The following is a 70,674-nucleotide window of genomic DNA, read 5'->3' on the forward strand; positions in this document are numbered from 1 at the left end:
ACTAACTTCCCATGCAGGACCTCTGTCCTCGAAGAGTTGTATTATTTATAAGAGTTGTATTACAATTATGTCTAAGTGCTCACAAAAGATGGATCATTCTTGAGTGCATCTTTAAAGTTAACTAAGTTTCTCAAAAAAAAAAAAAAAAGATGATGCAATGACTTTGAGCAGCCCTTGTCTCGGCTGTTGAAGAACAGTTTGTTGTTTTCGTGCAAATTTCTGAACTCTTTACTTCGTATAGAGTCGGTCTTCTGTGTATAAAGTTAATCAGAAGTGGATCTTAGTGGAGAATGGGCCTGGGGATGGGAGAGGGAAGAGGAGGAAGGGTGGGAGAGTGGGTGGGAGGGCAGTGGGAAGAATCTCTATATTCCTAAAGGTGTACTTAGGAAATACATGAAGTCTGTATTCCTTAAATAAACAGGTTTTTTGGGTAAAATGAAATTAAAATCAAATAAAATCCATGCCTCTTTTCGTAGGCCCTGTGTCAGCCGGTGTCTGCAGCATGCACAAGTCCCGGAGGACCGAGGACAGCTCCCGCATCGCCACGGCACCGTCAGGACGTCATCACTCACACAATGCTATGATTAGACCTGCTGACTGTTCCAATACAGTCCTTGCCAGGGAGAGAAAATCCTGGATCGTGCCGTGCGCGCACTGCCACACGCTTTGGTTTCTTTTCATCTGGAAAATCTCTGAAACCCCTCTCGGGGCTCAAGCCATGAAGTGTCTCAAGTCCTGAATGTCCTCCTAGCGAGAGGAAACGTCCTTCCAGTGACACAAGGTGAAACTTCAGCTGCAATTTCTGTTTCTTTGGTTGAGCAGCAGACACCCAACAGAGAGAGAGAGAGAGAGAGAGAGAGAGAGAGAGAGAGAGGAAGAGAGGGAGACAGAGGGAGAAGAGAGAGAGAGAGATGGAGAGAGAGAGGGGAGAGAAGGAGAAGATAAGAGAGGAGAGAGAGAGGGATAAGAGAGAGCGAAGAGAGAGACACAGAGAGAGAGAAAGAGAGAGGGAGGAAGAAGAAAGAGAGGAGAGAAACAGAGGAAGAGGAGAGAGAGAAAGAGAGAAGAGAGAGGGAGAAGATAGGAGAAAGAGAGAAGAGAAGAGGCCGGCGCCGCGGCTCACTAGGCTAATCCTCCGCCTAGCGGCGCCGGCACACCGGGTTCTAGTCCTGGTTGGGGTGCCGGATTCTGTCCCGGTTGCCCCTCTTCCAGGCCAGCTCTCTGCTGTGGCCAGGGAGTGCAGTGGAGGATGGCCCAGGTGCTTGGGCCCTGCACCCCATGGGAGACCAGGAAAAGCACCTGGCTCCTGGCTCCTGCCATCGGATCAGCGCGGTGCGCCGGCCGCAGTGCGCCGGCCGCAGCGGCCATTGGAGGGTGAACCAACGGCAAAGGAAGACCTTGAAGACCTTTCTCTCTCTGTCTCTCTCTCTCACTGTCCACTCTGCCTGTCAAAAAAAAAAAGAGAAGAGACAGAGAGGAGAGAGAGGGAGGGAGAGAGGGAGAGGGAGGGAGAGAGGGGTAGGAAGGGGGGAGGAAGAGAGAGAAAGAGAGAAGAGAGATAAAGAGAGGAGAGAGAGGGAGAAGAGAGAAAGAGAAAGAAGAGAGAGAAAAGAGAGAGAGGAGAGAAAAAAGGAGAAGAGGAGAGAGAGAGGGAGAAGAGAGGAGAGAGAGAGAGAAAGAGAAGAGAAAGAGAGGGAGGAGAGAGAGAGAAATATCTTTCATCTGCTGGTTCACTCCCCAAAACCAAGCAACAGCTATTGACTGGGCCAGGCCAAAACCAGAAACTAGGAACTCCATCTATGTCTCCTCTGTGGGTAGCAGGGGCCCAAGTGCATTAGCAGGGAGCTGGAGCAGGAGCAGAGCAGAACCTACCCAATATGGGTAGCCACCATTGCGAGCACTGCACAACGACACCAGCCCTGAGCAATAATCACTTTATTGAGATGTAATTGACAAAGTTGCACATGAGGTGCACAGTGCAATATTTTGTTTTCTTTTGTTTTGTGCTTAAGATGTATTTACTTATTTGAAAGGCAGAGGCAGAGAGAAAGGTCTTCCATCCGCTGGTTCACTCCCCAGGTGGCCACAACAGCCAGAGCTGGGCTGATCTGAAACCAGGAGCCAGGAGCTTCTTCTGGGTCTCCCACGTGGGTGCAGAGGCCCAAGGACTTGGGCCATCTTCCACTGCTTTCCCAGGCCATAGCAGAGAGCTGGATCAGAAGAGAAGCAGCCGGGACTCGAACTGGCACCCATACGGGATGCCAGCACTGCAGGCGGCAGCTTTATCTGCTACACCATAGTGCTGGCCCCACAGTGCGATATTTTGATATATGAGAGTAGTTCAAAAATTCATGAAAAAAATGGGACTGACAAGTTTATTTTGGCACAAAAAAATTTAAAATTTATGCAATTTTTTAAAAGATTTTATTTATTTATTTGAGAGGTAGAATTGCAGACAGTGAGAGGGAGAAGAGACAGAGAGAAAGGTCTTCCTTCCATTGGTTCACTCCCCAGATGGCCACAATGGCCAGAGCTGTGCCCATCCGAAGCCAGGAGCCAGAAGCTTCTTCCGGGTCTCCCATGAGGGTGCAGGGGCCCAAGGACTTGGCCTATCTTCTACTGCTTTCCCAGACCACAGCAGAAAGTTGGATTGGAAGTGGAGCAGCCAGGACTAGAACCAGCGCCCATATGGGATGCCGGAGCCTCAGGCAGAGGATTAACGTACTGTGCCATGGAGCCGGCCCCTATGCAGTTTTTTTTATAATAGACATTTCTATGAACTTTTTAAAAGAGATTTCATATACGTGGATTTCAATTTTCTGCAACAAAAATAACTTACCTTTGAATTCCACTTTCCCACAAACCTTGTGGACCGATGCCCACAGCCCAGCTCACTCTCATCACATCTCTTATGGCAGGAGGTTGCTATTTGCATGTGGCGAAGAACACTGACCATCTGCTCTCTTCGCCGAGCTCAAGGACATAGTACAGTCGTGTGACTAACCACAGCCACCACACTGGACATGAGCTTCCGGAACTTACTCACCTTAGATCTTGTGCCTCGATCCTGCTGCTGTTGCAAGGTGCCGGATGTGGGGTAGCTCATAAGCAGAAGAGGTTGACTTGGCTCACAGTTGTGGGAGATCAGGAGCTTCCCGTCCACACTGCTGAGCTCGGAAGGGTCCCTTGGCTGCTTCTCGAGATGGCAGAAATATCGTACCAGGGGCACATGGGAAAGGCAGGCACCCCCTGGACAGACAGGCAGCCAGGGACCATGGGGAGCTGGCTGGTCTTGCCCTTTGTGGAACACCACATTCATGAAGGAACTCACTCACTCACAAACCCAGCATTCATCCCTTTTGAGTGACCTAATTACCTTCTGCCAGGCACCACCTCTGCCTCCCAACACCGTGGGGACCAAGCTTTGCACTTTGGAAGGTGACCCTCCTCGAAGGTGCCCCCCAGCTGCTGGTAACCATGCTTCTGATCTCTGCTTCTGTGGACTGGACGACGGGAGAGAGCCCACTTCATGCACTGGTGCAGATCCCAGCCTCTGCCGTGTTGGGCTCAAAGCCTCACCCCCTCACCTGGAACGCCTTCGACACCAGCCCTGTCCTCGCCTGGCTCTGGAGGCACTGGCCACCCTGGGGGGCTGTGGCACAGGCTGTGGCTGCTCCAGTTTGCACCCCACTCTCGCATTTTTCCCTCCAGCAGTGCATTTAAATGAAGGTTTCTCACGTTGCATGCTTAGGTGGTCTCACCCCCGTTCCTGCTGCCTTTCCTAAGAATGTTTCCCATTCATCAACTCACCATATTGCCAGAAACCAAAGTCCTGCCCCTCAGACTGTCTCCCTCTCGCACTATGCCAGGAACCCCAGGAGACTCATGGGTCTGTCTCACTCCTCCATGAGTGTCTGGAATCTCTCTCTGGGCCTGCTGTGAGTGGAAACGGAGCATGCTCTTTCATCCCTAGCCCGGTTATTTCAGCAAGGTGGTTCCATTCCATCTAGCCTATGCAAAGTTTGGTGTAAGGCTCTGTGGATACAAAAAAATAGAAAGACTGAGCCAGCACTGTGGTGCAGTGGGTAAAACCACTGTCTGCAGTGCTGGCATCCCCTAAGGGCACCAGTTCAAATCCCAGCTGCTCCATTTCCGATCCAGCTCCCTGCTATGACCTGGGAAAGCAGCAGAAGATGGCCCAAGTCCCTGAACCCCTGCACCCACATGGGAGACTTGATCAACTCAACTCAGCTCTGGCCATTGCGGTCATTTGGGGAGTGAACTAGTGGAATGAAGACCTCTCTGTCTCTCTCTCTCTCTCTCTCTCTCTCGCTCTCGCTCTTGCTCTCACTCTACCTCTCTCTGTAACTCTGTCTTTGAAATAAATAAAATAAATATTTAAAAAAAAAAAGAAAAGAAAAAGTGGGGCCAGCAGTGGGGGAGATTCCTTTTGGTGGGGAGAGATTGGTTTGCCCTTGGTTCCATGGGGACTTGTTCTTTGTAGGCATTTTTGGTTGATAATTTCTTCATGAATGGGTTGAAAGCAACCCCCTTTGGGGACTGCTCTCCTCACAGGTTTGTGAAAAACACTGCAGCCAATGTATCTTGGAAGAAAACCCAGTTCACCTTGCTGACTTATTCTGAAGCCGGTTACCCTGCTTCTTCAATGAACAATGAGCTGAAGCCCTCCAGGCATATGCGGTCATCAGGAGACCCCCGTCTCCAATGGAGGAGGGTCACTGCGCCCAGCAGAGGAACTTGGGGGCCAGCTGCACCTGCCACCCTGGCTCTTAGGAGAAGCATTTCCTCATAGGACCATAGCATTGGAGAAGCTGTAACTAGACGGAGATGAAGTCACAACGCAGTATTTTGTTCTTGAAGCCTGCAAAGTTAAGCAGAGTGAAGAATGAAAATTAGAACACTCGTCACAATGCTTCAGCCATTCATAGTTGTGAAGAGTGCATCCTGGGTTATCTGTGGGGAGGCACAATGTACAGCCAGAATTAGTTCTATCTGGACGCGAGAAGGCTGAAGCCAGGCTCAACACGGCAGCCATGAAGTGAGTTTTTTGGTGGCCAGAACTGCAGGATGCAGTGACCCACACCTTCCACGTTCTGACTCATTTTTTAAAAGATTTTTATTTATTTATTTGAAAGGCAGAGTTACAGAGAGGCAGATGCAGAGAGAGAGCAAAAGGTCTTCCATCCACTGGTTCACTCCCCAGATAGCCACACGGCCTGAACTGTGCCGATCCAAAGCCAGGAGGAGCCAGGAGCTTCTTCCAGGTCTCCCATGTGGGTGCAGGGACCCAGGGACTTGGGCCATCTTCTACTGCATTCCCAGGCCACAGCAGAGAGCTGGGTTGGAAGTGGAGCAGCCGAGACTCAAACCAGTGTCCATATGGGATGCAGGTACTGCAGGTGGCGGCTTTACCTGCCACAACACAGCACTGGCCCCTCAGACTCATTCTTATCCTGCACAGCTTAGATGTATGAGTGAGTCGGAGTCACCATAAACCACACACACACACGTGTGTGTATAAATAATAGCCCCTGGATCATAGTTCCCAATTAAACAGCTTTCTCAAGAGCCCAAAATGCTCCAGAAGTCTCCTCGGATGCCATTTCCAGCTATCTCTTCTCTCAACACTTTTGCTGACATGTGACATCAGTAGTCCTGTGCAGGTACACTTGGTATAACAGTGACACAAACACCTGGGACAGGGAAGAGGCCTGGGGTGCTATCCCCAGAGGTTTGTGAATTTCCAGGCAAAAACCCGAAAGACCAGATGAACCTGAAGTGTAACAGAAAACCCATTCGCTTTTGAATTCAGTGGAAGCAAACGTGGAGGAGAATGCTGCTGTCACCATGCAGTCCACATCCCAAGGTCACAAAACGCCATGGATATTAGCCAACATCTCCTCAGGTTGAAATGTACCAGGGATGCACTTACTTGCTCCAGGTCCCCTTCAAACATCTCATAAAATTAAATTAAATTAAATTTAAAAAGGCAATCACCAAGAGATGGCGCCCTTGATGTGGTTCCACCTCTGCTTGCAAAGGGTCCCGCCCTCCCTCTTCCTTTCCCTGTCTTCCTCCATACACACCAAATGGATTCTTTTGAGATGCATCAACTCCTGTTTTCCTTTATCAAGTAGCCTAGAACCGCGTGGGAACATCAAGGGATCCGCCCCTGCCTTACCTGTACCTGGAGCCCTCCTGTGGCCATCTGTGAACTCAGGCAATACTCCCATCTGGGAAGGAAACACCTTGTGTTTCCAGTGGCAGGGGCATGGCAGTACACTGGATGCTGTGGAAGACATCAGTGAGCCCAGACCCAGGGCACTCGCAGCAGGACCAACTCTGGCACCTTCATGATCAGTGGAGCGGGCAATGTGGCTTTAAATGACACGATTCCAGGGAGCTTTCATTTGGTTGGTTCCCAAACAACTTTATGGGTGCTAAAGACACAAAGGGAACCCTCCAGTTTTTCAGGAATTACGTTGTAGACCATTCCTGAGATAGCACACGTGTAAATTTGAAATGCAATAGGAAACGACATGAGGGTACTTCAAAAAGTGCACGGAAAATGGGGGGAAAAGATGCTAATGTTGGTGCATCAAAGAAATGTAAAATCCATGCCTCATTTTACTTTCCACAATTTTCCATGAGCTGTGTCCTTGCCTTGTAGGTCAAAATCTGTGGCAATTTGGAGGCAAGGAGTGAAGAGCCACAGCCAGTGGGTAGCAGAGCTAATGTGAGCACAAGGGACAGGAGGGGTGGCCCAGGGTGGAGTCTCCACCGGGCCCCATTGTTGCTCTGAACTCAAGTGAAGTCCTCACTCTTCCCCTTCTCTGAATTTATTTATTTCAGAACGTGAAAGAGAGCAGGACTCTCATCCTCTGATTCACTCCCCAAATGCCTGCAGCAGCTGGGGCTGGGCTGGGGACAAATCCAGGCCTCCCAGGTGGGTGGCAGGAGCCCAGTTATTGAGCCAGCTTCCCAGGGTCTGCATTAGCAGGCAGCTGGGGTCAGGAATGGATCTGGGACTAGAACCCAGCACTCCAATGTGAGACACGGTGTGTGTGTGTGTGTGTGTGTGTGTGTGTGTGTATTTGAAGGCAGAGTTACAGAGAGGCAGAGGCAGAGAGAAAGGTCTTCCATCCGCTGGATCACTCCCCAAATGGCTGCAACGGCAGAAGCTGTGCCAATCCAAAGCCAGGAGCCAGGAGCTTCTTCCAGATCTCCCACATGGGTGCAGGGGCCCAGGCACTTGGGCCAAGTTCTACTGCTATCCCAGGCCATAATCAGAGAGCTGGATCTGAATTGGAGAAGCCAGGACTCGAACCGGTGCCCATATGGGATGTCAGCACTGCAGGCGGCAGCTTTACCCGCTACGCCACAGCGCCAGCCCCAGGACACAGTGTCTTATCCAAGACCTTCACGCTAGGCTAAATGCGCATCCTCAAACTAAGCATTTTTTTAAAGCTATTCAAACCACGGGGGTGGGCCTGGGGCACGATGCTGTTCTCTGTCTTTGTCCATGTCCTGTTCCTGTAACATGAGGCTGGGTAGCTCATACAGGAAAGAGGTGGATTTGGCCCTCAACTCCGACAGCTGGAGGTTCCACCCATCACAGCAGAAGGGGAGGCAGCATGGCAGCTCCAGCATGAGGAGAGGGGTTGAGGCTGGGGCAGCTTGCATACCCTATCATGAGTAGGAAGACCCCTAGGAATCTCTCAGACCCACTCTCGTTATGCCCCTCCCTCCCTCCCACACCTGCAGTGGCTCCCTACTGCCTACAGGGCCTCACTGTGAAACTCGCTGCCTTACACACTCTGCTCTTGTCTCTGCACCAACGCTCTCTCCATGGTGCCTGCAGACTCGTGGGCAGACAAAGTCCTCTCCAGTCTTTAATTAAACACTCCTTCCGTCTCCATCAATCAGAAAAGGAGATCACCTCTCCTTGGGACATCAGAGAAGAGGCCCTTGCCCCACCATTGGTAGCTTTGGGATCCGCAAGGAGGGAAGGCCTACACTTCCGGGAATGGAAAGTCCCTACCTGTACTTCCAGGGAAGAAAAGTCCTTGCCAAGGTCCCTGCGGGTGCCTAAAGGTCAACCAATGAGGATCAGACCCACCTCAACCTTTAACCCCCATGCCCTGAATCTATAAAAGGAGCCCTCCCAATCTCTGATGCACAACTTCCCCGGCCCCCGCTCTGTTGCTCTGTTGGGACCGGGGAACCTCGCCCGGGAGCGGAACCCCAATAAAAGCCTGTGAATTAATTGATTCGTCTGCCTGGGAAGACCTGTTACGCACCGGACACCTTGCAACCATCAGCACCCAAAGCTGAAATTCTACTTAAACTACTCTCCATCGTGTCATTTCCTTTCTTGGGTGCAAGGCTGGGTATTATTCCCTGGCTCACATCCTGCAGGTGTCTCAGTGGACTGAGCCCAACCTTCAGGCTGGTGTGGTGGCCGCAAGGTTCCCCACGCCTGCCTGTCACTGCCCAGTCAGTTGCAGGACCAGCTGTGGGACTGCCTGGGAGGCAACACTCATGGCCGGGGTGCATATTCTGGGAGGTGAGGAGCCCCCAGAGAGGCCAGCAGGACCAGCGCAGAGCCCTCAGGAGAGATGTCAGGACCAGAGACCTGGGGGCTGCCACAGTGATGTGAAGTCGGCAGGGATGACAAGGAGGAGCAAAGGAGGGATTGGCTTTGCATGCCCCCTCCCCCTGGATGACTTCTGCCTCCTCCTCGTCTCTGGAAAGAGAGATGGAGAGAGAGAGGGAAAGAGAGATGGAGAGAGAGAGGGAAAGAGAGATGGAGAGAGAGAGGGAAAGAGAGATGGAGAGAGAGAGGGAAAGAGAGAGGGAGAGGGAGAGGGGGAGAGAGAGAGAGAGAGAGAGAGAGAGAGAGAGAGAGAGAATATCTTCCATCTGCTGGTTTATTCCCCATATAGCTGCAACAGCCAGGGCTGGGTCAGGCTGAAGCCAGGAGCCAGAAGCTTCGTCTGGGTCTCCCACGTGGGTGCAGGGACCCAAGCACTTGAGCCATCTTCCACTGCAATGGCAAGCCCTAAGCAGGGAGCTGGATTTGAAGCAGAGCAGCCAGGACTCGGACCTGTGCCCATGTGGGATGCTGGTGTCGCAGGCCGAGACAGAGGCTTTACTCACTGTGCCACAACTCCTGTCCCTATGGGTCACACTTTTGTTGTCAAGTTGTCAAATCCCTGTGCCCATCCCTAGTCCCAAATTCTCCTCTGAGAACCTTTCCTCCTAAAGTTTTGCACCTTTTTGTTGTGTTTTACAGTTTGTATTTGTTTTCAGTTTATTTCAAAGACAGAGAGACACTGAGACTCAGATTTCCATCTGTTGGTTCACTCTGCTCCCAAATGAACACAAAACCAGGGCTGTGCCAGGCTGAAGCCAGGAGCCGGGAACTCTATCCAGGCTTCCCATAGGGGAGCTCCCGTTGGAGTCCCAGTTTCTCTGCTACTGATCCAGCTCCCTGCTAACGCACCTGGGAAGGCAGCAGAGGATGGCCCAAGTGCTTGGGTCCCTGCCACCCACGAGGGTGATCTGGATGGAGTTCCTGGCTCCTGGCTTCAGCCTGGGCCAGTGCTGGCTCTTGCTTGCTTTCTCTCTCTGCCTTTCAAATATGTAAATAAATAAATCTTAAAAAGAAAAAAAGAACAACAACTTTTTGAATGAATACACCCGTTCCCTGTCAGTCTGCCCCATGGTGAGTGGAAGGTGAGGCATGGCGACCCAGGCCAGGGGGTCACGGTCATGTCCCCAGGGTGGAATCTGCTGGCGCATAAGCTGTGTGCAGCCCACGGCACTGCCTGGCCTGACAATGTGCTATGTACCCTGCTGCCACTGGGCGTGCTGGGCGTTCTGCTTGCCCTTGGCCTCCTGTCCCCAGCACTGCACAGGCTGAGCCAGGCATCCTGGGCTCCCTGCTGCCCCATACCCATCACACAGCTGGAGGCTGTGGCTGAGCTGAGAATCGGGGCAGGAGGGGAGGGGTGCTCTGGCCTCCCTGTGGGGCCTGGGGGACAGACACATGGAAACTGTCCTCCTTGAGGTCATGGGAACCCCAGGACCTCAGGACTCCAACCTGCAGCTGTGCAGTCAGGATGTGCGAAGCTTCCCGGCCCTTTCTTGTCTTGGGAGGAGCCCAAAGGATGCCTGCATCACCCTGAGCCTCTCCCCGACGTGTCCAAGTTGGAGCCACACCAGGGCGCTGCATATCTGAGGCCTGACCCCTGCTCTTTAACGGATCCTCTCTCGCTGCTGACGTCTCCGAGAGCATGGGGAGATTGGTTGGTTTCTCAGCTGGTTGTTAACGGCCGTCTCTCGGACATAAACCAAGGACGTTGGGTGGCAGCCAAGGGCAGGGTCGTGGGAAATCCCTGCCCAGCCTCCTGGGCTCCCAGGGGCCCCAGCTTTCCGTAAGAGCTGAGGCCGACCTTGGCTCCAGTTCCTGGGAACCTGAACTTGCCCCAGTACCAAGGTGGGAAGACGAATCCCTCTCCCTGCCGAGAAACGCAGGAGCTCGGGAGGAATCAGTGCTGTTCTGTTCCTGGCGCGCTGTGGTAGTACGGGAGAGAGCCACAGATCTCCTCTATGGGTTCACAGCATTTCTTATGGTCCTGTGACAGAGAGGACTCCAGCCACCACCACCACCCTACACACACACACACACACACACACAGAGCAGGATAGGGCCGGGCTACACCTGCAGACAGAACTGACCCAAATCCTCTACCATCCATATTCACGGTTGTCCTACCACTGGGCAGAGGGTGTATTCCCAGAGGAGAGTCCAAACCTGTGTGCCTGAGCCCCTGCCACTCACCTGGGAGGCCTGGATCGAGTCCCTGGCTCCTGGCGTCAGCCTGGTCCGTCCCCAGCTCTTGCAGCCATTTGGGGTATGAACCAGTGAATAGAAGATCTCTCTCAAAATCTCTCTCGTGCTCTCTCTCTCTCTCTCTTTCTCTCTTTCTCTCTCTCTCTCTCTCTCTCTCTCAATATCTCCCTCTCTCTTTCTCTCCCCCCTACTCGTTGCTCTGCCTTTCAAATACATACATTTTTTAAAGGAGGCTGATCTTAGCTCACAGTTCTGGTTCCAGGTTGAGGGGCCTTGTCCAGTGAAGGTTCCTTTGCTGGCAGGTCCCCTGGGATCTCAGGGCACCGATGGCAGAAGACGGATCGGGTGAGAGACCTGGGCACACTGGCTTTTACAGCAGAGCCAGCCTGGAAAGAGCCCGGTGAAGGCCCCATCTGCTGAGATCTCCCCGCCCCCCAAGCCGTGTAAGCTGCAGGGGGCCAGGCTATGTTCTGATCACTGGGGGCGGGGCCTGATGTGACCCACGTGCCCTCATCAGCACTTCCTAGCCAGCACATGCTGTCTCCCCAGTGGCTTCTCAGGGCCGTCCCTCTGGGTGTCTGCATCCTAAGGAAGACACCAGTCCTGCTGACTGGTCCCACCCATAACACCTGCTTCCCCCTTATGCATTTCTGTAAGGCCCTAAGCATGGGGGTCAAGGCCACAACACACCAACTCCCAAGGGCATGCAGCTGAGCCCAGCCTGAGGTCAAGCAGCCCCTGCGCTCTTGCAGGTGAGCCCAGGAGGAGCAGCTGGGGATGGGGGAAGCCCTGTGTGATGGGAGGGGTGATTTGGATAAAACGGGAAGAAAATATAATTCAGAAAGTCAAGGTCTAGTCCAGGCTGATTCCCCAGGAGCTGCTCTGTATCCTGAGGCTTTGCAGCCTGGCAGCCCCCCTGGGGCCTCTCACGTCCACCCTCCTAACTCACGTGCCCCACACCTCAGTCCCTGTTGCCTCCAGGCGCTCCCCATCCACCGGCAGCTCCATGGGCTCCAAGTTGGGCTCCACAGGCCATGGACCCTCGGCCACCACCATCAACACCCTCCCATCACCTTCTCTCTCTTCTAAGCCTGCTTCATAGTGAGTGGCTGAGACTCATGGGATGAACTCCAGTCCAGGTATGATAGCTTATGACCCACAACCAGTGTCAGCATGGAAATCATCCACTCATCTGTCCATCTGTCTGTCCATTTGTCCACCTACCCATGCATCTGTCAATCTATCCCTAGCCATCTGTCCATCCATCCATCTGTCCATCTGTCTGCCTGTCCATATATCCATTTGTCCACCTATACATCTACCGTCCCCCATCTGTCCAACCGTTACATATAAATTCACCAAGCCCCTCCCTTGCGGTGAGACGGCATGCATGCCCCAAGCAGACAAAGTTGGCTGCTTCTTGGAGCTTACATCAGAGGTTGCTCAACTCTCTCTATAAATGGAGAAACACTAAATATTTTAGGCTCTGCCAGCCGCGTGGTCTCCGTCGCAATTACTCAGTGCTGCCACAGCTGTGCAGAAGCGTCCGTCAACAATCCGCGAATGAATGAGCGAGTGGTTCTTCACCGGAGGACACTGGGTCTGGATTCCGTGTCCTCTCCACACGTCGTGACTGTTGTGCTTCACAAGGACAGCACCAAGGGAGCGCCCTTCCCGCCCTGGGGCCCTGTGACCTGTGCCTCTCCGACGCTTTGACGTCTTCTGTTTGTGGCTGAACGCTGCCTCGCTGCAGCTCACTACCAGTCACAGCTGCCCTGCCTCTTAGCTCATTCGAACGGGACTCCTTCTGTTCCCTAAGTCCCTTCTTTAAAAGAAAGGCACTGGCCCTGTTTCTACACATCCGTGAATCTCTACTTAAAGATGGTGGATGCGATTTTAAAGTGCACACCGTACTCTGCTTGCGAGGACGGCTTGATTTCTGCCTGTTTAATGCTGATGAGTGGATCTGTCGTGGCTGCCGGCAGTCGGAGGTAGAAGCCACGTTATCCATCGCTGTGGCGACACCAGACACAACTCGAACACTGTCTTCCAAAGGCCCTTCTCTGGGCTTCCAAGTGCGTTTGTGACTGTGCAACTGGGAAATCGTACGGTAGAAAGGGGGAAAGACAAGCTCAAAAGTCTGAGAGCAGTAACAGGTGCATCCTGTAGGGTCATTCGCTGGCTCATAGGACTCCATAGGATCTTTCCCGGAAATAAGTTTAAGTATAGTCTTGTTTTCCCGCCCTGATTTGAGGAACTTCACCATGTCCTCCGATATTTTGTTGGTGAAAAAGATAGTTGGATGTCTGCGCACTGGCAAATTCGAGAGCCCCAGCTGTGATTGCTGAGATTATGTGGCCCAACAGTGGACACTGGGGTGATGCTGGTGACCAAGCCCACAGGAACAGAGGCCATGGGATCCCCAGGCCCTCTGCCCCTCTACTGCTCCTAGCCAGACTCCTTGCTTCAGAGACATGCCTGGAAATGATTCAGGCAGAATTTTGAGGACAGTGTCTCCTTAAGCAAGGCAGGCAAAAGAAAATAAACAAAAGTATGCGACAATGTTGTATATTGATACTTAGTAAGTAGTCAAAGAGAAGCCATAGGATTCCTGACTTGCTTGTATCACGTGAGCCTCCTCAACACAGGGCTACATTTTGCCGGCCTCAAGCTAAGAATCACCAGCAGACAGTATGAGGTTCAGAACGACGCCTTCCTTCCTTTGGGGAGTAAGGATGTCCAAGCCACTTTCCGAACAGAGTCTCATCTGCAAACCGGCGCCCAAACCTCTTACCAGAGACAGAAATGCAACACGCTTCACAAACAAAAGTAGTTGGCTGAGCACGTCTGGAGTATTGCAAGGGCTTTTAGAGTTTCTCCCTGCAAGCATTAGAACTTTCACTGTTGGAGCCAGAGAGCTTACGACTACTGCAGGCAAGCGACACGGGGAAGCCACATGGGAACATAGGTAGGGACACACACACAGGGACACAGACACACACACAGGGTCACAGAGATACACGGAAACATACAGGGAGACCCACAGGGACAAAGGGACACACAGGGACACACACAGATGCACACAGAGCACACACAGACACACACAGGGATACATAAGGACATACACAGACACACAAATACACAGAGACACAGACAGACACACACAGACACACACAGACATACACAGAGACACATACAGGGGGACAAAGGGACACACACAGGGACACACACAGACACACAGGGATATAGAGAGCAATACATGGGAACATAAGGGAGACACACAAGGACACACAGGGACACACAGACACATATGGGAACATACAGGGAGACATAGGCAGGAACACACACAGCGACACATAGGCAGACACGTAAGGACACACAGAGCCACACGCAGGGACACACAAGGACACAGAGAGGTGGCAGTGGCAGCCTGTGGCAGCCGGCCCACCGACATCTACATGAGAGCCCTGTGGGCAGCTGCTTTTTTTCTTCCTTGTCCCTCTAAAATTTGTCAGGTGTCATTTGGCATGGTCCATCCTTCCTCCCACACAGCCCTGTGAGTTTCAGCAGACACACACATGTGCGCAATGGGCACCGCAATGGAAATCTGGCACACTTCCGCGCACCCCCAAAGCCCCTCCTGAGCCTCTGGGGTCCACGGCCCCTTCCCCCAGCCCTGGCAAATCCCTGGAATGCCCCAGGAATGGAATCCCCCAGCAGGAAGCCTGCTGAGTCAAGTTTGTCCCACTCAGTGCCTCCAGGGGGCGCCCCCGTGGTGCCTGCACCTCTGCACCTGCTTGCTCTCGCTCTCGCGCTCTCTCTCTCTCTCTCTCTCTCTCTCTCTCTCTCTCTCGGCTGTAGTTTGATTACCCCATGGAGGAGAAAGGACGTGAGACGTGAGAAGGTGCTGGCTGGGTGCACCTGGCCCTGCCATTTCCTAACTGCCACAGATCCCTCCATCCTCAGTGGGGTGCCTGCCCTTCGCCAGGGCACCAGAAGGGTTCTCAACACCAGCGTCTGGCAGTCAGCATCTGCCATGGACCTGAACGAATGAGCCCGGAGAGCAACCCTGTTCTCCTGGTGACAGCACCCCCAGATTCACTGCCCCCCATCATGGACACCTGAGCCTGCCCATGCTCTTGTAATTCTGTCTCGTGGCTGTGCTGTGTGCTTCTCAGAGCTCGGACAGACAAAGGTGAGTGTCACCTCCCCATCCACCCACCCCCCAGGTCCAGCGGATGGTGCACATGCCCAGGATGGCTGTGACCCTGAGTCTTCGCTGAGTGGCACCTGGGCGTGGAATGGCTGGGTTATCTAGAAAGTGTGTTTTTTACTTTGTTTAAGCAGCAGTAGAACCCACTTCCAAAGGGACTGTTCCACTTATCTGCATCCAAAAACATCCAGAGAACGGGTGTCTGTGGCACTAGGGCACCCCATCAGAGGGCCTGGGTTCGAGTCCCTGATTCTCTTCCGATCCAGCTTCCTGCTGGTGCACACCCTGGGGGGGTAGCAAATAATGATGGCTCAGGTACCTGGGCCCCAGCCACCTATATGCGTTCCCAGCTCCTGGATTGACCCGGCCCAACCTCTGCTATTTGGGGAGTGAACCAGCAGATGGAAGACCTCTCTCTCTCTCTCTCTCTCTCTCAAATTAAAAAAAAAAAAAAAATATATATATATATATATATAAATGGTTTTAATGTCCAAAGATGCCATCATGGTGGCCCCCACCTGTTCCCCCTACCCACTGCCCCTGGTTACTTTGGTGGTCAGTGCTTGCAGCCTCTGGCCTGGTACACCCCCCCACTCTCCTGCCTGGCTTCCCTGCCACACCAGGCCCTCTGTGCCACTTCCTGCCAAATCCAGCATTTCCTGCTCCCACACCACCTGGAGTCAGCAGACCCCAGCCCCAGCCTGGTCCCTCCCACCTCCGTCCTGGAAGCTGTCCCTGGCTCTGCCTGCTGCAGCCATGCCGGCTTCCTCTGCTGCCCCCACTCACTCACGGAGTTCCAGCCCAAGGCTGCCCCCTGCAGGGGATGCTGGGTGCCCAGGTGGTGGCCTGAAAAAGAGGCACTAGAATGCACACATGCTGCTCTTGTGTGCTGGGCACTTTCCTCACTTCTTCTTCACTTAATCCGCACACGCTCTCTGGTGATCATCAGCCCATTTTATAGGAAAAGAAAACAGGCTCATAGCCTGGGGCATACAGTCAGGGAGGGGTGGAGCTGAGTCACAGCCAGGGAGCCGTCAGAGGACTCAGATACACTCTCTGGGTGGCGTAAGCCGGCCTGCGTGCCCCCCCTCCCAAGGGCCCCTCCACCGGCTCACTGCTGACTTCACAGCATCGATAGCGTGTCACTCGCTATGGCGTCCTACGAAGGAGCACCTGCTGAGCAGAAGTCACATCACACTCCCTGGGTCCGTCTGAGCAGGTGCATGCTGACTTTCCCAGAGTTCAGTGGGGCTGCCTGGCCAGGTGGACCAAGAAGGACACTCCGCCCCAATGACCCCAGCCCAGCCCAGCAGTCTGGGTGCTCACAGGGCCCAGGGCACACACACTGGGCTAAGAGGTGTGATCATCTCAGTGGCGCCCTGGACTTAGTGCTTTCTCCTTCCTGGATGGAGGCCTGGATGGGCCCCTGCTGACCCTCTTGGGAGACAGGCTGCACCCACACTCCCCAGGGAGGTGCCTGTCCGTGTGGGGTCTTGGCCGCCATCTGCGCACTACAGATCCGTTTGTCCACATCGTGATGGCTGCGTGTCAATCAGACAGTTTCCTTTGAATCTTCTGTTTCGTGCATTTCAAGGGGAGGAGCCCCAACCCCACACGGGAGCTCTGGGGAGCCCTGGGCGGTAGATCCCTGACCCAACGCTGGCAGGAGGGTGTTGCTGGCTTGAGGAGACCATCTCATGAACCCCTTGGGGCCCCCCACGCCTCACCGCTGGTCGTCAGGGCTCAGCACGCCCCGGAGCCTGCAGTGGGTTCCCAGGCCACCTCCACGCCAGGCTCTGACTTAGTCTTCCTGGGTTCTGAGACGACTCTTGGGAGCTCTCCCTGTCCAGCTGGGAAACACTTACTCCCCCCGTCACTTCTGAGGGAGTGTTGCTTCCTCCCTCCACCCCCATCCCTCCCTCCAGCCAGGTCAGCCCCTCCCGGTACTCCACCCCCACTGTAACCCAGAGACCACACTGTGTCACTAGGCTCGACTCCATCATCAAGTTACGATCGGTGTCCCCAGGCCCCCTTTGATGCACCCCCCTAGCCCTCCTCTCTAGAGAATCACCAGTGCCCCAGGGTGGCCTGCCCAGGACTGGCTGGTGGGTTTGCCGAGGCCCACAGTGGATCCAGCCAACCTGGCCTTCAGCCAGACACCGTCACTCCCAGAGTCCCTTCATGCCCTGCCCTCCCGGGAGCCTATTCCCACAGTTGGCTCTGTGCACTAGCCCAGCCTGGGGCGCCTTCTGTGTATTCTAGGCAGAGCCTCAAGGAGGGAGGTGTGTGGGGAGGGGAGAGAAGAGCACAGAGCCTTCCCTGGTCCTGAGTTCCCCTACAGCACAAGGCCCGCCACCCCCTCTGCTGCTGCCCCAGGCCGGGCTCTGTCCAAGTAGGATCAGTGGGGTGGAGATGTGGGCTGGCAAGGGGGACAGAGCTCTCTCTGCAGGCGGGACATGCAGGAGTGTCCACTCCATCTATCCAAACACACATGTAGCACATGCTCTTGGCACAGAAGATACGGAACAAGAAGAGATGCCTGTGGGAGGGGGGCTCACAGCCTGGTGTGGTGACAGTGACAAGCCCAGGGGACAGTGCCTGGCTGCAGTGACCATGAGAGGAAGAACCCTGGCCAGCTCTCCTGGGCACAGGGAGGGCCTGAGGGTGAGGCGATTCTCTGGGATCTGAGGGGACCTGTTGGGCAGAGAGTAGCATGTGCAAAGGTCCTGGGGTGGGCAGGAAGAAAGTGCAGCAGATCCATGAACCTAAGAGGAAGCAGCATGCCTGGAGCGGAGGGGCAGGAAGAGGAGGAGGGAGGGGCTGAGCAGGGTGAGGGGGCTGCGTGGGGTAGGGTGGGTGCAGGAAACCAGGGAGGGTCTCACGTGAGGGGTTACAAAGCTTGATTCTAGTTGCAAGGCCGCCCTGGTGCTGGGTAGAGGGTAGGCCATGTCCCTGGAAGCCCCCATCCCGCGAGGGAGCTGACAGGCAGCGCTGACCGCAGCCCTTCAGAGCCAAGGGACAGCAGCTTGTGAGTCCCTCCTGAGCCCTGGGGGCCTCTGCACAAGAGACTGATTTTTAGGACAAACTGGTGATGGCTCCAGCGCAGGCCCTAGCTGGGCTGTCCCTCTGCTACCCGGGATAGTGTGGGGAGGGGGCCAGGAGGGCAGCGGTGGCTGGCTCAGATCTCAGCTCGGGTAACTGCCCTCAGCCAGTCTCCTCTAAACCAGCCCAGTGTTCCACAGCATCTCCGGAGGGCGTGCCCGGGACCAGCAGGGGCAAGTCCCGGAGCTCACGGGCAAGTCCGCAGGGGCTCAGCAAACCCCAGCACCTGCCCACCTCGGCTGCACTCTGAGCGGGGCCTTGCCATCCTTGGGAGGCAGGGGGTTGGGCTGGGCTGTCCTCCCTCCCCACACCCGGAGGTGGCCAGCACCCATGCAAAGTGCTTTTAGCAGGAAGCAGCACCCCAAGGGGCGGGCTATGGGTGCTCCTTCCATCCGTCAGCCATTACTGCAGCCGGTCTCTTCTTAAACTGGAGGGAAAGGAATGCATTCAAGGTCTCCCAGCGAGCAAACAGCCTGGGCCCCACCCAGAGCCCCCACGGGGGACTGGCACAGCCAGGAGGGGCAGGGCTGGGGAGCATATGGGGGCGCCCCTCTGCTGAGGTCCCCACTGCCCCACAGTGCCATAAGAGCCCTCTGCAGAGGACAGAGCGAGGCCAGAACACTCTGGCCCCCACTGCTTTAGGTTCTGATGCTGGGGGGGTGGGGCGCAGGAGGGAAGCCGACACCCTCCATCCCAACCCAAGGGGTCCCCGCCAAGAAGGTTTGGTGAGCGATGTTACTCCAGTGCTGTGCCATCTCAGAGCCCGCGCCCCACCCACAATGACCAGGGGCTTGCACGCCAGGTGTCCAGACCACCGAAAACACTCGCTGGTGGAAAGGATTTGGACAGAGGAAGGAATCGTCTCACTGTGGGTCTCAGCCACAGAATGGCAAGGGTCTGGGTCCGAGCCCTGGGTGCAGACTTCTCTGGTTCCGTGAACTCCAGGCTGGGTATCCCCTGCCCCCCTCCCATCCTGGCCTGTGGCCCTGGGATTGCTCCAGGCTGGTAAGAACATGGCATCTTCTGTCTCTTAGCGGGAACCATCCCGTCCTAGGAGGGGCTACTGCGCTCAGCACACCTTCACTGAAGGAGGGAAGATGGGGAGGGAGCCTTGGGCCCACAGAGAGCAAGGCAGCTGCCCCCGGGGGGTACAGTGAGTGTGTGTGTGTGCGTGTGTGTGTGTGTGTGTGTGTGTGAACAGAGGCTGAGGACTGTCCCCTCTCCCTGCAACTGCTGCCGCGTCCCACCCACGTCCCTGAAGCACTCGGGGGGGGGGGGGCGAGGGGGTCTGAGGACAAGTGGTGACACCCCAGCACGCAGCAGAGCAGGCCGGGGATGGTCAGAGACACATGGCAACGCAATGGCACTCCAAGAGATCAAAATGCATTTAATGTGGTCTATCTCATGGCTACGTCTTTAGATACCACTATGTATTGAAAATAACATGGAAATTCTCCGGTTTCACCATTTAAAATAGATTTGACATTCTGTGACCTCACGCAGGGCGGACGCCCCGGGCGGGCGGGGGGCTCCTGAAAGCGGCTCCTTCCCGCCGCCACCTCCCCCCACCCCCCAGCCCCCTCGGCTGGGCAGGGACCAGGCAGCACAGCACCAGCAGGGGTTCAGGGAGTGGCCGGTGTCCCGAGGGGCTCACAGAAGCCGCACGTGGCCGCCTCCCCGCTGACATACGTGCACACACACCCCTGGACCCACACACACCCACAACACACACACACACATACACACACACACACGCTCCCACGCGTGTTCACATGGACCAACATCCACCCCCTCCGACACACGCCTGCCTTCAGATGCCTCGTGTGGACACACATGCCCCTGTGGACACGCATGTGGGTTAACACATATGTGCATGTCCCACCCAGAGTCAGTCACAGTCACATGCGACATGGCAAATGCAGGACACACGCATACACACACACACACACATGCACACACTCACTCCCCCAGGGGCCAAGGCACCCTTGCTCCTGCCGGCACACACGGCCTCTCCCATCCGCCCTCCCCGCTTCCAGTGCACTGGAGAGAGAGCCTATTTTGGTCTTTAGCACAAGCAATGAATAAATAAATAAATAAATAAATACCAGGAAGGGGGGAGGGGAGAAGGGCAGGAGAGTTTGAAACCCAGCATGTGCCCTGATCCAGCGGCTGCTCTCCCTCCTGCAGGGGCTGGGCAGGGGAGGAAGGTGGGGCCTGAGGCAGCCCCGGGTCCTGGAGAAGGAGGGGGAGTGGGAGGCTGCCCTCTCAAACCCAAGGGACAGCTGCCCAGGGCCACCCGTCCCTCCCACGTGGACCCCACCTGCACCCCGCAGGGCTAAGGCTGAGAAAGGCAGTCCGGCGTGGGAACTGGGGGCCAGGTCTGGGAGCTAAGACATGCCAATGCTGAGGCTAAACTTCCCAGGGGACAGCAAGGAAGGCGTCTGAGCCAAGGGATCTCAGGGTGGGGGCTGCTGGGTCTCTAGGTCCCCCCACCCCACCCCAGCCCCGTCCTCAGGGAGGAGGCCGAGAGGGGCCGGAGCCCTAGCCCACGCCACACCTTCTCTGTCCCCTGACTGAGTCTCCCCACTGCGGCCACAGAGTCCTTGCTGCCCCTTCTGGCTCTGCACTGTCTTGGGGAGCACACGGCTGGCTCCACCCCAAGTCTCCATCAGCTACCAGCAACACAACAGGGCCAGCAAAGCCAGTGACAAGGGGGACCCTGAAGCCTGAGCCCGAATTCTTTGTTCCACTGTGGATGTGAAAATGAGTGTGACCCCGCCCCCTGCTCCCCTGCCCCTTCTCCCCACTCCATGAAGTCAGCAGGGAGGGGAGTGGGAGGAGCTAAGGGTCACCTCCTAAGATCTTTCCTCTGCCAGTCAACACCAGGGCAGGGCCATGCCCTCTGGGCTCGCCTGTAATGCCCCAGGTGTGGGTAAGGGGATGTGGCCCTGTGCCAGGTAGGCCCAAGCCCCTGTCACCTTCCCAGGGTGCACAGAGGGCCGGCGGGGACTTGGGGGCAGCGGGAGGGACGGACGGATGAGGCAGATAAAAACAGAAGCAACTGGAGCCGGACAACCCGGAGTGTCTAAGGCACGACTCACACTGGGAGCCCAGGGGGGGGACGGGGACTGACCCACTTCCTCCTAGCTGGAACCCGATTCCCGGCCCAGGGAACCCCCACCTCCCTGGGTTTCCTGACCGTTCCGTTCGTCCCTGCACCAAGGGGCGGAGGCCACAGGCAGGACTGGAGAGAGAAGCAGACTCCAGAGTCAGCTGGGGGCAGTGGACCCGCGGCACAGCAGGTGCCCTGTGCGGCCCTGAGACGCACCTCCAAGGTACAAAGTCAAATGCACAAAGATCAAGCCTGTTTCTTCCCAGCCCCCACAGCCCATCCCTCCCCACCCCCTGCCCAGTGACATTCCAAAGCTTCCAAGTCTGGCTCTCTAACACAAACAGACCCCAAGCCACTCTGTGAGCACATGGGACAGCCCCTGCCCCGGCTGCACCTGCCCCATAACGGGAGTGGGGGTGGGGGTGGGGGTGCAGAGGCCCGCGCAGCTTCGGGGAAACTTTGGAGCCTTTATCCAACTCCCTGCATCTGGGAACTCTAATCATCCTCTTGATCCACCCAGGAATTTAAAAAGATTTTTTTTTCAATCGCATTGTCAATGTGTGTGTGTGTGTGTGTGTGTGTTTGTAAACAGTCTGACCCAAGCTCAGGTTGAGAAAGCCGAAAACCCGATGTTTCTCCCCAAGTTAAAAACCAGCCAGGGGCGCGGCAGCCTGTCAGCAGAGGAGACCCAGGGCCCGCCGCCCGTCCAGCCGTGGGCCCCGAAAGTTGCGCCTCCACCTGCAGGCAGCAGCCAGGAGCTCCGGTGTCCCGGCCCCGCCCCGCCAGCCCCGCCCCGGGAGCCACCTCCCTTGGCCCCGCCCCCTGCACCTGCCACGGCCTCCCTCCCGCCGACCTCCTGAGGCTATTGCGAAGAAACGTAAAACTACAGCGCTACTGAGTCTGCGAAGACCCCCGGGCCCGCGCGGCCCCATTCCGCTCCATCCGGGGGCCCCCGCAGGGGCGGCCGCTGCGTGGGGGGACCTCTCCCCCCACCCCTGGATGCGGCGGGAGGCGGACGCTGCACACCTAGGCCCACAGCAGGCGGCGGCGGCGGCTCAGATCTCCGACTCCCGCCTGTAGGGCCGCTGCTCCAGGGCTCCTCCGCCGGGCTGCAGCCTGTCGAAGTCATGCCTGGCCTGGGGGCTGCGGTCGGCGGGGTCCGCGTCCCCCTCGTCCTCCTCGTCGCGGCTCAGGAAGGCCAGCTCGTTCTCGTAGCAGAAGGAGCTGGCGCTGGGCAGCAGGAATTTGTTCTCTACCAGGTCCTTGGCGCTGCAGCGGGGCGTGGAGGGCACCTCGTAGGTCTTGTGGAAGTGCGAGTAGTCGATTTTGTACTGGTTCTTCTCCTCGAAGAGCACGGGCTCGAAGCGGTGGCCCCACAGGATCTCGTTGGCCAGGTAGGAGCTGCGGGCCTGCGTGGTCATGGCCGTGGCCTCCACCATGCCCTCCAGGATGACCACGATCTCGAAGTCGTCCGTCTCCAGGTCCTGCCGGCTGATGCCGAACAGCGGGCTGGCCTCGTCGATCTCGTGCAGGATGGTGATGGGCGAGACGAGGAAGATGCGGTCCAGGCCCTTGTCGAAGCCCACGTCGATGTCGATCTGGTCGAGCGGGATGTACTCGCCCTCCTCCGTGACCCGGGGCTTGATGAGCTGGGCCCGCACGTGCGCCTCCACGATGTGGCTCTTGCGCAGGTTGCCCACGCGCCACATCAGGCAGAGCTTGCCGTCACGCAGCGCCACCACGGCGTTGTGGCTAAACAGCAGCGTCTGCGCCCGCTTCTTGGGCCGTGCCATCTTGGCCATGATGGCTCCGATCATGAAGGAGTCGATGATACAGCCCACGATGGACTGGGCCACCACCATGAAGACGGCCACTGGGCACTCCTCCGTCACGCAGCGCAGCCCGTAGCCGATCGTGGTCTGCGTCTCGATGGAGAACAGGAAAGCCGCCATGAAGCCGTGCACCTGCAGCACGCAGGGCGTGCGGCCGCGGCTCTCGGCTGGCTCCAGGTCGCCGTGCGCCACAGCGATGACCCAGAAGATGACCCCGAACAGCAGCCAGGAGGCGAGGAAGGCCAGCGAGAAGATAAGCAGCATGTAGCGCCAGCGGATGTCCACGCACGTGGTGAACATGTCAGCCAGGTAGCGCTGCGACTTCTCGTCCATGTTGGCGAACTCGATGTTGCACTGTCCGTTCTTCTTGACGAAGCGGTTGCGGCAGCGGCGCCGCGTGTGCACCTTGCCATTGCCGAAACCGTTGGCGCCGGACATGGTGACCAGGTGTAGCCCGTCCTCCTCCGAGGACACGATGCTGTAGGGGTTGGCCCGGCTGGCTGCAGTCATCCCGGGCGTCAGGGAGCCCGGGCTCGCGCCCAGGAGGGCTCCTGCAACAAAGGGGACAGTGGTCTGCCTGGGGAGGGGGAGGGGGCGGCCCCTCCTCTGCACCCCGACCCAGGCCCTCACCCACCCCCCCACACACACATGGAGCACCTTCTACGCTTCCCTCCCCACCTCCTCTGCTTCCCTCCCCCACCTCCTCCACCTGTCCAGACCCCTCCCAGATAAAACCCTAGGTCACCTCAACTCCCCTGACTCCCACCCCCTGGGAGGGGGCTCTGCTTCCAAACAGTGTTTACTAGGATGGATCCCATCACTGCAAATCCATACTTACATAAGGGCTGCCTACAGGGACCTGTGGACGCCCCACCAGACCCTGTCCTGCCTCCTGTTCAGAGCCAGTCTCCCCTGGGACCTGGGGGACCTTCATGGGTCTACCCTGGGACCCGCCTCAGATCTCACTCCCCCTGCTGCACACAGCCCCCGAGCTGCTCCAGAGCCCCTCCCTCAGGGTGAGCCCCAGGACACTGGTGACAGTCCCCACGCTGAGACACACCCACCCCACCCTACCCAGGGCTTGCTGCTGCCTCACCCCAGGACCTGGAACAGCGTCTGCCACCCCCTGACCCAGGTGACTCCAGAACATGACCTGGGCCCCGACCACAGCACCCAGGCAGCCTCCCAGTCACTTGTGGGGGCAACCATACAGGGGCACTTGCCAGCTGGCTTTGGGTTGAGGTCTGGCCCCGTCCCTACCTCCCCTCATCCTTAAACCCAGGTTCCTGGGGACACCTCCCAGGATGACCAGCTCCCATCACTGCCCTCGGCCGGCACCAGGGACCACCTGCTCGGGGCCAGCCACACATGCACTCACTCACTCCATCCCCACAGCCAGTAGAACAAACCCTGCACTCAGTGCCAGCCTGGGGCATCCCTGAGCCCTAGGAGCCCAGGACTCTGGACTTGGGCTCATCTGACCAGGCTGGGGTAGGAGGAGGGGGAGAGGGCTCTGCTGAGGCAGGCAGCCCCCAGAAGCTGCCCACACATGGGAACGGCCCACAGCCCCACCCAACCTGGCTGCGCCATGAGGTCAGAGCTGCCTGCAGCACCTGTCATAGTGGCCCCCGCCAGGAGAAGCCACCTTCCAAGGAGTTCTTGGGGCCGTGTGCAGCAGTCTGCAGACCCATGGCCCTCTGGGAAGGGGCAGGTGGCCCAAGCATCCCGGGTTCAGCCCCTAGCCGTGTGGCTCAGCTTCTGGTCAAATCTGCACTAGCTAAGGCCTCAGAGGGGTCACGGCCTCTGACCTCTGCCTGCTTCCACTATAACGAGGTTCAGAGAGGTTCAGTGACTCTCCATGAGCCACACAGCCTCTCACAGAGGCACTGGCGTTCAAGCCACTTCCGTTTAAGGCAGGATCTGCCTGGCCATCTGCCCCAGGGTAATCCACTGCCCACCTCACCATGGGTCTGGGGAGCTGAGGCCTGAGGAGGTGACACTGGATGCTGCTTCTGCCTGGGCCAGGAGGCAGGGAGCCGGCGGTGGTGGGACCCCCCGGGGATGTGTGGGGAAGATGGCTCAGCCCCAAATCCTGAGGCCTTCCAGGGGGAGGGGGCAGGGGTGCTCAGACGCCTGTGGGAGGCCGCCAGATCCCAGCCGGCAGGTTTGGGTGGCCTGGGGGCCTTGAGGGATGTCCAGCGGGTCATGGCTGCTCCAGCTGGGGAAGCAGCTCCAGGCCTGCAGGACCCAGAATCACAAGAATCAGAGGCGAGGGCGCTGCAGCGGCTCCTGGCAGCCCTGAGGGGGTGGGTACTCCTGCTGCTGTGCACCTCCTCCTAAAACCGCAGAGAGAACATCAGCCAGGTGGAGCTCACACCCCTTCTCCCACTTCTCCGAGCCAGAAACAGACCCCGGAGAAAGTCACTTGTCCAGAGTCACCCAGCACCGGAGAGACAGAGTTGGGACCCAGAGTGCTGGTCCTTGGCATCGCGAGGCATTGTTCTGCTGTGTGTGTGTGCACGAGTGTGTATTGTGTGTGGGGGTGTGCATGTGTGTGTGCACAATCATGTTTGTGCATCTGCGTGGTGTGGGTGTGTGCCTGTGCAGGTATGTGTGTGTGTGCATTGTGTGGTGTGTGCCTATACATGTATGCACTCGTGCACACGCATGTGCATATGCATGTGTGTGCATGAGTATGAGAAGCCCCCACTGGATACCTGGTGAACACAGTGCCACAAATTTGCCCAGTGTCCTAAGGACCTCCCCACACACAGCACGGCCAGGAGCTTACGCAGCTACGCAGTCTTAATAAACCGAGCCTGAGAAACAGCGGGCCACAGCCACAATCAGGGGTGAGCAGGCTTGGCTGGCTCTTGCCCAGTGGGGTGCACAGGGGGAAGTAAGACAAACAATGGAATCGGAGACTTCGTTTCTCTGGAAGAGGTCAGCTCCCCACTTTATAGATGGGGAACTGAGAGCTGAGAGAGGAAAAGAGACTTGTCCCAGGTCACCAAGCAATTCAAGGGTCAGAACAAGATGCACAAGACAGCCCTCACCAGCAGCTCCCAGGGGTCACAGGTGACGCTGGGGCACCCTACCTGAGCCACACAGGTGATCCAAGCCAGAGCCTGGTGAAGCGAGCCCAGTGGCAGAGCAGACAGCGGACCACCAAGGGGTGACAAAGCCCGTCCGGGCCCAGCTGTCCCAGGGGCACCTGGATTCGTCTGCCAGGCTCTGAGATGTGAGCTTTTAGGAAGAACGCCACCCCGAGGGTGGGGCCCGAGACTCACGGGGCGGTGCCTCCGGATGGAGTGGAACACCCCAAGCCCCGCGACCTCAGGTTTCGGTGACATCCGGGAGGAGCCAGGGCCAGGCCTGAGCACATGATCCCGGGTGCCAAGAAAGCACAGGGCAGCAGGGACAGTGCAGGGCATCCCAGAAAGCAGAGAGCCAGCAGGACCCCTCTTGAGGGCCTCCCCGTCCGGGACACCACCAGTCCCGGTGCAGGCAACAGAGGGGCGTGTGGCCAGCGGCACTCACCCTTGCTGTCGCTTGCTGCCAGGTATTGTACTGAGTGCTCCAACAAACACTCATACCCCTACACTAACAGTGTCTCTACCAGTGACCCCCACCTCCCAGGAGGGGCTGGGGACCAAACCAAGGCCCTCCAGACCCCAACTGGCCCAGATTAGCAGCTGGAGGACCCTCACGGCACTGACCCATGGCTGTCCCTCTGCTTTGGAATGCTCAGGGACCAGGCACTCAGTGCTTCATGACAAAGCCGCACCACCAAGCAACTCCTTAGAGACAGCTCAGTGCACGGTCTGCACCTCCGCCAGCCTGTGCCCATGGCAGACATCACTAATCAATCACAGAACTTTCTTCCACCGTGTGCAGGATCTGCCTCAGAATCTTTCCCAACCCAGCCAGCACCCGTGAGCCTTGGCATGAGAGCCTGGAAATGTTAATCCTTCCTTTGCAGGGGCCGAAGAAGGGGCACTCGTGGTGCAGGGTGTTGGACAGCCGAGGCGAGCTGATGAGGGCTCTAAGCATGTGTGTGCAGGGGGTGAGGGGCAGGAGGGACTGATGTGATCTCTCACTCCTGACCACTTTTTCTAGGCCAAATGCCCCCTGCCCAGGTACTCAGGCAACCTCTGCCCACTGTGCCCACCCATGACCTGCAAACATTTGGGGCCAACGCAATGAAGCCCAGCTTCTGCCAGGCCCAGGGAGAGAAACAGCCACAGTACATCAGGATGAGCCTGGCTGGGGGCGGCTGGTGCACCACTCACATCCCGGGGGTCCCACCTGCCTCAAAGCCCCCTCCGGCCACTGGAGCAGCCCAGCACAGGGCAGGCCCAGGAGCTCACGCTGCCAGGGGCAGCCTCTGGTCGGTGACTGGCGGGAGCAGGTGCACAGATGGCATGGCGGGGGGGGGGGGGCGGCTGTGCTGTCTCCCGGCTGCCCCAGCTGCCCCAGCAGTGACTCTGTCTGTAACACACACCCTTTACTGCTTCCTTCCCTTCCTGTCTCAATTCCTTCCTCCCCCTCCTTGAACTTCCTGAGTTCACCTCCCACTGAACTACTTGCCCAGGGAACATTTGTCCTGGGCCCTCCCCGCCGAGTCTCCCAGGCCTCTTCCTGGCAGCCTTCCCTCCTGAATCCCCAGCACCACGAGGCCAATACGGCCCCTCCTCCCCCAAGATCTTTCCTTCCTACTCCCACCTCTTCCACGAAGCCCATCTGGATTTCATAGCCCTGGAATTCCCCTGTTCTCAAGCCTCCAAGTCTGACTTGCAGGGGAGGTGATCTTGCCCAGGCCCCATCTCTGACTGACCTCAGAGGCCCAGAGGGGCTAGTACGGGCACCCAGGAGGAGCTCCCTGACCAGATGAAAGAATGGAGCAGAAAGCAGAACTGAGGGATGTACAAGGGGATGATGGGACAGAGGAGGAGGAGACAGACACATGTGCAGAGGTGGTGGAAAAGACGGGTGGATAAACCTGGCTGATGGATGGATGGGGGTGACCAGACAGATGAATGAGTTAGGTTGGTGAGCAGATGAGTAGGTAGTGGGGATGAGCAATGAATGGATCAGAAGGTGGTGGGTGGATTAGTGAGTAGATGCATAGGTCAATGGATGATGGGAAGGTAGGAAGGTGAATGAATGGATGGATAACTGAGTGGATGGATGAGATGATGGATGGATGGATGGATGGATGGATGGATGGATGGATGGATAACTGAGTGGATGGATGAGATGATGGATGGATGGATGGATGGATGGATGGATAGCTGAGTGGATGGATGAGATGATGGATGGATGGATAGCTGAGTGGATGGATGGATGGATGGATGGATAACTGAGTGGATGGAGGGAAGGAGGGAGGGAGGGATGGATAAATGAATGGATGGAGGGAAGGAGGGAGGGAGGGACAGATGAATAGATGGATGGATGACTAAATGGATGGATGGATGTGTGGATGAGAAAATGGATGGATGTGTGGATGGATGATGGATGGCAGGGTGGGCAGATGAACAGATGTATGAATGCACAGGACAGGTGGATGAATGGATTAATAGGTAAGTGGGTAGATGGGCCAAGAGATGAGTAAGTGGACGGACAGGTAGATGTTGGCAGAGGGCTGTGGTGATGTAGCAGTACTGGGTGGGTAACAGGTGAATGAGAGGGCAGGAGGGGGTGGGGATGGGTGAGAAGGCAGAACAGACAGATCAGCCAGTGGGTGGTGCGTGGATGAGTGTCTCGTGGAATGTGTGACGACCTGGCTAGATGTACGGCCGAAACCTCCATCTTACCTCTTAAATTCTGTCTTCTAAGTGATGGTGCTGAGCGAGCACTTAACTGTCTTCAAGGCTGAATGAGCAGTGACTGCCATCTCCCAGGCATCAGCCGGGGAGGATCCGATCATTAAAAGACCCTAAAGTGGAGAGAACAAAGCCCAGACAGTTACTGCAGATGGCGCTGTGCTCCTCAGAGGGTTCAAGGCCACAAACGTCCACTAGAACCCGCATTTTCTTCTCTCCTCCCCCAGAGCCTGTGGCCTGCCCATCTGAGGCCCCGCACCTTTGCAGCGCCCCAGCTCTGTCCATGACAACCACGGCGAGCAGGGGTGGGAGGTAAGACAGGTCCTCACAGAAAACGACAACAGCAATGGGGTCCACGCTTGAGAGTATAGGCATTGTTTTCCATATGCGTCATCTCATGTGGTCCCCAGGATCGGAACGATTAGAACTATTGCCTTTGGAACTATTATAGTTGGAACTATTGCCTTTCTCCCTCTAAAGAGGCCAGTAGTGTGGTCATTCTTCTAAGGTCACAAAGGAACTCGGGCCCCCATGCTATGCTCCTAGCCACCATCTGCAAAGCCTTCCCACTGTCAGCTCTGGGGCAGCAGTGGACATCCAGGTGGACTGGTGTGTGGCTGGATGGCTATGTGTGAGGGTGGATGCATGAATGGGAACGTATGATGGGTGATGGGTGGGTGGATGGATGGATGGTTGAATGGAATGGATGGGTATGAGGGCAAGTGGGATGGAAGAATGGATAGATGGACTGGCAGGTGTGATGGGTGACAGATTGATAGATGATGGATGGGTGGATGGGTGGATGGATGGATGGACGGACGGATGGGCAAGTGTAATGGATGATGGATGGTGGGTGGATGGATGGATGGACGGGCACATGTGATGGGTGATGGATGGTGGGTGGATGGATGGATGGATGGATGATTGATGGGTAGATGGATGGATGAGGGATGGAATGGATTGAATGGATGGATGGATGGATGGATGGACAGGCACGTGTGATGGACGATGGGTGGATGATGGATGGGCACATGTGATGGATGATGGATGGGTGGATGGATGGGTGGGCACTTGGATGGATGGGTGGATGGATGGATGGATGGGCACTTGGATGGATGGATGGATGGATGGATGGATGGAGTGGGATAGACGAACACAGATGTGTGGGCACAAGGATAACTATATGGATGTGTGCACATAGTGATTTGCCAAGGACTTGCTTTGGACACACACATCCTACATGGCCCCTACGATTTTCCATGGGTCAAAAAGGGCCCCTACCTTCCTCTCCAGTGTGCCATGAGGCCAAGGGGCAGAATGGCAGGAAGGGGCTCTGAGAACTGGCAGAGGGGAACTGCCTTGTGCTGCCTCCCACCTTCCTCCCCCTGCCAGGTGCGTCTGTGGGCCCCCACCCTCTCCGAGGGTGCAGCCACGCTCGGCACAGTCACACTGGCTTTTCCAGCTGGGATTAAGCAGATGGCTGGTGAGTCACCTCCACATCGTAGGCCTCCTGGGTCAGGTAGCAGGGGTAGGTCTAGGGGCACACAGGCTGGCTTCCCAACTTCCCCCCTCACAAGCTGGGTGACCTTGGGTGAGTCACTTCCCCTCTCTGAGTCTACTTGTAAGGGGAGAGCCTGGCTGGTCTCTAGGTGGGTGGGTAGATGGCTGAGCAGATGAGTGGGCATTGAATGGATCAGATGGGTGGGGGGGTGGACTAGTGGGTAGATGGGTAGGTCTGCCCCTCCAGGCTCCTCCCTCGAAGACTCCCAGGCCCCAGGCCCCTGCTTTCCCGGCCCCATCACCCTCCTGCTCCTTCACTCTCGAAACTGATGGGGAAATTCACACCCAAAGAGGCCCCATCCCAGACCAACGTCGCCCAGCTGGGGACCTGCACAGGAAAGACTTGAGCCCAGGTCTCCAACTAACTCCCTCCAGCAGGATCCGGGAGACCCCGCCCTCAGCACACTCAGGCCCCTCCCCTGCCCTCCCCCCGCCCTCCTTGGCCCTCCCCAAAGGGGAGACCCCACACAGAGCAAGAAGCCGTCATGAAGGTAGATCAAGTCCTGTGTCCATGCCTGCCCCCCACCTTCCCCACTCCTTCACCCCACCCCCGCGCCAGGCTTGCTGGGAGTGCTCAGCCCAGACCCCAGCGGCTCCACGGTGGCAGAGGGCCTGGCTGCCTAGCCCCCACCCCCACCCCCACCCCAGCCCGGGACCTGCCAGGCCACAGATGGGGCTCATGAGTGCCCCCACCGACCAACGCAGGAACTGCAAGTGCCCCAGGACCTGTGGCTGAGGCATCAGCCCAGGCGACAGGTGCACTGAGGGGCTGCAGCCCACCCCCTCACCTCCCGGAGACCTAAGAGGAGGCCAGGCGGGAGGTTCTGGCCCCAGCAGGTGGACGACAGTCACACCAGACACCAGAGAATGTTCCCCGAGGTATTTTTATCTTGAGAACATCCTTTGCAGAGGGTGGGGGCAGGGGAGAGACAGGGTGTCCTTGGCCCCAGGCCCCTGGGAGCAGCAGAGGTCAGAGGCCCTCTGCGCCCTCTGCTGGGCAGGCCGTTGCCTGCACCTCACGGAGTCCCAAGAGCACGAGGAGGACCCTGGAGGGTCTTGGGGGCCTCATGGGGGTCCCGGTTGGGCTCCTACATGGCCTGAGGCCAGTCTCTGTCCCTCTCTGAGCCTCTCTTGTGCAGGCCACTCAACGCCAGGTTTAGTGTCTGGTGCCGGGGAGCCCATCTAACAGGGCAGGCCCCGGGACATCGGCGGGATCAGAGCCCCAAGGGAGACCTGGGAGGAGGGCCTTCCTGGAGGTGTGGCTGCAGGCCCAGGAGGGAGTAGCAAGCGCCTGCAGAGTCAGCCTGAGATAGAGCACATGCAAGGGGCGTGATAGTTCCACAGCCTCACAGGTGTGGGGTCAGGTGCAGCCTCACAGGTGTGGGACAGGTGCAGCCTCACAGGTGTGGGGCAGGTGCAGCCTCACAGGTGTGGGGTCAGGTGCAGCCTCACAGGTGTGGGGACAGGCGCAGCCTCACAGGTGTGGGGCAGGTACAGCCTCACAGGTGTGGGGCAGGTATAGCCTCACAGGTGTGGGACGGTGCAGCCTCACAGGTGTGGGGTCAGGTACAGACCATAGGATGGGGTCAGGTGCAGCCTCACAGGTGTGGGACAGGTGCAGCCTCACAGGTGTGGGGCAGGTGCAGCCCTCCAGATGCGGGGACAGGTGCAGCCTCCCGGGTGTGGGACAGGCCCCACTCTGGCTCCTCATACACTGGGCATTGTGTGAGGCTCTGTCCCCACCGCTGCACATCCCCGCTCCTGACTGTGAACCATGGCTGGCCCTGCTGGCCCAGCCCTCCCCAGTGGCCCTTCCACCCCAGGGGATGTGGGGCTCAGGGGGTGGAGCATGGACTCCCGCCTTCCTAATAGGGGGAAAGTGGACATGTACTGAGTGCCTGATGCTGGGGCTAAGGCGGGGCATTGGCAGATGGGGAAACCGAGGCCCCAAGAGGCTGTGGATGCCACATGATCCCACGGGAAAACAGAGAGGGAAGAGGGTGTAAAAGATTATGAGGTCATACCGCGAAGACCCAAATCTGACCTGGTCCTTCCTGTGCGGCCTCAGGCAAATCACATAACCTCTCTGAGTGGCAGTATTGGACAATTGTCCCTATGGCGTGGGGCTGTGAGGGGGCTCAGTGAGTCCATGCGTGGGAGCTGTCCAGCTGGGAGCTTCCTGTGTCTCCCCCACCCCCTGCCCCTCTGGACAGACGCACAGACCCTTTCCTCTAAGCAGGAGAGAATGAGCAGAGGGCTGTGGTGGGCAGAAGCCCAGGTGTGCAAAGGTACTGTGGCATCCACATTTTTTTTTTGACAGGCAGAGTGGACAGTGAGAGAGAGAAAGAGACAGTTTGCCGTTGGTTCACCCTCCAATGGCTGCCACGGCTGGCGCGCTGCGGCCAGCGCATTGCGCTGATCGGAAGGCAGGAGCCAGGTACTTATCCTGGTCTCCCATGGGATGCAGGGCCCAAGCACTTGGGCCATCCTCCACTGCACTCCCTGGCCACAGCAGAGAGCTGGCCTGGAAGAGGGGCAACCGGGACAGAATCCGGCGCCCTGACCAGGACTAGAACCCGAAGGATTAGCCTAGTGAGCCACAGCGCCGGCCTTGCATCCACATTTCTTAGAGCTGCCCTTTTCCAAGCTTGAGTCTGTGGCATTTCCTGCACACCGACCATGCACACAGGAGAACAAGGACTAGAAACAGAGAAGCAGCCTGGGACCAGAAAGACCATCCAGGGAGAGGTTGGGAAACCGATCAACATAAAAATATTTAGGATGCTGTTGCTCAAAGCCCGTTGTGAGTAAAACAAAAGGCAAATGATAACTTGTTATAAGACAAACTGACACACTGAATATGTAAAGAGTCCTTATGAGCCAACAAGACAAGAAGGCAAGGCAGGAAAGGACACAAGGCTGGGACTGGCTCCCCATCAAGGACCACCGACAGGTCTCAGCCTCAGTCTGAGGGGTCCCCTCTCCACAGAATGCCTGTCTCTGCTTCCTGGAGCTTCAAGCCCAAGGTCTGCCTCCTCCACAAAGACCTCCAAGATGGCCTTGGTCCCCTGCTGCTCCCTGTGCCTCCTGAGCTCCTGGAACTGAGGGCCTGGTTTCTGCTAATGCACCAGAGACTGCTCCAGGCGGGAGGCCCAGAGAGAGCAGGGTCAGAGAGGCATGTCCTGCCTCGGGCTGGCCGCTCCTTGCTCCGGCTCCTGCCTCCCCGGGGAAGCCCTCCAGGCCAGCCTTGCGCCAGGCCGCGCCAGGGTCTCACCTCTGCAACCCAACAGCTCCCCGCAGGCAAAACCCAGCAACAGCTGTTTTCTTAGCCAGCGTCCTTCCTCCCTCCCTACTCGGCCCAGCTGGTCTGATTTCTAGGAGAGAGAGGACCCGACAGATCCCAGAGGCCCTGGGCTCACCATGGCCTGGGCAGCAGGCTGAGCTGGAGAGAGAAGAGAGCGTCCAGGGCCCAAAGCTCCACCGAGGGCCTTGAACCAGCTCAGAGCTGAGCACAGGGCAGGGTCGGGGAGGGGCCTGGTTGTGTCTTCAGATCCAGGCTGGCAGAGGGTAACAGGGGGTGTCCTCCCATACAGCAACCCTGCTAGGAGACACCTCCCACCCCGAGCAGGCTCACTGAGCCCTGATGCTGTCTCCGTGGCCAGAAGTCTGCAGATCACACCTCACCGGTGGGGGGCAGGGGAGCGGGGACACCTGTCTTGGACCTCAGACTCCCCCCGGGGGGGTGGGGCTGCCCATGCTGGGACAGGGCAGGCTCCACGGGTCCCTGTCACACCTGAGCAAGGCCAGGAGTTGAGTGGAAAATTCCAGGAGGTCAGGGCCGGCGCTGTGGCGAAGTGGGTAAAGCCGTCACCTGCAGCGCCAGCATCCCAGACAGGCACTGGTTCCAGTCCTGGCTGCTCCACTACTGATCCAGCTCTCCGCTATGGCCTGGGAAAGCAGTAGAAGATAGCCCAAGTCCTTGGGGCCCTGCACCCATGGGGGAGACCTGGAAGAAGCTCCTGGCTCCTGGCTTCGGATTGGCTCAACTCCAGCCATTGCGGCCAACTGGGCAGTGAGCCAGCGAATGGAAGACCTCTCTCTCTCTCTCTCTCTCTCTCTGCCTCTCCTTCTCTCTCTGTGTAACTCTTTCAAATAAATAAATAAATCTTTAAAAAAAAAAAAAAAGAAAGAAAGAAAATTCCAGGAGGTCATGGCTGGGGTTAAGCTTCTGCACAGGCCAAGCAGGCCAGGCTACAAGTCAAACCCGACTGTCTCATGTGGAATTCCCAGGTCAGCAGTTGAAAGCCAACTGGTTGACCTGACCCAGCGAGCAGTCAGAGAAGACAGCTGAGAATTGTGGTGTAGCAGCTAAAGCTACCACCTGCAGTGCCAGCATCCCACATGGACGCCGATTCGAGTCCCGGCTGCTCCACTTCCGATCTAGCTCCCTACTAATGCACTTGGGAAAGCAGTGGAAGATGGCCCAAGTGCTTGGGCCCCTGTACTCTAAAGGTGACTCAGGCTGCAGGAGGCGCTGTGTGGCCACCTGGGGAGGTGAGATCAAAGGCTCCCTAGGAGAGAAAGAGCCAAGGTTTAAAATGGGAAGCCGGGCTCCAGGCAACATACACAACCAGTGCAAAGGCCCTGAGGTGAGGAGGCTGAGCAGAGAGAGCCAAGGGCAGTGGGGCTGGAGATGGGGCGAGCTGGCCCTGCACATGCAGCCCCCGTCCCTCTCCTAGACCCCACACCATGCTTCGGGGTTGGGAGTCCTTCTCAGCTGGAGCTCAAACCAGGGCCACAAGCCTGGGGAAGCTTCTGGAACCCAGGGAAGGTGCTGACAGCTTGGTGCCTGGTCTGGCTCTCAAAGGCCCCATTTCACAATGAGGAGACTGAGGCACGGCCTCTCACCCATCTCTCACCACCAGGCATGCATACACGCATCCCACCCCCCACGAACTGGGCCTGCACACCTGTATGTGAGGTAGAGACCCAGCGCCACGCCCTACACTGCTCCTGTTTATTTATTGTTGTTTTTTTTTTAAGATTTATTTACTTATTTGAAAGGTGGAGAGACAGAGAGAGGTCTTCCATCTGCTGTCTCACTCCCCAGATGGCCACAATGGCCAGAGTTGGGCTGATCTGAAGCCAGGAGCCAGGAGCTTCTCCTGGGTCTCCCATGCGGGTGCAGGGGCCCAAGCACTTGGGCCATCTTCCACTGCTTTCCCAGGCCATAGCAGAGAGCTGGATCAGAAGAGGAGCAGCCAGGACTCGAAACAGCGTCCGTATGGGATGCTGGTGGTACAGGCTGGGACTTTATCCCACTGCACCACAGCGCCGGCCCCCGCTCCCATTCCTCCATACAGAGGCAAGAAACCGGGGCTCAGAGAAGGTGGACGCCATTGCCCAGGGCCAGGCAGCCGGTCAGAGTTAGGGATGTCAGAGACCCAGGACACCAGCCCTACCCCTCTAGGAGCAGCCCTGGCCTCTGCAGGCGTGGCTCTGGACCGCCTCCTACACAAAGGCTTCCCTGTGTGGCCTTGAGCCACTGGTGCTGCCTTGAGTCTGCTCCTGGGGCAGCGTACACGGCCCCTGGGGAACCCCAGGCAAGGCTCCCTCTCTCGTGCAGTGCGAGGAGAGAAGGCACTTTCGTTTTACGCTTCCTGTGTCTCTCACCAACCCCAGGACACACCGTTTGGGCTCTGCAAGAGGCAGCACAAGGCCCAGAGCAGGAATGCAGCAGCCGAGGGCAGCACGAGCATGGACGGCAGTGTCTCGGGCCAGAGGACATGAGCTGGGCTCCACAGGGCTCAGGCCGAATGGGGCTGCTTCCCACCCGCAGCCTCAGGCCAGCAACCCCCAGCGGAGCCAGGAGATGAGCCAAAGGGGGCGGGGTTTCTTCCTGGGAGGGGTCCAGGCCCCTAGCAGCTCCAGCTTCCCTGCTTGCATGAGCTCACGTGAGTCTACAGCAGACCCTACTCACGCTGCCTTGGGGGCCCAGCCCCTGGGGATTTACGGTATCTGTCCATGTGCTGAACGGCGCATACAGTAGGCGCCACGCACACGCCTGCTCTAAGCGGCACCTCTGCTGGCAGCACAGATACTCGGCCTGGGGTGTGGGCTCCTCTAGGCCTTTCCCCAGAGCAGATCTTTGAGTAAGGACTTGGGGGGACAGGACGTTCACATGGGAGGTGAGCCTTGGGAGCCCTGGTAGGGGACCTGAGACAGGCAGAGGGCAGCAGCCAACAGCAGGGTGCGCTAGTGAGCAGCTCCCTAGCATAGACAGAGTCAGCCCTGAGGGGCAAAAAAGACCCATGCAGGGGCCGGAGCGGTGGCTTGGCAGGTAAAGTCACTGCCTGCAGTGCTGGCATCCCATGTGGGCACCGATTTGAGTCTCGGCTGCTCCTCTTTCAATCCAGCTCTCTGCTGTGGCCTGGGAAAGCAGTGGAAGATGGCCCAAGTGCTTGAGCCCCCGCAACCACATGGGAAGACCCAGAGGAAGCTCCTGGCTTCGGATCGGCACAGCTCTGGCCATTGCGGCCAATTGGGAAGTGAACCAGTTGATGGAAGATCTCTCTCTCTCTCTCTGCCTCTCGTTTCTCTGTGTAATTCTGGCTTTCAACTAAATAAAATAAATATTTTTTTAAAAAATACAAAAAAAAGAAAAAGAAAGGCCCATGCAGGGCAGAGATGCTGAGGGGGCTGGGGGCTGCAGGGCAGGGCAGCTACCTGCAGGCAGCACCAGTGGCCAGGGGAGGCGCTGTGGCTGCAGAGCGAGGGAGGGTGGTGACGCCCAGTGCACACCCGGAGGTGCACGTGCGCACCTCCATTCCAGCACAGGTGCATCTGGCGTGCACCCAGACAAGCCTCAGACAGCCCTATGCGTGTCTGTTGTCCACGTGTGCCCAGCTTGGTACCTGTGCACCCCCATTGTCTGTCGCCTAACCCCGCCAGTGGCAACGGGGTGGCAGAGACGATCTGGTCACCTTGGCAACGGGGCAGGAACGGACTAAGTCTGGGACCGCCTTGGATCAAAAGCGGGAAAAGAACAAACCCCACTAGTGAGCACAAAGAGGCTGGATGACCAAAAGGAGCTGGGAGGACAGGGAGGGGACAAGGCTCAGCCCGGCTCTGCTCACAGCTCCCCAACCCCCACCCAGCCTGCCTGCCCCTGCCCCTGCCCCTGCCCCAGCAGAAGCCCAGGTCCCCTCGCAAAGTCACCAAGCCCCAAGACACCAGGCACTCTGCAATCTCCCCCCGGTTGGGGGGGGGGGGATGCTGGGCCACGCCCGCACATAAGGGGCCGTCTCTGGCCAGTCAACACACTCACAAGGGACCATCTCTGGCCAGTCAACACACTCACTGCACAGGCCGCCCTGTGCATTAGCCCAGACCCTGCCATGACTTATTCACAAGCTCCCATCTCCTCCTCGTCCCCACAAGCAGCTCATTGGCCTCGGGTGCCCGTGCCGGGCAGGCGGGGAGCGGGGGCCGACCTGCAGACGCTACTTCGCCGTCCACACCGGGAAAACATCGCGTGCTATTTATACTTCCTCAGACCAGCGTGCACGGGAGGCAGCCGCGCGGATCTGCTCCCCACGGGCACCGGGAGCACTCTGGCTCCTGCATCCCGTTCTCTCCGGCTCCCATCACAGCCATCACAGGACCAGGACTGTCCCTGGTTGCCTTGCTGAGTCCTGAGATAGCCCTGTGGGGCCGGGGGCGGGGGGGGGGGGAGGAGGGTGCCGCCACAATCCCTATTTCACAGCTTCTGAGAGCCAGAGAGTCTTGCCCAGGGTCGCCCAAGCAGGAACAGAAAACAGCAAGCGATATGACCTTCCACGGGCCCTGGGTGACCTCCCCTGAACTTTGACCCTGGTCACAACGGCCCAAGCACCTGCCCAAATCCAGGGAGCAGCCCCTGCAGGGGGCAGTGAGAGTGGCTCAGTGCGGTCAGTCCCCACCGCTGCCTGAAGCCATGGCCAAGTGCTGCGGGGGTGGGGGGGGGGTCCTCACTGTTTTCCCTCTTGGCTTGAGAATGTCCAGTGCAGGGTCTCCCGTGCCCTCCACGGTCGCCTCCCTGGGGTGAGGCGATCTCATCAGCAGGTCAGTAGTGGACAGCCCAGCCCCTCTGAGGGTGGAGCTGGGCATGGGAGGCCTGGACACGGGGCAGGGGCGGGGCTTGAATGCAGAGCTGGAGGGGGACTCTCTGATTCCCTGGCTAGGGGAGCTCAGGTACCCAGCTACCCCTCTCAGTTTCCCTGCCTGTGAGCTGAGGAGCTGTAGCCAGGCTGGGGGAAGGGGATTAGCCGGTGCATTAGCCCAGCAAGACCCCTGCCCCCATTCCCACTCCAAGGCCAGGGTCGCTGACTCCCCCAGCCACTCCCCTGCCTCAGCGGGAGCCAGATGCCCCTTGCCCCCCTCCCCAGGCTCTGTCTGAACTCGGCAAGACCACGGGAGGGGCACTTCCATTCTCCGGCCTCAGTTTCCCCATCACGGCACAGCAGCAGACTGTTGCAGGATTCCAGAGCCGCGCTGGGCATGGGGAAACGTTGATCCCCCAGTCCCTGTGCTTCTCACTTCACAGCAGCCTTGACCACACCCACGGTCAAGGTCCAGGACTGCCAGCACCTCCAGGCACCCAGCGTTGCAGGGAAGAAACCAGGCGGCCATGTCCCATTGTCCTGGCGTCCGTCCTGGGGCTGCTGTCACAGCCCTTGCCAGCCACAGCGGGCAGCCACTGTCCGCCCCCTCTGCACCCTCAGCCTGTGTTCCACAGCAGGGGTTCCATGTCTGTCCTTGAGTTTAGTGAGCACTTACTGTGTGCCAGACCTTGTCCCTGCACACTCTGGGCGGATGCAACCTTATAGGGAGGTGGCGTTCAAACACGGGGCACCTCGGGGTGACCACAGCCAGCCCAGACTCCAACCTCCTCTGCTCCCACCCCACCCTCTTTGGTCTGGGCCTTGGGGCTGGACTGGGTGAGAGGGATGGAGTGGGGGAGGGGGAGGCCCTCCCTAGAGACCAGCAGTGTCCCCAGCCCTGAGCTGGGAGAATTCACACTGTGAGACCAGAAGCTCACACAGGAGACCCTGCCAAAATGTCGCAGGTACTGGGCAGTGGAGGCCAGAGTGTGTCGGGGGCACCAGACCCCTGAGGCTGGATTGTGGGCTTATCTGATGGGTTGTAGGGGCACTGCATGGGACAAGTCCAGAGCCGGGCATAGGATGGGTGCTCCGGACACCTGGGGTCCCCAAAATCCTTCAATCTTGTCTGAGCCTCTGGAAAATGGGGTTACCGAAAGCACCAGCACCCCCCAGAGCCGCTGTGCAAACCCAAGGAGTGAACACCCACAGGGGGAGGTGGGCTGGGGGGATAATGGAGGAGGGGTGGGCTGGGCGGGAGAGGCAGGGGGCATGGCCACAAGGGGAATGGGGGACACAGGGACCCTCTCGTGTCCACACGATGAAGCCACATCGCTATTGCCTGTCCTCCATGGGGTCCCAGCACACACATGGCCAAGGTCATCACTGTCCGCCCTGCCCACTGTCTCCACACTCTTCCAACACCACAGCCATCACCGTCTACACTGCCTGTCATGTAGACAGCTGGACCCCCAGATAATATAGCTGGTCTCAGGCCTCCCCCACCGCGCCTGAGTGCCACCCCCTGAGGATGCTGGGTTGAGGAGGGCAGGGGAGGCAGGTGGCCTGGAGCCCCTCCAAACGCAGCTCTGGTGAGGGCTCCTGCGGGTCCTCAGGGCTGACAGGCTGATTAGGGGGTGGGGGATCAGCTGGGCCTGCACCACCACCACCCCCTGCCTCCAGCAGCTGCAGCCTGGGATGGGGACAGAGAGGGTGGGAGTAGCCATCGCCTGCCACGGCCAGACCTATCCCCCAAGCAGCAAGGACCACTGGATGGGGCACTGCTAGGCACATACACACACACACACACACACACACACGTCCATGACCCAGACCAGTACTTGCCAAGCACCTACTGCATAAGGGGCCTTTGTTTGCTACCACAGGGACCCCCAAGCAGGCAGCTAGCTCATTGCACCCCTGTACACCTGGGCACACATGGGAAGTCACTGAAGCCGGAAGACAGGGCACTGCTCCCTGCCGGCCTTTCTCCCTGCCCCAGGTACGAGTCCCCCTGGCCCCTAGGAGAGGGCTTGCGATGTTGGCACCCGACTAGCACAGACCAGATGCACAGTGGCAAAACAACTTGACCTGCAGCTGGGAAGTGGCCCTGCCGAGCCGACCCCCAGGGCTGGCCCTTCCCACCACCCGCGGCACTGGGCAGCCCACATGGCTGCTGGGATGTCTTGTACAGCTGTGGGCACAGGAGGGACACTGGGCAGAGCCCAGCTCCAGCCGTGCAGTGTCCCTCTTGGAGATATCTCATGGATGAACTCAGAGCTGGGAAAGGCAGTGCAGCGCCTGGGCTGGCTGAGGGGTGCAGGGGGAGGGGCGTAGCTAAGAAAAGCTGAGCGCCCCCGTGCTGGGGTAGAGCAGGGGAGCTGGGCGCCAGGCAGGCAGGCAGGTGCTCCCAAGAGGACACGCAGTCAAGACGGTGCTGTTGCCGAAGGGGTGAGGACAGAGGTGACCATGGAGGGCACGGGAGACCCTGCACTGGACATTCTTAAGCCAAGAGGGAAAGCAGTGAGGACCGCCCACCAGCCCCCCACACCGCCCCCACAGTAAGGAGGTCTTTGTTCACTGTGAGTTGAGGGGTAAGGCGGGAGCTGCAGATGTGAAGGCAGGGTGCTAGGGGGGCCCTCTCACAGGCTGCAGGGGCCCAGGCACTAGGGCCATCCTCCAAAGCTTTCCCAGGCACATCAACAGGAAGCTAGGTTGGAAGTGGCACAGCCGGGTCTCGAACTGGCATCCATATGAGATGCAACGGAAGATGGTCCAAGTCCTTGGACCTCTGCCACCCATGTGGGAGACCCAGAGAGGTTTTCCATCCGCTGGTTCACTCCACAAATGGCTGCAATGGCCAGAGCTGGGCCGATCCAAAGCCAGGAGCCAGGAGATTCCTCCGGGCCCCCCATGCAGGTACAAAGCCTAAGCTCCTGGACCTTTTTCCACTGCTTTCCCAGGCCATAGCAGGGAGCTGGATCAGAAACAGAGCAGCCAGGACTTAAACCGGCAACTCTATGGGATGCTGGCGCCACAGGGGGAGAGCTAACCTACACCACAGCACGTTTTTAACAATAAATAAAATATAAAATGGTTCATCTCACGTGAATTCCACCTGAGGAAAAGAGGTATTTTCAAAGAGACACAGGGAAGAGACTGAACCCAAACTCGGCCACTCAACCCACTAGGCCCCAGAGGAGGAGAAAAGAAATCAACAAATTACACCAGAAATACTGCTGCGACTCTAGGTGCCCATTGCTCTGCTGGCCCTGCCTGTTCCCAGCTCCCTGGTCCCAAGGGGGTCTGGGCCCTTCCCAAAAGCCCAGCCCTCTCCCCACCACGACCACCACCACCTCCCCCTCCCCAGGAGCCTACAGTCAATCGCCCACCCCACCAGCTCAGAATCTGCAGGGGGCAGGAAAGGGGGGAGCCAGGAGGAACAGGTGCACAGGTGGCAAGTGCAGGGAGAGGGTCACATTGCAATCTGAGGGTCCAGGACCTAAGGGACAGGGACAGGCCCAAGGAAGACAGGGCATGGCTGGAGCGGGGTTGGGGAAGGTACCCCAAGCTCGCCAGCAGCTCCTGCAGTGGGAGAGGGATCTGAGAGACTGGAGTGCAGCAGAGGCTGAACTTGGACGCATGGCGGGGCTCTCTGTATGTTCAGGGTGATTGGGAGTTGGGGGCTGGACACCTGCAGCCTCCGTGGGGAGCCACGATCCAGGTCTCTTCTCCTGGGAACCTTCCCTGCTCACCTATAGCCCAGGGTGCCCCCAGCACACCAGCCCCTCTGCAGAGCCCTGATTCAGCCACATGGGTTCTGGGACACAGCCGCTCCCCATGCCCCGGGACTGGGAGACCCCTAAAGTCACAGGAATGAGTGAATGAGGGACCAACACACTCAGCCGTCTGCCCAGGTAGAAAAGCCGCCGCCGCCACATCCCAGGGCCCCCAGTGGTATTTACAGACTGGAGGCGTAGGGAGCCGGATGCATGCACGCTCGCCATCCACAGGGTCTTGGTGCCCAGCCTTGGGGTCCCCACTGTGAGACAGGGATCCACAGGAAGTGTAGACCAGCCCACCTGCGGAGGTGAGGTTACAGGTGGGCCGGGAGGCCTCGGGCACGCAAGGAGCTGTCAGCTCTGCCGAAACTTCTCCTCCAGAGGCCTCAGTTTCCCCCAACACTAAGCTTAGAAGGGACTCCGAGAGCCTTCCTCATCTGGAATCCCAGAATAGTCCCAAGGCCTGACCCCTGACCTGGCCTCCATCTGGAGTCATTCCCATTTACACAGCTGTAGACTTAGCCCAGAGAGGTGGTGCACGAGTCTCAGGCCACACAGCAAACGGAGGTGGGGGACAGCCCAACGCTGTCCTTTCTAGGCGAGAGAAGTGCCAGGGACTCCTCCCTGCTCTCCAGCTCCCTCCCAGCTGGGAGAGCCTGGCTGAGGCGGGGGGGGGGGGGGGGGGCTTCCAGATCTGGGCTCAGATCCGGTTTGGCCCGTGGCCTCACCACGGCCTCACCGTGCACAAGCCCAGCTCGGGCCTGGCCAGGACGTTCTGAGAATTAAATGAGATAACGTTCGGGAAGGCACTGAGTATGGCACTGAGCAGCAAACAGTCATTTTTTATTATCATACTTGGGTGCCAAGTCGCAGGGAAACATCGGGCCGCTTCCTGGGAGGTAATGGCTCCCGGTGACACCGCAGGCTACGGAATTCGCCACCAGGCCAAGAGCGGCACTGGAGCCCCCAGAATGTCCCAGGAAGGGCTGAGAACACCCAGGTGGCCCAAGCTACACCGCATCAGGCAGAGGCACCCCAACAGGTCACCAAGACGCCAGCTGTGCCGCCAGGGCTGGGTGGGGCCAGCAGGAGGGAGCCCACCTGCTCCCTGAAATAACACAGGGTTCCTGGGGACGCCCAGACAGCCCTTGGAAAACCCGGCACGGACCCCCCCACCCCCCGCATAGGCAGGGATACTTCCCCAGCCTCAGTTCTCGCCCCTGAGCAACGGGGGCAGCCAGACAATGAGCATGAGACCACGGGACGGCAGGCTGTGGCAGAGGGGCGGGGTGGGAGGCAGGGCAGGGGTGGGAGACCCGGAAGAAGCTCCTGGCTCCTGGCTCTTGGCTTTGGATCGGTGGCTCCGGGTGTTGCGGCCAGTTGAGGAGTGAACCAACGGATGGAAGACAGTTCTCTCTCTCTCTCTCTCTCTCTCTCACACACACACAGCGTCTCCTTCTCTCTCTGTGTAACTCTTTCAAGTAAATAAATAAATCTTTAAAAAAAAAAAAAAAAGAAGACCTCTCTCTAGCTCCCTCTCTCAGTAACATCACCTCTCAAATAAATAAATACAACTTTTTAAAGAAAGAACACTTAACAAAGGAAATGTTACCCACAGGGCAGTGTGCAGTGTGTCCTGGTGGACTGGTTATAGTAGCTGGATGGCAGTTACAAACCAAGAAAAGCCGGGCCTAGCAGAGGGTCCCAGAAGCCGGGGGAGGGGGAGCAGACCCAGCACGAGGGTCCCTCGGATCCCCGGCAGGAAGCAGCCACCCAGAGACGGCCTGAGTTCAGGCCCCTAGGACTGGGGGACGGGCGATCTGTGCAAGCTAAGCACCCCTAAACAAAAGCCCAAAATCAGGAGTCCGAACTCTGGATTTTTTTTTCCGAGCGCGCCAACATGACATCCTAAGTGGAAAATTCCATTTAAAAAAAGGCTGTATAAGTAAATATCGTATACGTGCTTTTAATAATTTGCCTTCAGACTGTATGTCTCGGGTAAAGAGGAGACATAAATAAAGGCCAAGGTGACATCTGGGGTCCGCCCACAAGAGTCTCTTTACGCGCAAGTGAAATTCCCAAATCCGAACCGTGTCGCAGACCAAGGGCCACCCGCCTGGGATCGGGCTGTGGCCATCAGTGGTGGCAGTCTTATTTTTGTTTTTTGGTTTTTTTATCACAGGCTTGGCCAGGGGCCCAGCCAGACACCTGCCCCAGGCTCCTTCCAAACCCCAGACACGAGACCAGGCCGCAGACCTGTTCCACCCCGTCGTCTCCAATGCTCCCATTCCACAGGTGCAGACACTGAGGCCTGCAGGCTGGGGCCACAGCACTCCAGGGTCCTGCTATTCCCCACCCAGCTGCAGCTAATCCTGAGGCCACTGGGAGGGCAACAGGGTCAGGACAGGGGCCCAGAGCTTGGTCACTGGTTCCCAGCACTTCAGGGTTCAGGCATCTGCTGTGGGGTCAGGGCCAGGACTCCTGGGTGGCTGCGCTGTGCCAGCCTGGCCCAGGCCAGCTCATACCAGTAGAGAAAGGACAAGGACCACCACCGTCCTCTGTCACACAGCCCTCGGTGGGGGAGGGGGTCTGGGCCATTCCAGGGCTGCCCCCCACCCCCGGCTCCTGCAGGCTCCCCTGTCCCACGGTTCTCAAGCGCCCTGGAGCCAGGGAGAGACCTGGCTGCCCCAGCAGGGCAGGTGCAGCCAACAGCTTGGGGCCCAGCAGGCCAAGCCGATGGCACGGCTGAGCCTCCGGCCACCCGGCAGAGCGGGGAAGCAGGGAGGGGAGGAGGCTGTGCCGCCCCGCCCCGCCCCGCCCCACCCTGCCCTGTGCTGCCCGCAGAGCCCAGGCCCGAGAGGTGCAGAGAACATTTGCCCACTTCACAAACGGGGAGACTGAGGTCCAGGGCGCAGAGACCCCTCCTGGAACCAGAGTACCAGACCCTTCCCAAACGGGCACAGCTGGTGTGAAGACAGAGACACGGGCTGAATCCCTGCCCCCAGCACCGTACCCTCTCCTGGATAGGAGCTGGAGCCATCCGCTGCGGCCCCGAGCAGATGGGAGCTGCCGGGGTAGGGGGCTTCAGTGGCAGGCGACCAGGGCAGGTGAGACAGCACAGACCCCAAGGGCCAGAATGCAGGAGAGGCCGCCAGTCTGAACCCAGAGGGAGCCGTGCAAGGGCGTGCCCAGGTTAGGACTGTGTACCTGCGCCTGGTCTGAGTCCTCACTCTCTGTCTCCAAGTCGATAAAACTTCACGACCCCAAGAACCCAAGTGCAGCTCCACAGGTACAGAGGCTCCCAGGCTAAGATTCTGAGATCCAGAGACCATGACCCGCCCCCTCCACCCCACCCCATGCCCTAGGTCCAGGGGCCACCGGGAGCCCACCCAGTGTGGCTGGATGGAACAGCACCTGCGACAGGGAAGCAAGACCATGGCTTGACACAGCTCCCTGCCTCGGTCCACACAGCCACAGCGACAGAACCCAGAAGGTTCTCCAGCATCGCTGCCCCACAACCCAAGAACCCAGCACTTTGGAGGGCAGAGGGGAGACAGGAGACTCCAGCGAAAAAGTGACGCAGCTGTCACTCAAAACCGCGACAGTGAACCCAAGAACGTGAGCCGGGCAATCCGCAGTCCGGGACGACCGAGGTGCTGGTGGGCTGGTCTGTTTCATTCTCCCAGGGTGGGCCTCCGGCTCCCTACGTCCCCCAACCTGCCGCGCCCCACCTCCAGGCCCAAGCTCAGTAGCCATTTGTTGAAAGAACGAAAGACACTCAAGTGTTGACATCCTCAACGCGAAGGTTTTCTGAGATGGGAAGGGAGAGGCCTCCCAGGGGTGCGGGCAGGTGACCAGGTTCTGAGCGAGTAATGCCCCAACCTTGCCCAGGCCCTATTTCCACAAGGCCAGCACCCCCAGGGTCCCACGTGTCCACCCTGCCTCTGCCCTCCGTGCGACCCTGCCAGGTCCGTGCCAAGCTCCACCCGCCCCCCCCCCCAGACCTCAATGCCCCCAGGACCTCTGCTGGCCTCCACGACTCCCCCATCCCCTCCCCCCGCAGGCCTGAATAGAAACTTGGCCTTGGGCTGGAAGCAGGAGCCAGAGTCTGAGGGTGGAGGGTCGAGCAGAGGGGGGTGCGGCTGTTGCCACCCAGAGAGCCAGCTGCTGGAAGCAATTTATTTTTGCTTTAAGTGCTGGAGAATTGCAGGGCTGCAGCCGCCAGCACGAGGGGCGCAGGCTGCAGCTGGAAAGGGAGGAGCAGGCGGGGGGGGTTGCGGATGAGGGATGCCACACCTCCTCCTTGACCTCCCCTGCCCCTCCTGCTCCCCCAGCTCTCTCCCGCCAGCCCCAGCTGAGCGGGCAGGCCCTACCCTGTGCCCTTGGGTGGGGGCTGGCCCTCTCTGGCCTCAGGCTGCCCACTCCCACAAAGGCGGGGTCACACCCTCGCCCCTACCCTACCCCACCCCCCCAGACACCTCCTCACAGGGAGAGCTGCCCAGGTGAGCCTCAGGCCGCCTCCGTGCTGGGCCCAGGCCACACCTGTATGAAGCGCTCGCTGGCTTCTTAGAGGTGAGATGGATGCCAGGCGAGCCTGGCCAACTAGCAAGGGCTGCTGGGCAAAGAAAATGAGCAACGGCCACCAGTAGCCAGCAAATGCTTGTGACGGGTGCTGCCGCCCCCTCCCCCACCTCCATGGGCTCTGCTGGGAGCAGGCGCAGAGGCTGGCCCATTCGAAGAGCTCCGCTGCTTGCCTCAGTTTGCGCAGAGCTGCAATGGGACGGCTCCCGTCGCTTGCCAGCATCGGGGTGGGGACATCCTGAGCTGGAAGCTGACCAAGCACAAAGGGACACGGCGAGGCTCAGAGCCTGCAGCAGAGGACGGCACAGACACAGAGTCAGGGCGCAGCCAGAGGCTCAGCAGGGCCGACTCCCAGCTCCAGCCCCGACCTGACGTCACCCCTCTGAGGCTCGGTGTTCTCATCTGCAGAATGGGACAGTCATTCTGGCAAGTGCTGCTACTAAGTACCACAAGGAGGGGTCTCCCCCCGCCCCGTGTGCTCACTGAGTACCTGCTGCACACTGGCAGAGCAGGTGGCACATGCAAAGGCCCTGAGGTGGGCGCAGACCCGGTCTGTGGCAGACACAGCCAGGGAGACAGAGGGGTGGGGGTGAAGCCAGGCCAGGACCATGGAAGGCCCTGATACCCAGTCGGTGTCCTGTACATGGTACGTGGTGAAGAGACAATAGCTGGGGCTGACCAGAGTAGCCCCATTCCACCAGCTTTCCTGTTGGTCCCCCCGCCCTCCTCCACATCCGAGTCCCAGGGCCACAAGCAGGGGAGGAGAAGACAAGGGAAAGGGCCTACCTGCACTCCACGTCTGCTGAGACACAAGCAAAGGCTCATGTCTCCACTCCCCCAACCCAGGGGCTCCCAGCAGCCTCCACGGCTGGTGCTTTGGTGCCATTGCACAGAGGAGAAACTGAGGTACAGGGACTGGGTCTCAGTGGCACGGCCTGCCTCTCTTCCCCCTGCCTAACTGCCCTCGAGCCCCCTCCTACACGGGGAGACCCCCAAGGCCAGCAGCCGGGTCTCCACTCACTCAGCAGCCAAGGATATGCGCCCTCTGTATGCCGGACGCCATGCAGGGGCCCCAAGTGAGCCCACGCTCAGCACAGCAAAGCCAGAGCTGCCCCCTGAGGCCTTGGCCAGCAAGTTCTGAGCCCCTGCTGCATGCCAGGCCCTCACTGCGAAGGCAGGCAGCTTCCAGGCCTGTGTGAGGCCTGCCTGGAAGTGAAAAAGCGAAATGTTCCCAGGCCCCAGGGAAGGAGCAGCTCTGTCGCCCCCGCCCTCCAGGGGAGCAGCAGGGTTCCGGGCCCAAGGGGCACAGGCCCTGGTCTCTCCAGAGCCGCTCCCGGCCTCCTCCCTCTGTCTGCACAGCGGCGCTACCGCCACCCTCCACACTGGCAGGCCATTAGGAAATTAAATCCGCTCACAGAGCACCGGGCCCTCGGCCAGTGCCTAGCAAGCGCTCTGCTCCTGCTCCGGGGCCCAGCTCCTCTGAAAAACCCACCAGCCCCACCCCCGCGGCGCCTCTGAAGTCTTCGGCCCAGTTTCGGGGCTTTTATCTTCAGGTTTTCCCTGCAGCCGGCTCCCTGCCGAGCGGCCAGTGCCCCGTGGGGTCCAGCCCACGCCCACCACACCTTCTGCATGGCCGGCCCCCTCCCAGCCTCTCCTCTGTGCCAGCCCGTGGCAGGGCTCCAGTGGCAGGCCCCAGGGGAGGGGCAGGTGTGCCCATGTGTCACTCACAGTAAAGCCCTGACTGGCGCCCAGCCACAGGCACCAGCTGCACCTGTCAGAGGGAGGGCCCAGCCCAGAACCTTGGCCTGCCAGCCATGGGGGAGGGGCCGAGGTGGCATCCAGGTGGGTACCAGGGTGCACTAGCACCCGCGGCCTGGGGGATTGGTGGAGGAGGGCCTGCCGAGGGCCACAGAGCTCACTGGGAGTAACGACACAGGCACTTCCGCCCCAGCCATGCGAATGCCAGGGCCTCTGGGTGTCATGCCTGGTACTGCCAATGTAGCCCCAGGCACCGGAGGCCTGGCTGGGCCAGAGGGAACTGCCTGCGGGCAGAACGGGCCCCAGTGCGACAGCGCCGCAGGGTGCTGTTGGCTTGGTCTTGCCACTGCCACCGTCACTGCTGTCCCTGCCATTTCACTGTCGCAAGCCGCCCAGGGTTCTGGGGCAGGAGGGCTGCAGGAGACAGTCTCTGGCCTGGCGGAACCAGAGGAGGGCTCCTTCCTGGCCGACCCTCACTGTGTGGCTCTGGGCTCCTCCTCCTCCTCTGAGCACAGCTCGGCTCCCTGAATCCCATCCCCCTACCCCAATCTGGAACACACCTGGAAGATCTATGGAGCTCTGGCGAGGACAGACAAATGCAGGCCCTGCCTCCTTCCCCAGGAGAAAGCTGGGGAAGGGGGCTCAGCCACGCCCTCCCCCTGGCCAGGGGAACGGGAGGAGGTAACAGCCTTGGGGCTGGCACCTGCTAGATCTGTGGCTGTGCAGAACAGGGATCTCCAGGCGCACTCCTGAATCCCGTCCCTGTCCGCAAGGGTGCTCAGCAGGGTCCCCTTCGAACCCTGCTCTCTTGGCACCCCTGATGGAAGCTCTCGCAGTCCCAGGGTCCCCTCCCACAGGTGCGATCCTAAGTCCCCTCTGGCTGCCTAGAGGCGGCCCCAGGACACCAAGGAGCAGCCATTGCAGAGTCTCCTGAGGGACCCCTTTCCGACTTCTCCAAAAGCCGACAAGCCTCTGGTGGCGCTCAAGGCCGAGACCAGCCTCTCCCACTCTCCGTGACCCTCTCCCGCCACATGGCGGCGGTCCAGGGCGGAGCTGCCCGCCGGAGGAGGGGCCCCAAACGTGCAGCCTGGCCCAGGGGGAGACTGGAAGGCCCCGGCCGGAGAGCAGTCAGGGTGTGCCGCCCTTGGGCACCTCCGAGGGGGCGAGGGGTAGTCCGCAGGCTCCCGCCTTCTGGGTTCGCACCTTCAAGGAGGCGGCTGCCGATTTCGGCGGCGTGTGGGCGCCTCGGCGCTCCCAGGAGATGCAGCCTGCGAACCCGGGTTCCGAGACGCCCGTGTGAGGGACAGGAGGTCCCCAGCGCTGTATGGCAGGGCTCCGGCCTGGGCACGGGAAACACGAAATGGCCACAGGCAGCGCGACGCGCCAGGATAAGCAGGCGCCCCCCCACAACTCCCTCCCAGAGAGTGGGAGCAGGGGCACCAGGTCCCCGCGGCAGGGAAGCAGGAGGGCGCCTCCCACATCCACGCTTTCCCGTGACCCCCGTGGGCAACGCGGAGACAAAACAAGCACGCTCCACCAGAACCAAAGCACAGACTCCGACCCGGGCCTCACCCCCCATCCGCAGCCGCCACCTGCCCTGGGCGCCCCCTGAACCCCTGATTTCCCAGCCCGCTCCCCCCAGAGCGGCCAAGTGCGCGCGCCCTCAGGGGCTTCTCAGCCAGAGGCCAGCTCCCCCGAGACCAAGGCCGACTTCTGGAAGCTAAAAGGAGCCTCTCTAGACTCGCTGGCGGAGAACCATTTCCAGAAATTTTTTTTTCTATATTGGCGCACAGGAGGTGGAAAAGAGAAACGACTCCAAACACCCGCGGATCTCAGGCCCGGGCACCCTCCCAAAGCCTCGTGCAGCCCGCGCGCCCCGCGCCGAACCCCCACCTCGCCCGCGGGGGTCTCCGGGAAGGTCACGCGTAGGACCGCCGCGCGCTCCGAAGTGCGTCCGCATGTTCCCTTCCGAGCCCACCCCCCTCCAAAACACACACACCCACCCACCGTGCCAACCGGCCGGAGGTGATCCAGGGCTCCTCAAAGTTTCCCGGAGCGCCCCCCGGGACCAAGGTTAGCCGGGAGCAAAGTTCCCTGGTGGCAGTGGCCCGAGACACGGCAGGGTAAGGAAAGCTCGCACTCAGCATTTCCTGCGATGGCTCACCCAGGGAGCGAAACGAGGAAGAAGCCCTCCCGCCCCACCTTCCCTGTTGCTACACCGCCTCGTGCTTGCTCCAGGCCGGGAGGCGGCCTGCGGAGAGCCCGGGGCCGGGCCCTGGGGGGAGCGGCGCGCGCCGGCGGCCGCGCACTTACCTCGGTCCGTGGCCGGGGCGCGGCGCGCTCCGCGTCCTCCGAGCTCCAGGCGGCCGTCCCTGGCCCCGGCCGCCGCCGCGCTAGCTGCATTGCCGCCGCCGCCGCCGCCGCCGCCTCAGGGCAGCCCGCGGGGGCGCTCCATGCCGAGGGGCGCGTCCGTCCGGGACGCGGATCGCCAAGCTCCAGCCACGGGTCGGGGGCGCGCGCCTGGACGGCGCCCCCGGCCGCGAGGCGCTCTCTCGGGCGGGCGCGGCTGGCGTCCGTCCCTCGGTCCCGCGGTGAGCGCGGCGGCCCACCCCCTCCCCCGCCGGCTGTTATTTGATGCCGGGCAGGGCCCGGCGCGCTCCCCCGCGCCCTGGCGCCCCGCACCTCCCCACGGGCTCCGGCCACGCCAGGCCCCCTCCCCGGCTACGGTTCCCAGGGAGGCGGCGGTGGCGGCGGCTTGGCGGTGGAGAGACGGGGAGCGAGGAATGGAGGGCGAGGAGGCGGCGGGAGGCAGAGGCTCAGCGCGCACCCAGCTCCGCGCCCTGCTGCCACCGGAGCCCGGCGCGGCAACTCCTCCAACTCTCCGCCGAGAGCACGCCCGCCCCGCGCCGCGCCGCCGCTGCCCCCGCCCACCGCGGCAGCGGCCGGGCCTGGCGCCCCCTCCGAGCTCTGGGCCGCCCCCACCCCACCCCGCCACACACACACACACACACACACACACAGCCAGCCACTTGCGCGCTGGGACGCGCGCGCGCACGCACACACACACACACACAATCACATCCTCCCGGGGACACACACACACACACACACACACACAGAGGTATGCACGCACAGACAGGAGAATCCGGAACACGTGTGCACACAGTCGGATACCCAGACTTGGGCGTCGCACCCTCACGTGCAAAGTACGTGCCCCCGCATGCATGCCGGTAGCAGGTGCACAGGCGTGCACACACCCTCATAGCTGCGCATGCAGGGTGGTATCTGCACATGTGTCCACGTGCACACAGCTCGGCTCGTGCACCCACCAGGCACACGGCATCTCTCTCCTGCTCTGCCTGGCTTCCTCCCCTGCTTTCTCCTCTGTGCTCCACCCCCCTCTGCCGACTGACCCCCATGTGACCCCTTTTTCTTGCCCACCGGACTCTGGAGGCCAGGCTTTCTTCCCAGCCTGTCCCCAGGTGCCCTGCCCTCCCAGCCTCCCTGGGGCTCATTGTCTGGGCTTCAGATCTCTCTGCCTCCTGCAGGGTACCGGCCTCTCATCTAGCAGAGAAACCTGCCCAGCTGCGCCCCAACCCAGGGAAACCCCATTTTATCAGGGTCTGACCCCACCACCACCACCACCACCACTCAGCCCCAGGGCCGCAGAATTGGGCCACGGAGGCAGGGCTGTGCCCAGAGCCTCAGCCTCAAAGGGCTCCCCGGCCCTGTCGGCCTCCAGCCTTCCCTTTAATGTGAAATATAATTATGTGTCTGCACAGCAGGGAGACTGGCTGCAGCGTTCTAACCAGGGAGGAGGGCTCTCTGGCCTGCGCCCAGATGGCTGGCAAAGCAGAGAGGCCTGCCGGCCCCACCTGCTCCAGGCTCCAGGCAGCTGGCAGGTGCCTCCCAGGGTGGGGTCACTCCTTGGAGCACTCATCAACCTCCCCTGGCCGCCCTGGGTCTGAATCACATCTGCTGGGGAGGCAGGTGGCTTTGCTGCTTGGTGCCTCAGTTTCCCCATCATCCGCTGAGGACAGCGGGAATTCCTACCTCTCGGTGCTGTCGTGAAACCTGGAGATTTGTAAGCCTAAAGTGGGTTAAAACCGCTGAGGTTCATCGGGCACGCAACATGTGCTGGGTTTTGTGCTAAGGAAATAATGGTTTATCTCATACAGGTCATGACAGGTACATTTCACAAATGGTTATTTAGTTCACTGGCTCCGTGACCCTCTGGGGCGGATACTCACAACTGGCCCATTTTACAGATAAAGATGCTACCGTGCGTGGAGCATCTGCCTGGTGGGTGTGCCGGCAAAGGGGCAGAGCGACTGAACGGGGCAGCCAGGGCCCATCACCAGGTGTGTTCCAGAGAGGAAAGCCCTGCCCCCTTGCACAGGGCTGTGTGGAGCCTCCCAGGGGGACTGCAGCCCCAGTGCCCTTGCACTGGCCCTGGCAGACACCTAGGATCCTGATTTCCTTGTCCTTCTCCTCCTCCTGGGAGACAGTCTCCCCAGGGGGCCCCAAAAGCTTGCAGGAAACTCTTCCTTCTCCCTCCAAGTGACCAAGCAGAGAAGTGAGCCAGCTCCCACCCTCCCCTGGCCAGATTCCCAGTAGAAAGCAGCCCTCCAGCGGCCCTGTCCCCAGGCTGAGGGACCAGGGAGCCGACAGGAACATGGCAGGGCTCTCTGCAGTGTGTTCCCGGGACAAGGGGGTGGAGCCCAGGGCATCCTGGGACCTGGAGCACACCCCACTCCTTGCACCCCTCAGCTGCTCCCCAAGAAGACCTGTGTGAAACAGGTGGGGTCTTCCCCACCCCCAGACCTCTGTATCAGACTCCTCCAGAACCAGGCAGGGGGCAAGCTCATGTGTGCCTTGGGGAGCAGCCGGTGAGGGCTCAAGTTCTTGGGTCTCTGCCACTCAAGTGGGAGACCTGGATTGGGTCTGTAGTTCCTGGCTCTTTCTCTGCCTTTCAAATACATTAAAATAATTTTTTAATGTAAAATAGGCTCTGGGCATGAAGGCACCAGAGGCAGTGTCCCTCGGGCCCTGGACTATGACCGTCACCACACCCACCCCGGGGGCCTCTTCCTTCCAAACACACTGGTTGCCATCCAGGTCTCTTTCTGGGCCTCTGTACCTGTTGACCCAGTAGGAATAGCCTGCAGCTAATAGGGGCAGCTCAGATGGCACCTGTGGGAGAGGCGTGCCTGCCCACCAGGACTGGCCTACCGGTCCTGCTCTGCCTTCCTCTCCAGGTAGCCACCCTCTGAGCATCTGGTTCACCGTTTGTCTCTCCCGCTGGCTGCCAGTTCCAGGAGGGCTACTGCTTTCCCAGGTGCATTAGCAGGGAGCTGGACGGGAAGTGGAGCAGCCAGGACACAAACGGGCACCCACATGGGATGCCAGTGTCGCAGGCGGTGGCTTCACCCGCTACACCATAGCTCTGGCCCCACTCCTCAGCTCTTGCAATCTCACCTCATTGGTCAGCACAAGCCTTGCCCCTCCCCCAGGCAGGTGGCCAGAGCTGGGGCTCACCCCGCCTCTCACCCCCACCCTCTGTAAGATGACCAGCTCGTGGCACCAGCACTTTCATGGTTTCCGCAGGATGCCTATAGCAGGAAGCCTAGAGGTGCGGGGTTGCAGCCACCAGAGCCCCCCACACACCTGGGTCCGGTCATCAAGGGGAGAGACAGGCCCTGTCACTGGGGCAGGGAGCCACAGAGCAGAGGCTGGGCCAGAGTCCTGGCCTTGGCCAGATCGCCTTCCCTAACCCAATTTATCACAAGACACATTGATGATAAGGCAGCACAGCGATGTGCTAATGGCTGAAGCCGGCTGTGCCCTTGATGTGTGCCTGGCTCAGGGTTACATGCCAGCGACATATAGCGTGTGGACACCACCCCAGCTGGCAGGTGGAAGAATGACACCGACAGGTGCAGGTGGATGATAAGAACTTGGTCCCCCGAGGTGCTGGGGGTGGGGCGCTTAGCACACAGGCACTTGCACATTTGCCCCTCCCCCTGCCGGCACCCACAGGCCCCGGCTGACTCCACAGCATTGATTAGGACGTCAGGAACCATGGTGCCCCTGGGAACAGGACACTGAGTGCCTCCTGCCCCTCCCGCCCCGTCAGGAAGCAAGCATTGACCAGCTCGCCTGCCCGGGAGCTGGCCGCTGACTGATTTCCCAAGCGCGGGGCTGTGACACTCTCACACCCCGCCCTCACCCCCTCCTCCCAGGGCTCCCCTGCAGCTGCAGCTGGGAGGCTGGCTCCTGGCGGTCAGGGGGCAGGAGCCAGGCCAGGCTGAGAGCCAGGACTTAGAGCCATGCTCTCTCTCTCTCTCTCTCTCTCTCTCTCTCTGTCTCTGTCTCTCTGTCTCTCTCTCTGTCTCTCTCGGCATGTTCTGCATCTCAGGGGTTCTGCCCTGGCTGGGCAGCTTTAAGAGACACGGTTGGTCAGCATCTCCCCAGGTGTAGGCACCCCATTCTGAGACCCTGCCAGCCACTCCTACCCCTCCCCCTCCACCACCTGCTTCCTGTGGGCCTGGAACCATCCCCATGGCCCAGCAGGTGGGAAGTGCCCAGGCCTGGCTATGAGCATGACAGCGATTGGTGGAGGGGGGCAGACATGTGATGGATGCTGACCAATGAGAATCTGCTCTGGGACTTTGGCTGGAGCTGCAGGGGGCAGTGGGAGGGAAGGGAAAAGGGGCTCTGTTTCCCAGGGCTGCCGGCTCCACCCCTGAAGTGGACTGAGCCCTGAAATGAGAACCACAGAGAGGAACTCAAGAGAGGGGATACTGGGAGAATCGAGATTCCGTGTGGCTCTGCTGAGTCCTGGAGAGCCACCCCTGTACTTTTTGGACCCGGGGACCAAAGCAGTCCGTCTCTCCATTTAAGAAAGTTCCAGGAGCCCCCAAGGCGGTGGATGGTCTAAGATGGGCAAGGTCTCCAAAACCCCCTCTCCACGTATCCTGCTTCCGGGCGGGGCACTGGGGTCCAGGCAGAGGGCTGCATTTGCCACCTCCTTCTCCAGTTGCACCTCCTCTTTCCTCTTGGAGGGACAGAGCTTCTAGGAAGGCGGACGCAGGAGGCCTGCAGGCCCCAGGAGGACAGGGATAAAGGGCAATACGGGAGGGAGGGAAGTGGCTGCAGCCTCTCAGAGCTAAAAATAGCTTCCCCCAAGGAGGCCTCCCCGCTGGGATAATCCAGCCAATTACCCAGCCCCTCTCCACCCTGGTGGGCACCGCCAGCTTTCCTGCACCACCACCCCCCATCGCGCACCCCACGTGGGGCTGTCACTCCACTGACCGGCCTCTGCCTCGTCACCGGCCATTTCTTCCTCAGCAAGGGGCAGGTCTGGAGCATTGGAGCCCCCAGGCTCCCTGCCACCCAACCCCGGCTTGCCTCCCCCGACCCCGCCACCCAGGCAAGGGATGCTGTTCAGGTCCAAGACAAACAACAGATACGTTTGCACTGGGAACATGACAGATCTGGGAGTTGGGGGACGAAACTGGGGGGCAGGGCAGGGCCCTCTTGGGAGGGGGACCTCGCGCACGTGCAGGCTCCTAGCTTCAGCCTGCCCAGCCATGGCTGTTACAGGCATCTAAAGAGTGAACCAGTGGGTGGGAGATGGCTCTGCTGTGCTCTGCTCTGGCCCGAGCCCCACCACCACCACCACCGCCCCCCAGCCCAGGGCGGACAGGACCTCCCCACTCCTCTGCTCTGAGCTGGCACAAGAGAGCTGGGCACAAGTGCAGGTCCTACAGCTTCCGGGCTGCTGCGTCTGAATTTTGTACAGAAAGCGTCCATCGCTTCAGCAACGGTTTGTTTGTTTGTTTGTTTGTTTTTACAGGAAATTCTATCGTCAATGGAATGAAGCCTGAGACTGGGCGGAGGGAGTGGACAAGACTTCCTGGCGGCCTTGGAGACAGGAAGCCGCCCTGGGGGACCAGCCACAGGCCTCAGCCCCCACTCCTGGGTCTCTCATGGGCTCAGTTTGCTCACCTGCCCAATGATCGCATCAGGCTGTGTCCCACCCATTCAGACATCAGGCTCAGGTTTTCCCAGGATTGTGCGGTCCTGTCAGGGACAGGAGTCTGGCTGGCTGCACGGTGTGACCCTTGCCTGCTCTGTGGCTGTGCAGACTCACTGAGGGACCCCCATACACCGCCCCACTCTGAGGGCTCCGGCCAGCCTAGGGGCCCTTGTGCCCTGGGCCTCCATGCACAGGCCCCACGTCTTTCAAAGCTCATTGGTCTGGGACAGAGCTGTAGGGGCGGTGGCAGGGATCCCGGCACGGGCTGCTGCTTGGCCAGGCCTGTGCCGACCCCACCCCACCCCGCAGCGCCCTCTTGGACCCAGAAGGCACAGAGTGGAAGGAACAGGGCTGCAGTAGACTTGGGGGCAGCCCAGCACTCCAGCGCCTGGTCCTCCGGCGGGGCCGGAAGTTCCCTTTTTAAAGGAGCGTCCACAGCTGGGCAGTTTTCAGGGACGGAGGCCGGAAAGGAGGGAGAGAGATGCTCTGGAGCCCTGTCCTCCTCCCTCAAGCCTCAGCTTGAGCTGTAGGATGGCGTGAGCCCCACCCCACCCCACCCCCACAGGAGATTCCCCGCTGCGCCCCCCAGCGCTGTGTGTGGTTCGGTTCTGTTCAGTGGATGAGCGCTCCTGGGACCTGACGCAGGGGACACCGCCAGCTTAGTGACCACAGCCAGGGCCGCAGCCAGAGGCTCCTCTGACCCTCCCCCACCCACCCACCCACACTCATATATACACAGTCATATATACACACACTCATATACACACACTCATATATACACACACATATACACACACTCATATATACACACACATATACACACACTCATACACACACTCATATACACACACTCATATACATACACTCATGTACACACACATTCATATACACACACACTCATATACACATACTCATATATACACACACACTCATATACACACACACTCATATACACACATTCATATACACACACTCATATACACACTCTCATATACGCACACTCATACACACACTCATATACACACACTCATACACACTCATATACACACTCATATACACACTCATATACACACACTCATATACATACACTCATATACATACACTCATGTACACACACACTCATATACACACATTCATATATACACACACTCATACGCACACTCATATATACACACACTCATATACACACACTCATACACACACTCATATACATACACTCATATATATGCACACATATGCACACACTCATATATACACACATATACACACACTCATATACATACACACTCATATATACATACACACTTATATATACACACAGTCATGTACACACACATTCATATACACACACTCATATATACACACACATATACACACACTCATATATACACACACTCATATATACACACACTCATGTACACACACACTCATATATACGCACACTCATATATACACACACTCATATACACACACTCATATACACACTCATATACACACTCTCATATACGCACATTCATATACACACACACTCATATACACACTCATAAACACACTCATATACACACACTCATGTACACACTCACTCATAGACACACACTCATATATACACACACTCATACACACTGATGTACACACTCACTCATATACACACACTCATACACACATTCATGTACACACACATTCATATATACATATACTCATACACACACTCATACACACATACATTCATATACATATACTCATACACACACTCATACACACACTCATATACATACACTCATACACATACACTCATATACACACACACTCATATACATACACACTCATACACACACACTCATATACACACACACTCATGTACACACAGCCTGCGGGTGTCCCCACCACAACTTCCTGGGGACTGTCTCCCTGCCCGCCCTCCTCTGGCCCCTGCACCGCCCTCTCTGTCCTCATCAGTACCACCTCCAGCATGATCTCTGGAGTCACGGCTGGGGCACCTCCTTAGCCACAACCTATACCCTGACGTTGCAGCCTCAGGCTGGTACCCATGGGCTGGATTAGGACGACACATCCTCTTCATCCAGGGAATTCCACCAAGACTCTTGCACCCGAGGACCAAGAGGTGCATCCCAGGGTGCTCCCTTAGTAGTAGCAGGTGCCAGCGTGGTGGAGCCACACACAGTCGGCAGCCACATGGAAGCAGCACCCAGCCTTTAATAGGTGCTGAATAGACAGTAGGGAATGAAAAAAATTAAAAAAAAAAAAAAAGCTTGCAGAATGTGGAATTAAAAGACCACTGTAGCTGGGTGCAAAAAAAAAAATATTGACCACAGGGGGCAGGTATTTGCCATGGAGGTTAAGACACCCCTTGAGATTCCACATTCCGTATCAGAGTCCCTGGGTTCACGTCTCAGCTCTGCTCCCGATTCCAGATTCTTGACAATGCACACAGCAGGTGAAAGGTCAAATACTTGGGTCCCTAACACCCCCACAGGACACCCGGATGGAGTTCCAGGCTCCTGGCTTCAACCTGGCCCCGCCCTGGCTGCTGCAGGCCTTTGGAGTGTGAACCAGTGGGTGGAAGATCTCTCTCTCTCTGCTTTTCAAATAAAATGAAAATGAATCTTTTTTTTTTAATTTTAAGGGTGGGGCCAGCACTGTGGCACAGCAGGTTAAAGCTCTGGCCTGAAGCGCCAGCATCCCATAGGGGCACCGGTTCTAGTCCCGGCTGCTCCACTTCTGATCCAGCTCTCTGCTGTGGCCTGGGAAAGCAGTGGAAAATGGCCCAAGTCCTTGGGTCCCTGCACCCATGTGGGAGACCTGGAAGAAACTCCTGGCTCCTGGCTTCAGATCAGCGCAGCTCCAGCCATTGAGGCCATCTAGGGAGTGAACCAGAGGATGGAAGACCTCTCTCTCTGTCTCTGCTTCTTTCTGTAACTCTGTCTTTTAAATAAATAAAATAAAATAAATCTTTAAAAAATGTTTAAGGGTGAAATCCATGCCTAGGAGAAAGTCTTCAACATATATGACCAAAAAATGCATGATTTCCTTTTTTTTTTTTTTTTTTTTTTGCAACACAGTAAATGGATCTTGTAATTACAAGTCCACAAACTTTTGGAAGTGCCCTACATTTGCTGGGTTAAGCTCATGGGAAAAACTCTTTAAGACAAAGCAGCGGGGGCTGGCGCTCTGGTGTAGTGGGCTAAGCCTCCCCCTGCAGCGCCAGCATCCCATATGGCCGCTAGTTCCTGTCCTGGCTGCTCCATTTCCAATCCAGTCTCTGCTATGGCTTGGGAAAGCAGTGGAAGATGGTTCAAGTGCTTGGGCCCCTGCACCCGCATGGGAGACCTGGAAGAAGCTCCTGGCTCCTGGCTTCAGCCTGGCCAAGCTCTGGACACTGTGGCCATTTGGGGCATGAACCAACGGATGGAAGACCCCTCTCTCTGTCTGTAACTCTGCCTCTCAAATAAAATAAAATTTTAAAAAAGACATAGCATCAAAGTACAGAGCAGAAGAGAAGGCACTGGTGGTCATTACTAACATGTTGTGTTTGGTAGAAGGTTCTGGAAAGAAAGACCAACACCTTCTGTCCACACCTGCGAGGTCGGGGAAGGAGCAGACACAGGCACTGTTCCCTGGATCTTCAGGCCATGGCAATGATTCCATATCCCCCAGATTCATTAAGCAGCCCAAAGACAAGGGGAGGGGAGACTCCGTGTGAGACACGGGCTGCTGCAGGGTAGGGGGCCCCTCACTCCCGGTCCTGAACTTCACCTCGGCCTCCCTCCTGGCTCAGGTCCCAGCGGGTTCCCACCTCCACCTGAATCCCTGCGCAGCTGCGAGCATCGACCCCATCCTGTCCTGGGTGATTTATAAACACTCGAAGATGGCCTGGATCCCCAGAAGCTCCGAGGCTGTCACGTCCTAAAGGCCCCCCTCACCTCAACAGGGGGACAGCCTTGCCTGGGTCCCCTGCACCAGGAGCACCTGCTGGCTCCCCAGGAGCCGCCGCTGCTGCCACGCCGGGGGACCAGGACAGCTCTCTCCACCAAAGGCCCCCTCCCACACACTAGACCGGAGGCTGGGGAGTGTCCGTGCTGAGAAATGTGGTCCCCTAACTGGAGGAAAACTACCCCCCTCCCCGCCCAGGCCGGGCCATGCACTGCACGGGGGCAATTAGTATTGACTCCATTTAAAATCCATTAACCTGCCCTGCGTGCAGATGGTAAATATAGAACCCATTGTAAACCCAGCAGCCCGGCCTCGCCCCGGGGGACCGCCCTTCCCTGGACACACAGGGTTTGCCAGTGACCCTTCAAGTGGGTCAAATAGCTATTAGACCCCACTGTGTGCCCAGCACTCTTCAGGGGTAACAGAACAGGCTCTGGGTGGGACAGGCTGGGCTTCAAAACCTGGCGGTTTAAGACTTCCGGTCCCGGCCGGCGCCGGGGCTCACTAGGCTAATCCTCCGCCTGGCGGCGCCGGCACACCAGGTTCTAGTCCCGGTTGGGGCGCCGGATTCTGTCCCGGTTGCCCCTCTTCCAGGCCAGCTCTCTGCTGTGGACCAGGAGTGCAGTGGAGGATGGCCCAGGTGCTTGGGCCCTGCACCCCATGGGAGACCAGGAGAAGCACCTGGCTCCTGGCTCCTGCCATCGGATCAGCACGGTGCGCTGGCCGCAGCGCGCTGGCCGCGGCGGCCATTGGAGGGTGAACCAACGGCAAAGGAAGACCTTTCTCTCTGTCTCTCTCTCACTGTCCACTCTGCCTGTCAAAAAAAAAAAAAAAAAGACTTCCGGTCCCGTGCAGAAGGGCCTGGGCTTAACTCCCATCTCTGGCTCCTGCCTGCAGCTCCCTGCCAGTGCAGATCCTACGAGGCAGCTGCAAGGGCTCAAGTACTCGGGTCCCTGCCACCCACGTGGGCGCTCCTGGCTCTTGGCTTTCCTGGCTCAGCCCTGGCTATTGCAGCCATTTGGAGAGTGAACCAGCAGATGGAGTCTGTGTGTGTGTGTGTGTGTGTGTGTGTGTGTGTGTGTCTCCCTCTCTGTAACTCTGCCTTTCCAACAAATCTTAAAAACCTGCCACCCTAGCCCGTGAGCTGTGTGACCCTGGGCAAGTCACTCAACCTCTCAGTGTCTTTGCCCCACTTCCTGCTTCCCAGGGCGTGGTGAGGAGCAGGTGCGGAGAGCACTGGCACAGAGCAAGGCGTTTGTGTGCTGCCGCCGCTGCCACTCTGCCTGGTAGGAGGCACGGGCTCCTGCCAGAGCTGGGATCTGTCTGGGTTCCACGTGTGAGAGTGGGGATAAGCATCCCTGCTCCCCCCAGCCCCTACAGCACCAGCAGGCCCCGCGGCTCTGTCACCCGACGTCACAGAGCACTCCACGCCCACTCACAGCCACCTCCCGTTCACCCCGAGCTGGAGCTCAGCCCCAAGACCCGGCTGTGTTGATGGCTGCTTCCCTCTGAAACTGCACACGCACGCACGCATGCACGCACACACACACACACACACAATGCGCTCAGACAGGGGTTCTGAGCAGGGGTCCCCTCCACAGAGGGACAGCTCCGGGGCCCTGCAGCCCCTGTTGACCGTGGTCCCTCCAGCTGGGACCACCTAACTCCCGTCCAGACCCACCGCCCCTTGAACTTGCCCGTGCACAAGTGCCAGCGCTGAGAAGGGAGTTCCTGAGCCCTGGACGGACAGAATGGGCCTCTGTCCACCTCCTGCCCTGGGGAGACTTTGTGCACTCGTCCCCGGAATCTCCACCCCCTAATGCATCCAGAGGGGCCCCTCCCAGAGCGACAGGCCCCCCTCCCTTCCCACTGTCCTGCAGAGCCCTCCACCCCCCACCCAGCACCACCACCTGTAACCCTGAACCTGGCCCTCAGCAAGAAGAACAGGCGTAGAGCATAAGCCCAGGGGCCACAGAACTGGGTGGCAGGTGGCAAGCAGAGAGCAGCCCCTCCCTCACTGCACCCCCAGAGCTGGCACCTGGGCTGAACTCGGGGTCCAGTCCCCCTTGGCTCTCAGGAGGTCCCTGCAAACATCGGGGTGTCTCAGCGCACTGAATGATCTCGGGGGAGCCCAATCATTCCCCCATTGTGGCCATTTGCTGGATGAGGAAAACTGAGGCATGGTGACTTTAAGTCCCAAGCCCCATAGCAATGCAGCGGCCAGAGAGGGTGCTTGTAACTGGGCCACTCACTCCCTGGGGGGCTACCCCTCCTCCTCCTCCAGTGCACGGCAGTGAGAGTGAGGGAAAGAGCAGAGAGGACAGAGGACAAAGGGCACTGTTGCTGGAAGCCAGGTCCCTGGGAGCCAAAGCCCAGCCTCTCTCTGCATCAGAAACACAGAAGAAAGAACCATTTTTCCTGTGATCCCAGCAGCTCAAAGCTGCCCTGGGAGGTAGTGTGAGTGCAACAGCACAAGAGGTGTGCAAATAGCCAGGACACGCTGTCCCTGAGCGACTGGCCTCCCAGCTCTGGGTGGACGGGGCTCCGGGTGGCTTTTCCTGGAGGGCACAGCAGTGCATGGCCACGAGGTCAGTGTCCGGAGCTGGGCACCATTGTCCTGGCACCACCACCCCCCAGGCCTTCAGCAGAACCAGGGCTTACACGGTGAATGGGTGCAGTGAGGGAAGCGAGATGGGGAATTCGGGTGCCCTGTCAGCACATACCTCCCACCCTGCCTGCACGCGGCTCCCCCGCCCCCTGCAGGGTTTGGGGCGGGCAATGCCAGGCTGAAGACCGAGTTTGCTCCTTTGGCTTTGGAAGCAATTTCCGGTTACACCCAGCCGTGTCCTGCACGACCTTATGGGTCCCTGCACAGGAAAAACAGACCACAAGCCTGATGCAAAATGTGAGGATTCTGAAAGCAACAGTCACAGGAGCACAGGCAGGGCCGCCGGACCAGGCAGGGCACGACCTAACACACGCCTCCATGTCCTGCCCAGGTTTCCCAGGCCAGGAGCTGATGATGGAAGAGCCATCTCCCAGCAGGGACCCCAATGCTAGTCCTTCCCTGGGCTGGCCACCAGGAGGAAGCCAGTGGTTGGTGGGAGTGGGGAGGCAAAGCTGAGCCCTGATGCACCCAAGAAAGGGACCACAATCAGGTCGGTCCCTTGACCCCCTCCTGCAACTCACAGCCCAGCCCCAGACTGCAGCCTCACCTCTGCACCTCAGCCTTTCTCCCTCTCACAGCTCCTAGCTAGTTCTGGGCTCACCACGTCTTGCCTACCCCAGGGCCTTTGCACTTGCTGAATGCAATTCTTCCAGCTGTCTGCATGGCTCGCTTGTTCACCAGCCTCAGGTCTCTGCTGAGGGATGCCTGTTTCGCAGGGCAGTGCTCCCAGCCCAGCCTCCCCTCCCCAGCCTCTCTCTCTCTCTCTCTATTTATCTCTATCTATCTCTCTCTCACCTCTCACCAGTTGCCCCTAAGCAGGAGGGTTTGTGTCCTTGACAGCCATGTCCCTAGCACCTGGGGCAATGGCCAGGAGGAGGCAAATTTACTCACAGGCTCAAATCGTGGTATAAGGGGGCTGCAAGGCAAGCATCAACCTCCCCGTGGGAAAGGGATGGGTCCCTGCGAGGATGCGACAGAAACGCTGGAGCCACTTCATCAGAAGCTGAGCGCCTACTGCGTGGCCAGTGCTGTCCCTCACATGTCACTGTGTCCCTGACACTGTCCATCACCAGGTCTCTGTGCCGCCACTGCTGTCCATCACATGTCACTGTGTCCCTGACACTGTCCACCGCCGGGTCTCTGTGCCACCACTGCTGTCCCTCACATGTCACTGTGTCCCTGACACTGTCCACCACCGGGTCTCTGTGCCACCACTGCTGTCCCTCACATGTCACTGTGTCCCTGACACTGTCCACCACCGGGTCTCTGTGCCACCACTGCTGTCCCTCACATGTCACTGTGTCCCTGACACTGTCCACCACCGGGTCTCTGTGCCACCACTGCTGTCCCTCACATGTCACTGCGCCCCCCGGACCCTGTGAGCAAGCTGGAGGGACCCCCTGGTCCCAGGGGCTGCAGGGCCAGCCTGTGCCCCACCGCCCTCTGCCCTTGTCTGGATCACAGACTTTGGGAAGGGGGGGTGGCTCCCTGTGTCTTTGGGGGCAGAGCCTACTATACCCTCTTCCCCAGGGGTGGAGTTGCTGTCGCCAGGGACCTGGAGGATTGAGCTCAGAGGTCAAGAGCGTTTATGAACTACAGCCCACAGGGCTTCACAGAGACCGCCTCTCTAAAGGCACTTCAGAGACCCCTGGATGGGGAACCTCTCCCCTGGGGCTGCCTGTGCCCGCCGTGGAGACCCCTGTCCTGAAGACAAGGCAACCGAGGGCTCAGCTCGCAGAGTGCAACTCTGCCCTGGGCCTCCCCGAGCTGTGAGGGCTCGGGAGTCACCCTGGGGCTCTGAGACTCCGTTTTTCCATCCATATAATGGAGACGGAAATGGCTCCTCAGAGGGCTGCCGTGGGAATTCTAAATGAGGCTGCCGATGTGGAGTGCAGGCAGGACATGGAGAAAGCACTCAGGGACTGATTTACTGTTATCATCACCACCGTCACCATGCTTGCCCTCTGTCCACTCGTCCAACATTGATTGAACCATCATTCGATCACTCACCCATCCATCGATCGTCCATCCATCTGTTTACCCACCCAGCCATCCCTGCACCCACCATCTATCTACCCACACACACATCCACCCACCTACTCACCTACTCTCTCATCCACCCATCTACCCACCCATCTAATCATTGATGGATCCATCATTCATCCATCCATTTGTCCATCCACCCATCCATGCATCCACCTACCCACCCCTGCACCCACCATCCATCTACACACATCCACCCACCTACTCACCTACTCACTCATCCACCCATCTACCCACCCATCTAATCATTGATGGATCCATCATTCATCCATCCACCCATCCATGCAGCCACTCACCCACCCCTACATCCACCCACCATCCATTTACACACATACTCACACCATCTACTCAGTCATCCATCCATCTCTCCACTCATCCATGCAGCCACTCACCCACCCCTACATCCACCCACCATCCATTTACACACACACACCCATCTACTCAGTCATTCCTCCGTCTATCCACTCATCCACCCATCTACCCACCCATCTAATCATTGATGGATCCATCATTCATCCATCCACCCATCCATGCAGCCACTCACCCACCCCTACATCCACCCACCATCCATTTACACACACACACACCATCTACTCAGTCATCCATCCATCTCTCATCCACCCATCCATCCACCCATCCAATCACTGATTGATCCATGATTCATTCACTCATCCATCCATCCATTTGCCCATCCATCCACCCATCTACCCATTCACTCACTCGCCCATCCATCCGTCCATCCATCTACCCACCCATCCACCCATCCCATCATTGATTAATCCATCATTGACTCAACCATTCATCCATCCATCTGCCCATCCATCCATCCATCCACCCTTTCATCCATTCAATCATGTGCCTACCTAGCCACCTGTTTCCTTTCATATCATTTACAGCTTTAGCTTCCTCATTCATCTCTCCCTCCCAGAGCCTCCTCCAAGCTTCCCATGCAACCCTCTCTCTGCCCCCCACTGCTGCAGGAGTCAACCCAACCTTCCAACTTAGCTGGGTCTTCACATTCTCCAAGAGGCCTGGGGACTCATGTGGAGGAGGAGGAGGAGGAGGAAGGTGGGGTGTGGGCAGCCCTCCCCGCCTCTCCATCCAAGCCCAGGCTGGGCCCCTCTAGCAGGCAGGGCACCACGCAGGCCTTCCCGGAGTAGCGTTCGCCACACAGAATCCCTGCCCCGTGCTGCTGAGGCTGCAGCCCAGGGGACAGACTAAAGAGCTGCGTATGGAATTAGAAGGCAGAGTAGAGGTCCCAGTGAGAAAGACCTGGAGGAGGGGAGGGAGGAGCCAGGGGTGTCTTGGCACGGCCCTGAGGTGGGACTTGCCTGGGGGGTCAGGAGAGGCCTGGGTGGCTGGGGAGGAGCAGCTAGGGCAAGGGGTGTTGGGACCCCGGGCTTGAGGCCCTGGGGAGGCCGTAGGGAGGCCGTGCATTTGAGCAGAGGTGACCCCAGGCTGGCTGAGGTTCCGCACCCTCAGACACCAGGCAGCAGAGGCTTCTGGAGGCCCTGGGATGTGACTGGAGGTGGCTCGGGGCACTCAGCATGGGCTCGGCCTGGGCAGGGTTTGCTAAGGAACAGAAGGAGGGAGGGAGGAGAGAGGGAGGGAGGGAACATGACAGAGGTCTCTGCTCCTCCCCTCATTGCAGCCGATGGAGCAATGCCCCCACTCAGGGTCCCAGAACCCCACACAGCCCCATGTGCCCTGGCCAGGATGCAGACAATAATCACTCTGTGGGCCCTTGAAGCTGGAGCTGGACCCCTCTCCCCTGCCTCTGAGCCCCCAGTCCTCCCATGCATCACAGTAAGAACCCTCACTGCCAAGCTGGCCCCTCATGCCCTTCCCTGCCTCCTCCCCACCTCCCTCCCTGCTGTCTCCCTGGCTTCCTGCCCTACCTCAGGGCCTTTGCACTTGCTGCTCCACTACCCCTTACACAGGCTCCTTCTCCCAACCCAGGCAGGCCCCAGCTCCCCAGAGGGGCCACCCCTTCCCTGTCTCGTTGGAGCCCCGCCGTGGCCCTGTCCCTCTGGAGGTTGCTCTTCTGTCCCCTTTGTCTGGGCTGTGTCTTTCATTGCCGTGCCTGGCTGGTTGTTGGTGGACACAGCAGTTCTGTGATATAGGAGGGTCTAAGGGCAGCTCAGTGAAGGAACTGACAGACCAATGTGACACCACCCCTCCCAGAAAGGACACCCCCTCTTTAGCAAAGGCAGCAGAGACTGCTGACCCCACAGCCACCTGGCCTCAGACACCGAGTCAGAGGGTCCAGTCTCCAGCTCGCACCTGCTGGCCTCTCCCTTCCCCCTGTCTGACCCTGCCCTGGCTGACCCTGCCTTGACCGTGCCAGGGCCCTTGGAGGCCTGGGGGGGGGGGGCTGTTGGTGCACACAGGAGCGCTTCCAGTAAGTGAAGAGTAGCTCCCAGGGCCCAGGTGGGCGGGCCAGGGAAGAGGGGATGAGGCTAATGGGCTGCTAATGGCCTCGAAACTCAGGCTGGTGACCTTGGGCTCCCCAGGGGCTGGTAGCAGTGCTAATGGGAGCCACAGACATCCCCCCATCTCCCCACCGTCCCCACCCCCACCCTTTCCCTAAAATCTTTAGGGATGTTAAGTGAGTGTGAGAGAGCACAGTTCCCTTCACGTGGCCCCTGACACAGCCCAGGAAAGACAAAGACCAGCTCAGCCCAGGGAGAGGAGGTCATCACCCCTCCCCCTCCTTACGGACAGCAGGGAGACTGAGGCCCAGGCCTCCAGTCTTGTCGACCCCTCCCTCCTGCTCCCAGGCTCAGGGCCCAGCCTCCAGCCCAGCCAGAGAGGAAGGGTTGGGGGGACAACTCCCGCGAGCACAGCAGGTGTGGCCCCCAGACCCTCACAGCTTCTCAGTCCAGGTGGGCACAGCAGGGACTCACTCTGTGGGACGTCTGGTCTTGGATCGGCCAGGACTGGGAGGTGGAGAAGGAGTAGGTGACCGGAAGCTTGGGGTTAGATGCTAGAAAAATCTCTGCTGATGGGAGGTGAGTGCAGAACCTGATGCCATCAATGACGAAGGGAGAGAGCGTTCGTACGTGGTCACGGGAACCAGTGCATGGAGACTGGGAGCCGCATAGGGACTGGCATCGTGGTGCAGCCGGTTAAGCTGCCCACTGCGACGCCGGCATCCCACATGAGCACCGATTCAAGGTTCAGCTGCTCCAGTCCCACTCCAGTGCCTGCGAAGACGGCAGAGGATGGCCCAAGTCCACAGGTCCCTGCCACACCTATGTGAGAGGATGGAGCTCCAGGCTCCTGGCTTGGGCATGGCCCAGCTCCGGCTGTTGCAGGGAAGTAAACCTGTGCAAGGAAGATCTCTCTCTCTCTCTCTCTCTCTCTCTCTCTCTCCCTTCCCCCCACCCCACCATTCTTCCCTCTCTAATTCTGCCTTTCAAATAAATAAATGAAATAATAGCAAGGGTAGGAGAGGGATCAGTGGGTGAGTGGATGAAGGGACAGTAAAGGGAGAGATAGGAGATAGGGGATAGGGGATGGAGGGATGAGGGGATGGGGGAGGGGAGATGAGTGTATAAGGATGAGGATGGGGTGAATGGGATGATGGGGGATGGGGGAATGGGGAGACAAGGGGATAAGGATAAGGATGGGGTGAATGGGAAGATGGGGGGATGGGGAGATGAGTGAATGGGGATGGTGGACGGTGCAGGGGATGGGCAATGGGGGATGGAGGGATGGGGGATGGGGAGATGAGTGGATGGGGGATGGGCAATGGGGATGGAGGGATGGAAGATGGGTGGGGGATGGGGGATGGGTAGAGGAGCCAATGGTGACTTTGACAGCCGCAGGCACTCTACAGTTTCCCTGCTGTGCGGTTTCACCTCCTGAGCTTCAATTTCTCCACCTGAGAGGTAGGGTCAGTTACCACCCTCCCGCCCAGGATGGATGCCCAGCGACTGTGGGAGCTTCCATAGTTGCTGTCACAGTGCCCCCACCACCACCACCGGCTTCTTAACACCCCCTCCAACCCCAGTGGCAGCGCCCGTGGGAGGAGCAGAGCTGAACTCCCCGCTGGGGAGCTGGACCCAGCTGAGGGCCAGGGAGGGGCCTTGAATTGTCAGGCACAGTGTACAGACCCCGCCCAAGAGCAAGGCGGAGCCCCAGAGCACCAGCAGCCAGGACACAGTGGCTGGGCCGGAGGTGCTGTCGGAAGAGCACACGGGGAGGCTGCGGAGGCAGGGCGGGGAAGGCGGGGGAACTGACGTGGGTTCATTCACTCATTCCTTTGTTGAACGCCAGGCTCTGATCTGGGCGCTGGGGACCAAAAAAGACACAAATCCCCGGCCTTGGGCCGCTGTCGCGCTGATGTTCCGAAGCAGCGCAAAAGACAGAGAATCAAAGCGGAGATGAATGGACGTGGTGGGAGGCAGCACGGACAAGGACGTCAGGAGCGTCAGGAGGGGCCGCGTGGGCCAGGGAGGTCAACCGAGGCCCCTGAGGCCAAAAGTCCGCCAAGCACTTTCCCTCCAGCTGAGCACCTGCCACTTGGGCCGTGTGGCCCTGTGGAGCCCAGCAGGGGCTCAGGTGCTTAGCCCACGCGAGACAGCCGTGGGGACAACCTCAAAGGGTAGGGAGTCCCCACGGAGGGGCCCAGCTCGAGTCCCTGATCCACCCAACCGAGCACTGAGTAGGGTGACCACACGCACCTGCCCTGGGCCTGTACCCCACACAATGTGACTTGTGGACAAGGGTAGGCCTGCCTCTGGCCTTGACTTCAGGACCCCATCATCTGGCCTCACACACGCCCTCCCCGAGGTCCACCCAGCTACAGCCAAGCCAGCAACAAGGGTGTCTCGGGCTTGGAAGCCAGCCAGGGCTGGCTGGGGTGCCCCACGGCTCCAGCCTCGCTCCCTGGGCCGGGGAATCATCTTAGAGATGCGGGGTAGGTGACCAGCCAATACCTAGCAGGTGTCCCAGCCACCCCAGAGCTGGGGAGCGAGCTCCACTTCGGGAAGCTGTGCCCCTGCAGAAGCTGAGAATGGGGCAAGATGGACGTGACCTTGGGAAGGACATTCAGTGGTCACTGGCACAGAGCGCTAACAGATTGGTGCTGTCTTGTTCCTGTGGTCCTCTCCCCGGCCCCGTCCCCTCTGTGTGCCCATGCATGAGCTCCGCCCGAGTGCCTGGGGCTCTGGGATTTGGGG

At 58.9% G+C, this 70,674-nt stretch overlaps 1 protein-coding gene across 3 annotated transcripts; it reads right to left on the reverse strand.

Moving 5' to 3' along the window:
* Nucleotides 1–19,555: 19,555 nt before the first annotated feature.
* On the reverse strand, nucleotides 19,556–51,663 carry KCNJ12 (potassium inwardly rectifying channel subfamily J member 12). Of its 3 annotated transcripts, none has more exons than XM_051839770.2 (3): nucleotides 51,099–51,663; nucleotides 28,955–29,076; nucleotides 19,556–23,689 (listed from the first exon to the last, which is right to left on the reverse strand). In XM_051839770.2, exon 3 carries the CDS (start codon nucleotides 23,646–23,648, stop codon nucleotides 22,362–22,364), a length of 1,287 nt encoding a protein of 428 aa, XP_051695730.1. In that variant the 5' UTR covers nucleotides 23,649–23,689; nucleotides 28,955–29,076; nucleotides 51,099–51,663; the 3' UTR covers nucleotides 19,556–22,361.
* Nucleotides 51,664–70,674: the final 19,011 nt, after the last annotated feature.

The sequence above is a fragment of the Oryctolagus cuniculus genome, chromosome 17 (genome assembly GCF_964237555.1).
Source record: "Oryctolagus cuniculus chromosome 17, mOryCun1.1, whole genome shotgun sequence".
In the NCBI taxonomy this organism is placed as follows: Eukaryota; Metazoa; Chordata; class Mammalia; order Lagomorpha; family Leporidae; genus Oryctolagus; species Oryctolagus cuniculus.

Coding starts and splice junctions, on each gene's coding strand:
- KCNJ12 (XM_051839770.2), bottom strand. CDS start 23,648: ATGACTGCAGCCAGCCGGGCCAACCCCTACAGCATCGTGTCCTCGGAG.